We start from the raw sequence: 72,089 nt of genomic DNA on the forward strand, positions 1-72,089 counted from the left end.
GTGTATTTAATTTCTGTTGTTTGCTCACAATATTGAAGGATGGACTTAGTGAGAAATGGACTCTCCACGGGAGGCTAATTTTGTCATCCCACTAGACCTTACTACAGCTATTAAGACTAAGAAATTGAGTTCAGGGTAATAGGGCACAATGCTGTAGAAATATGACTTCTCTTAAAATCCGAAAACATTTCACCTTCACACACTCCCTATCTCATTTCACATTTATCACTGCCATCATAAATATGATCTCTACAATATCCATTTCTCTCCCCTGTGTCTAGTAGAAATGTTTTGTGAAAATGGCTGTCTCAGAATCACCAAAGAACTCCTCGTGGTCAGATCCAATGGTCTCGCCTCTGTCTTTACTCTTTCGACCATTTCTTAACAACTTCCATTAAATTGGTTTCACTTGTCCTCTCTCCTAAAATTTTGTTACTTCAAAATATTCAGTTTAAATTATTCATCTCAGCCTTTTCTTCTAAAAGTTTCTGTCTTCACTAGGCCTCTCTAGAGATATTTTCCTCTGAGTTTTGGCCTCAACTATTTTGTATTTTCTCTCCCCTCTCCTTTCTTCCCCTTTCTTCACACCTCTCTCCTTTTCTTTCTCTCTGTTCCTCTCTGCCTCCCCCCTCTGTCTCTACTCTCTTACTCTTTCTCATGGGCTCAAATGCTATATCTGTCTTTCTAAATATTCCAAGATCTCCCAAAATGATGGATGCCTTGTCCTCTGGGCTAAACTATACTTTGATTTCTCTGGTTGCAGTGAGACAGATACTTTGGAACATCAATACACAAATTCCAGTGAAGGGATTTCACTTTCCTTTAATTCCCTATTAAGTAAATGCCAAGCAATACTGCATTTGGATCTTTGTCAAAGATGGGATTTTTCAATGTTCTAAGAAATAAGGGCTCACGTAGGGAAAAGAGTGGACATGGAAGGATCTTTGGTAGCAGCCTAAGGACAAGCTTCTACGGGCAACACTTTCATCAAGGGAGAAGAGATCATTCTGATTCTTATCATTATCCTCCTTATGCAGAAATTAAGAAATATCCAAGCATAATTTTGTTTTGCTTTATTCAATATTCAAAGGAACATATTTTCCTACAAGTTATTTATTTAGGCATATGCATTAAAAGATTAAACAAAAGTTAAAAGCCTTTGAGTAGGAGATTTGCAGGTGTTGTATATTCTCTTAATGTAGAGAAGCAGCCTACCTTTTTGGAAAGGTTAATCCCATATTGACAATCCCTTGCTTAAGAACAATAGAAAATACCATTTGTTAATCCCATTTGCTTTCCACGGAAAGGAAAAATTGCTACGAGGTTGTGTGAGGAAGAGGATTTTCCTGAGGACTGCCCTTTACCAATATGATATTTGAGCTCTAAATACAATATTCCCACTCTGTTAGGTAATACCAAAGAGATGGTAGGTAGATTTTGTGAGGGGAAAAAAAAATTTCTTTTCCTCACCCATTGCAAGGTTCATGGTTGTGGCCCCTGTAACAAAAGATTAACAAAAGAAGAGCATACAAATATTTTAATGTAAATGTTACATGACCATGACGCGGGTCCTTTAGAAATGAAGACGCCAAAAAGCAGGGAAACATGTATTCTTATTCTTAGGTTTATTCTTAGGTTTGATGAAGAGTAGACAGTGGTACCGAGGTATGACTGAGCAAATGGGGACTGATCTGTTGGTAAAAAACTGAGGGAAATTTAGCACGTTCTGTTTGTTCTTCTTGATGTGTCTGTGTCTTGGAGGATAAGAATGCTCCTTAGTGCCAACTATAGGGAGGGTACCTCTGGAGTGAAGACTTTATGATCTACTTCAGGGAAGAAAGGTGAGGGGGAAGAGACAACAGCTTTCTGCTGCCATTTTCTCAATTGCCAAGGTGCCATCTTTTGGGGCAGTGTGCCCTGAACCTCATCAACTTCTTAAATGTATATAAAATATATAAAATTAAATTTACTAATTTACTAACTTAGCCTCAAAATCTCCTCAATGTCTGTGATGGTTAATTTTATGAGGCAAGTTGACTGGCCTACAGGATGGCCAGATACTTGGTAAAACACTGTGTGTGTGAGGGTGTTTTCTAAACAGACGAGCATTTGAATCAGTAGACTGAGGAGAGAAGATCATCCTCACCAATGTGGGTGGGCCTCATCCAATCCATTGAGGGCTTGAATGAACAAAAAGGTAGAAGGGTGAATTCACTCTCAACTTAATCTGGGCCATCCATCTTCTCCTGCCCTTGGACATGAGTCCTGCTGGTTCTTGGACCTTTGGAACTGAACTGAACTGGATTTTATATCTTTGGTTACCCTGGTTCTCAGGCCTTTGGGGTTAGACTGAAGCTATGCCATCAGCTTTTCTGGGTCTCTGGCTTGGAGACAGCAGATCTTTGAACTTCTCAGCCTCCATAATCATGTAAGCCAAATTTTCGATAATAAAATAAAATAATAATAATAAATCTCCCTCTCTACATATCTCTACATATGTCCTGTTGGCCCTGTTTCTCTAGAGAACACTGATTGATATGACTATATTTCCAATGTAAAATACATAGTAAAAGTCAATTTAATGCCACAAACTTTAAACCTCAGGGTCAATGTTGTCTGGCTTTTCTACGTTATTCTACATAAGCAATCAGTCCCCAGATTTTGTTGCCATGTAGTATTTATTGAACATTGAGTACGTGACAGTTAAAAAGATGTCCCTCTCTTCCATTCCCATTGCCACTGCCTTAGTCACTTCTCCCATGAACTACTGCATTAGTTACCTCACTGACCTCCTGGCATTTAGCTTCTCAGTTTTATAAGTTTATCTTTTGTCTCCTCTTTTCTATATCTCCATGATAGCTCTTCCTATGGCTTTCTTTGAATGGTTTACTTAACGTTTCTATCTCCTAAATCTTTGCACACTTTGTTCTTTCTTCTTCATAACTCTTGCTCATATTTTATGCCTTAACATACAGGTCATTTTCTTATGTTATTTGTCCTTCACTAACCACTTTTCCCTGAAAAAATGAGAATAAAATAAACCTGAAAATTCACATAAACCAAGTTAGAAAATCTTTCTGAACTGCTCCAAAGAACGTTCTTTTTCACCTCTCTAGTGCTCATCTCATACACCATCATCATTGCTCACTGACATGTGTGTATGCCACAGTAGCCAGGGAGGTGTATGAGGACAAAGATAATTTCTTTCTTGCTTTTGTAGCACAGTGCTTAGCACAGAGCAGTGCTCAACAAATATTTGTTGAATAAACTGATGAGTGTCACTCTGTTACTCATTTGTTATTTCACATTTTTATTTATTCACTCGGCAAACACTTACTGTTTACTATTGTTTAACACACTATGATAGATGCCAGGTGCTAAAAGTCACAGGCTTGCCTTTTCCTGGTGGATTAACCTCAAACTTCAATTAAAAAGCCGAGGCTTTCCACAATTTGATTCCTACTTGCTTTTTATGAGTATCATTTCCTCTTTCTTCCATAAGTACCTGTCCATAAACCTTGCCATATACCTCATCATTCAAACTCTTCAGACTACTCACTACCCAAATGCCACATGAATATTCATAACCTTGTGACTTTGATCTTTCTTCTTGTTCAATGTTAAACACACACCAATAAATTAATTTTTATATTAATTTAATAATCACTTGTTATTAGATATTTGCTAGTTACTTGGTTAACTGCTGTGATTGTGTAGGTTTATACATCATAATATGTCTTCTTTTGGAGTTTGTCTTCATAATTTTGAGCTTTTATCCATATATCAGGGTTCTCAGCTCACCTTCTCCATAAAGCCTTTCCTGATAACCCAGTTATGATCAACTCTCCCATTTCTTCTCCTCTTTCGTATTACAATATTTCCAATATTAAATTTAGAATATTTCTTATATACAATGTAAGAAATATGCCTACCACTTGTTTTATTCTGCTTGGTATTTATGGTCAGTTGCATATATATATATATATTCTTCCTATACCTCTCAAAAGACAAGAAACATGCCTTCTTTACTTCCTGATATCACAGTACCAGGCAAAATAAAGGCTAAATAAATATGATCCATGCAGATAAATTACTCAAAATAAGAACTGCTTGCCAAAGAGAAAAGTTGGCTGAGAGTTTTCTTTGGAATACATTAAAGCAAACAGTTTACTATAACCTCCTAGTCTGTTACAGTGTACTGTGGACTTAAGATTCGGGTCCCTTCAACATTTATTTGTTAATAACCTAAACCCCATGGAGATGGTATTAGGAGGTGTGGCCTTGGAACCGTGATTAGATCATGTGGGTGGAGCTTTAATGAGTGGTATTAATGCCTGTATAAAAAAGTCTCAGAGAGCTAGCTAGTCATTTCATGTGAGGCTTCAATGAGAAGATGACCATCTATGAGGAAACAGGCATTTGCCAGGCACCAAAATTACCTTGATCTTATACTTCTTAGCCTCCAGAACTATGAGAAACAAATATCTGTTGTTTATAAGTCACCCAGTTTATAGTATTTTATTATTAATAGCAGCCCTAATTGATTAGGATAGAAAAATGGTACAGAGAAATGGAGGTACTGCTGTAACACATATCTAAAAATGTGAAAGAAGCTTTGGAAATACAGACAGAAAAGCCGTCCTGATGAGTTCTCAGATGGAAATGAGGAACATATTATTGGGCCATGAAGGAAAGGTCGTGCTTCTTATAAAGTGATAGTAAATAACTTGACTGAATTGTGCTTGGTTCCAGGGTTTTGTGAAAGATAGAATTTGTGAGCAATAAAATTGGATATTTGGCTGGAGAATCTCTAAGCAAAGTGTTGAAGGTGTGGCTTGGCTTCTCTTGAGTGCTTACAGTTGTGACGGTTAGCAGAATCAAAATGGAGTCACTCGTGTTAAAAACCCTGACAGATGGAGACAAAAAAAGCTATAAAGGGAGGGTTCTCAGACATGAATACCTGATAACAAGAACTATCATAAAAGACTCAAACACTCCAACCTTTCAAAACAGCCATCTCAACTTTACACAAAACAAAATTTCTGAGAGGGCATCTCTCCAGCAAATGCTTGTCCGACCTCAAACCAGCATCATCTTTGTTACTGATTCTTGTAGCCAAAGGTAAGTATCTCAAAACAATTAGGCAGTCCTTCTAATTTTTCCTTTAAAAAACCACTGTCTTCTCTTATCTTCCTGAATATGCACAGTTCACTATGGCATGTACATTCCCATTGTGATGTCCATTCCCAAAATAAATATCATTTTTTTTAGAGGTCCCCTTTCTGTTTCTGTGTCTGTTATCAGGTTGAATTTTGCTGAATTGTGTTCATGTTCCAGTTTTTTTTTTAATATCAAAGTTGTGAGAGATAAAATTGGATATTTGTCTGGGGAAATTTCTCAGCAAAGTGTTGAAGGCATGGCTTGGCTTCTTCTAAGTTCTTATAGTAAAGTTAGAGAAGAGAGAAATGACTTAAAGATGGATTGTTAATCAAAAGGAAAGCAGAACTTAAAAACTTGGAAAATGCTCAGCCTAATTCTATTGAAAACAAATCAAAAAACCTGTTTAGGATAGAACAATGGTATGGCCAAGATACCATTTGATAAGAAAATTAGTGTGGATCAGCAATTTCAAAGAAGCCAGGTGCTATTCATCAAGACAATGAAAGAACAACCCTGAAGGTATTTCTAAGATCACTGAGGCTGTTTCTCCAATCACAGGCCCAGAATACTAGGACTTGAGGGGCAAAATGATTTCAAGGTACCACAGTACCCACCCCTCCAGAAGGCACAGGGAGTAACCCTTAGCAGCAACCCAGCAGAGCGTTATCTGTGTTAGAGTACAGAGTGAACCAGCCATGGTGGCCTAGCTACATAGTCCTAGATTTTGAGGGATGAAACCATGAAGAGTCTTAAGACACAGGCCCTGAGAGTGATGTCATTTCAGAGAATCCCTACCAGGGAAATGCCTGGTGAAGCCACCAGTGTGAAACTTTAGCTGGGAGAGCTATGGTATGGGCTATTCCCAGCAAAGCCTAGGGACTGGGGCACCTGGAGCCTTGGGTACCCAACTCTCACCCCAGTGTGTATGGAAGGCAGAACATACAGTTAAAGAAAATCATTCTCCAGCTTTAATGTTTTTTGCCCTGTTGAGTTTTGGACTTAGGGATCTGTTACCCCTTTCTCCTTTCCTAATTTTTTTCTTTTGTAATGGAAATGTCTAACCCATGCCTGTCCCACCACTGTATTTTGGAAGCACATAACACATTTGATTTCACAGTTGGAGAGCAATTTGCCTCATGACAAATTCTACCTAAGTCTCACCCATATCTGATTTAGTTAATAGTTAGAGTAGACTCTGGAGTTTAGACTTTTGATTTGATGCTAGAAAAAGTTAAGACTTTGGAGCTACTGGGATGGAATGATGTGTTTTACATATGAGAAGGACATGAATTTGAGGGGTCGGGGTGGAATGCAATGAACTGAATGTTTCTGTCCTTCCAAAATTTATGTGTTAAACTCCTAACCCCAGGATGAAGGTATTTCCTAATACCTTCATAATACCAAAGGTGGTTCCTTTGGGAGGTGATTAGGTCATAAGGGTAGATATCTTATGAATGAAATGAGTATCCTCATAAAAGAGACCCAGAGAGCTAGCTAGTTGCTTCTGCCATTTGAAGACACAGCAGAAAGTCAGCAGTCTGCAACCTGGAAGAGAGCCCTCACCAGAACCCAACCATGCTAGCACCTTGATATTGGACTTTCAGCCTCCAGAACTGAGAAATAAATGTCTATTGTTTATAAGCAACACAGTCTAAGGTGTTTTGTTATAACAGCCTGTATGGACTAAGACACAGTATAAACTCTATTCTGTCTCGGTCAAATTTGTATTCTGAACACACAGCACAGCCTGAACATATTAAGCACTCAATATATTATTTGTTGAGCTCATGAATGAATAAATAAACCAATTAATTGATTTTCTGTTAACTAGCTATGTGACTAAAAATTCAACTCTTTGAGTTTCGGTTTCTTCTTCTATAAAATAGTACACACAGTCTTAACTCACAAGCTCTTTGTGAAGCTTAAGCAGAAACAGCGGACCTCACTTGCTGAATAAATGCATTAATCATTGTTATCATTTGCTAATTTTAAAGTCATGTCTTTAAGGATGATAACCACAACTAAAGTCAGCATGATTTGTGGGCTCATTAATGAGAAAATTTAAGCAAGCAGTCTATCAGTCTCCTACAATTTCTTTTCACTTTCTTTGCTCAAAAATTATATAAAGATAGCTGAAAGTAGATTATTTTTTATGTTCTCTGCTTCACTTCCTAGAACTCTGAGATGCAGATAATTTTGACAAGGGAGTTTCAATGTATTTATTTTATGAATATAAAATCTTAGCATTCATTTGGACCACCATGATCCAAATGATTTTATTTTTCCTCTTAATGAATGCAAAAACTTATTCTCTATGACTTTATCGTCACCAAGCCTCAGCATTAATACATTGAATACTGGGGATTCCTATATGATGTCCTGTTTTTTATTGTTGTGAAATTCTGCCTTTCTTCAATTTTTCTATAACTTCCAAGAATTTTTCTTGTTTCCCCTTCTGGCACTGCCCCAGAAAATTCTACTTCTCCTTTGAACCATCTGAACTTTCATTATCTTAAGGTAGTTATTTACTTGGTCTTTAGATTTGTTTTTATTCAGCTAACCATTTCCAGGTCTTTTAACCAGTCTTATACCATATAGTTCCTGAATCTCCTGGCATTATAATTGTCTTCTAACCAAATCAGATTAAATTGTGTTGTCTATGAAGTGTTTTTTATATAATTTCTCGGGCCCAGTAGAAAATAAAAATGTGGATCTCCCTTTTAAAAAAATACACATATTTAAAGATAGCAACAGATAAATATTAAACTAACTGCAAGGCCCTTTTAAGTGAGGGGCCCTATGCAACCACACAGATTGCATGCTTATGGAGCTGGCCCTGACTCTATGAAGAAACTTAATGTATACAGCTTTCTATAGGACCTCAAAAAGGGTTAGAAACCCTATTGTATGATCACATTGCATACTATTTTCGTCTGAATATAGTGCCATAAATCTAATTAGTCTAGAACAATCCCATCACACTGCAATTATTAATAAACTGTTTTTGCAGTCCCAAAGTTTACTCATTTGAATGATAAATTATATGAGTACCCTACCTCTGAAAGCAGGAACCCCTCTATCCTGTGAGTGTGAACAGTGCCCATATACTAATTGACAGCTTAATACATATGAAGGGATACTGATCACTATGTGAGATCTTAGAAAAATTTGACACATTGCCAACTAACACAAAATCTCAATTTTCTTAAATTTCTGTGTCATAATGTTCCATATTGACACCCACATCTATGCACAAATATTTGTTTCCCTTCCTGTACTTTTAGTTTAGGCCATATGGTCTCACTAACGAGGGTTTACTGGATTCCACCAGGTAGAATGATCCGTTCTCACTTTTTTGTGCTTCTCTATAACTTTGTTGTTCTTATCTATTTAATGATCATATGATTGAATTATAAATGTATTTTTATGAGCCTAATTTCACAATTAGTCTATAAGATCCTATTAGGCAAGAAGGTTACTTATGATGTTAATCTATGTCATTGTGGATTGTTAACATATGTGTGGAATAAGTAAATAAAATGTAAAAAAGTAGGTATAAGTTTCAGTTTGAATTTCTAAGGAGAAATTCCTCTTTTATAGTTCATATATATATATAAAATACATGTACATGTATTATACATATATAATATAAGGGACTTCATAGATGTCACAAGTGTCATTAGAAATCAGTGGGAAATGGTGAGATGTTAGTTAATTTGCACTGGAATAATTGGCTTATATGCATATGCAAAAAATCAGTATCCTATCTAAGACCATATACAAAAATAAATTCCAGATTGATGTATACAATATACGTATGTGCGTATTCATCAATATTACACACACACATACACATAAACACACACACAAATGGATAATTTGGATGTTTTGTAAAACTCTTCTGCATGGTGGAGAAGATTGTACCACAGCAATATTGGACTCAGCATTGAATAGAACCAAAGAGTATACTCACAATTATCATTCATAGAACAGAGGCAGCGGAAAGAGCACATAAACTAGAATTCACTTGGGAGGCTGAGGCAGGTGGATCACGGGGTCAAGAGATGGAGACCATCCTGGCCAACATGGTGAAATCCCATCTCTATAAAAATACAAAAATTAGCTGAGCATGGTGGCATGTGCCTGTAGTCCCAGTTACTCGGGAGGCTGAGGCAGGAGAATCACTTGGACATGGGAGGTGGAGGTTACTGTGAGCCGAGATCAAGCCACTGCACCCCAGCCTGGGAGACAGAGCTAGATTCTGTCCAAAAAAAAAAAAAAAAAACAGAAACAAAAAAACAAAAATAAAAAACAAACAAACCCAAAAAAACCCTAGGATTCACAAGACAAAGTCCAAAGACAAGTCACTCTCAGGGGTTAGAAAGCAATTAACACAGTACTGCACATGGTAGGAACTCAGCAAATAATATTGCCCCTATTTGATTCCATTTTAGGCTGTCATTTAATTCAAACAGGAAATCATTCTAGCATGTGCTGTGCACCAGCTCTGTGGAGAGGGCACTGCAGGAGGACACGAGTCAACACGCTTCTAAAACTGGCACTACCAATGCCTGGTTGTATGACCCTGGACACTCATTTAGCTTCTCTGGGATTGAGTTTTCCTATCTATGAAGTTAGATAATCAGATTATTTAAACCATTTATTACCTTCAAGCTTTAAGATTCTCTGATTCTGTGAATTTAGTGCTATTACTATAATATAGAAAACACTTCTGAAGTCTACAGGATTTGAATACAGAGGGCTTTGAAAGTCAGGAGAAAGAGTTAATGATACTACAGAAGGCAAAATAGACTCATCTACATATGGGACTTGGTAAATGTCATAGATGTCATTAGAAATCAGTAGGAAATGGTAAGATGTTCATTAATTTGCACTGGGATAATTGGCTTATCTGTATATGAAAAAAAAAGTCAGTATCCTATCCCATACCATACACACAAGTAAACTCCAGATTGACTGAAGGCAAAAACATGAAATCAAAACCTGAAAACTCTTAAAAGAAGGGGAACAACACACACTGGGGCCTACCTGAGGGCAGAGGATGGGAGGAGGGAGAGGATCAGGAAAAAACTAATGTATACTAGGCTTAATACTTGGGCAATGAAATAATCTGTACAACAAACCCCCATGACACAGGTTTACCTATGTAATAAACGTGCACATCCTGCACATGTACTCCTGAACTTAAGAGTAAAAAAAAAATACTCTTAAAAGAGAAAGACTGTAATTATATCCTGATAAGGAAGAATTTCTTAAATGAAGTGGAGACAAAAGCAACACACCAAATAAATGAAAAGTATTGCTAAATTGACCCCATAAACAAAGTTAAAAGATAAACCATACATTGGGAAAAGATATTTTCAATGAATGTAGCAAGTTAAACATTAGTATTCAGCACCTGTAAATATAGCCTACAAATCAGTAAGTAAGAGACAACCCATTAGGAAGCTGGATAGAGGATATGAGCAGAAGGTAAAAACTGAAAGACATAAACACACGAAAGGATTTTCAGCCTCACGTTTTCATACCCATCATATTTGAAAAATTAAAAATTGGCTAACACCAAGTGTTATACACATATCCACCTATGGGTAATTTACGGGTTTTGCAAAACTCTCTCTTCTGCATTTTGGAGAAAATTGCACGACAGCAATATTGGGCTCAACCTTTATTAGAACCTAAGTGTTGGAAGCAGAAAAGTGGTAACTTTCATATACTGCTGGTGAGAATGTAAATTGAAGATGGTATTGTACTCAGAGGTGGAATGTCCAGGTGGCCTTACTAGTCAATTGGGACAAAACTGTTTAGGATACTGAGTCGTTTTGGAAAAAAGTTAAAATATGAAAGGAATTGCACAGATCAATTTTTTTTAAACAAAAGAGCATCTAAGTTGAGTCATAAAGGTAGTGAGAGGTACCTGAAGATAAACTCTACCAGAGGAAACCCGTGGCAGTAAAAAGATGTAGAAGGGCAAACGGTTAAAAAAAACTGTTATCTTTATGAACCCTTTGCCACTGTCCAGCCATCAATCTTTTTATTTCAAGCTTGTCCTGAATTTGCCTTCTAAAACATTCTACCACTAGCTATTTTGCATATTCCCTTGGCTTAATATTTCTAGTAATAGCTTTTCCCCAGGGGCTCTGCTTTTATTACTAGGTAGTTTCTTCCCTTGGCTGACTGCTATAATTCAGCAAGCATGGCTCTGCTCCAAACTCCCCCTCGCCTGTGACTTAGCTCTCCTGCCACAGCTTTGGACCTGGTCCACCAGTTCTTTGTCTAGGACCCAAACTGTATGGTGCGTTTAGGGAAATAATAAGATTCCCAGGCTGGCTGGAGTGGATTAGATCCATGAAAGGACATCGTGTTGAAAGGTATCATTGAGGTTATATGATGAGCGATTGATGGTTTTGTAAATACTTGTTTCACCACATGGAACAACCACTTTGGCTGAATTTTCTTTCCCCCAACTGATTGCGTCACTTTTGTGTTTCAAATTTAGCAATTACGTCCGGTTGATTCCCCCACTCCCCATCATCTCTTTGCTTCTGTAAGAAAACAAGATTTCTTTCCGTCCTTCGGAATTTATCTTATTCTCTGTGACCCCGCTGCTTTTTAGAATAAATCACATAGCTACATTACTTGCTTTTGTTTCTGCCACTGAGAAGCTTTCTGTGTCACTGCTGACACCAAGAATTTTGAGGTCTGATGAATTGTAGCTGTGTGAAAATGTTTTGCTTTTATGACATGAATATGTATTCCTGGGTGTGCAAATGGAATGAGGCTTGCTAGGTTGAATCAGGGCTTGTTTTAAAATAGTGGAAGAAATAATCAGAATTTACAGGAGGAAACAGTCAGAAATTTGAAGTCTAGATACATGAGTTTGAATTCTTGGCACAGTCATTTGTGGGAAATCGGACAAGTTAATTAACCTTTTTGAACTTTAGTTTTATCACTTACAAAGTGAGAATATTGCTGCATTTTTTAAATTTTAAGATGACATCGAGCAGACATGTCAACAATTTAATAGCATTTCACAAAACATGATACATTATATCAACTGCAATGCAGATGTCAATGATAAACAGTCAGCCATAAATAGATGTTTTATTAATAGTATCATCAAAACTTAGTAACGCCTATTCTGCAAGGTATTGTAATCAGAAAAGTTATTTCATAGTAGACACGTATGTAGGTATGCATGGCACATAGTAAGCATTCCAAAATGCTAGCTGTTACCATTATTTAACTGAAACATCAGCCGATATGTTGCTATTGTTTAAAATGTACATTTTAAAGATAAAGCATGCATGAAAAAAGAAAAAGAAAAAAAAACATAATAAAAAATCGAACTGAACCCACAAACTCAACATGACGTCTAGTGTCCTTCTCGAACTTTTGTACAACCCTGTGTGTTGATGGCCTCCTGGATATTTCCTGTTCTAAGTTTCTGCTGCTCTTTATCCCTGACTCATGTCTCATTTAACATGGCTGTTCTCTTCTCTCATCTCTGATTTTCCTTTAATTTTTCCGCCCATGCATTCAGGTTTTTGTGTGTATGGCAGACTTTATTAAATGTTTAGAGTCACTGGGTTGTATTACCCTAAAATGTTTAAAATAATGGAAACTAGTCATTTTTGTTTATCCGATCTACTTGCTGCCTGGCCACCAGAAGTTTTCCCTTCGCCGTGCTCCTCCTCAGACTCTGGGTCCCATCGTGTTGCTGATCTGTTCTTTCACCAGCACCCTCTTCACTTTCTACTTTCCCCATTACTAAACACTTGTAATTTCTTATGCAGAGTACATTTTTTTCTCTGTGCATATTTATTTTATCCTTTTAACTCATGTACTTAGAGTTCCACCTTCTACATGTAAAGAGGTAACCAACCAATATATTTTCTTCTTACACACAAGTCTGACACTAGTTATTCACGTATTTCCCAGATAGCTAGAGTTCATGCAGGATGTATTTAAGGATGTCTGAAATGTTAAACTCAATCTTTCATCTATACTTTACCTGCACTCATGCAACAGAATGTGGCTAGAGGGAAACAAAAACCATACTAACTAGTCTCCCTTTAGATTCATGAGGATGAATTTGAAGTGTGCCTTTCATGCTGTCTGGAAATCTTACTGTTTTCTTACTCTGTTTACTGTCTCCATTCTCCTAAATAACCATTTGACACTTTTCTCTCTCTTTTAACATAACACCAACCATTCTCTTTCATTTCTGGCCTGGGCTTTGCCTCTTGGTAAACTTATCCAGACTCATGGCTTTAAATGTTACCTATATGCTGATGCCATGCACACACATGCATACACAAACATACACCTCTAAGATCATCTCTTCTCCTACTGCTTTCCCTCAAGCTTTCTTATAATTAAGAACCAACATGATATCTCCACTTGAATGCCAAATAGGTATCTCAGTCTTATATCAAAAACTGCTGCCTCCTCATCATCTTCCACAACCTGCTTTATTGATTGCATTCTAAATCTCAGTTGATGACAACTTCTTTCTTTCAGTCATGCAGACCTAAAGTCTTAAAATCATCCTTGTAAAATCACTTAAAATCATTTTTCTATCACATCATTTCCAAATAGCAAATTCTATGTCGAGAATTCAACCACATCTTAGAGCCTTTGCTGTTACCTCACATCGTCATTATAAACAAAGGACTTTGGGAAAATATAGGAGACTGATCTTGAAAATATGGGTGACAATGTTTTGATGCCTAGTAGAACATGATGTGGGAATGAAGGAGGGTAAGGCAGTCTGAATAAAGGAGATGACATATGTAGGTAGCATAGTGCATGCAAAGTTTGTTTCATTTCCCTCCAATTCAGTGCAACTTTGAACAAGTTAATTTAAAAGGAATATGCTCCATAGATTAGGGACCTCTGTTTATTGTAGTCATTGCTGTATCCCTCATTCTAAGAACAATGTGAGGCACACAGCAGATTCACAGTGCTTCTTTGTAGAGTGAATTGATGAACTAATTATAACAAAACAGTTTTCGCCAAGTGAATTTTCAAGTCTTTTCCAGTTTCACTATCCTAACTTATAAAGGAATCTTTCAAATTGATATAAGAATTTTATAGTGATCGGCACGGCTCCAAAAGAAAACGGCTGTTTGCGGAGTCGGTTATTTCCCTCTCCAGCAGGGGTTTCAGTGTTTAAGGGTCTATATGACCGCTTCTCAAGACACTGTACAAAGCATTTCTTAATTTGATCAGAGGTTATACTAATGCCTGTCTTAACTCTGATGTTCTGAAAATGACTCTTTCGGAAAAAAAATGCAGTCCTCTCAGAAGCCATATATTTAATTTTTTAAAAATCGAAGCTTTAGCTAGCATTGTGCCTCCTTAGGATAGATCTCTGGTTGGTCTATAGTTTTATAGGCTGTTATTGTCAAATGCATAGACTGGATTCAGTCTACTTTTTATGACAATATACAGTAATTAAACTGCAACTTAGGCTTAAAAGAGAAATTCAGAAGAAATTTAAAAACACAAGCATGGTTCTGTGTGCTTTAAACTTTCTCAAGAGCTAAGAGCATATATCCATATATATATCTCCATCCAAAAGAAGGACACGTTTTCTTTTGTGGAGTTTAGATGTGCTACTAGTATGTAGTATGTACATACTCTATTAACAAATAGTACTTATGATGGAATCTCAGAAACATTGTGTTTTAAACTTAAAAACCTCTCAAATGAGCTGCCCCTGCTCAACCTTCCCTGCTATCAACATGCCTTGATTGTTGCACAGATTATTTTATCACCCAGGTATTAAGCCTAGTACCCATTCATTATTTTTCCCGATCCTCTCCCTCCTTCACCCTCCACCCTCTGAAAGGCCCCAGTGTGTGTTGTTCCCCTCTGGGTGTCCATGTGTTCTCATCAGTTAGCTTCTACTTATAAGTGAGCACATGTGGTATTTGATTTTCTGTTCCTGTGTTCGTTTGCTAAGGATAATGGCCTTCAGCTCCATCCATGTCCCTACAAACGACATGATCTTGTTCTTCTTTATGGTTGCTTAGTATTCCATGGTGTATATGTGCCACATTTTCTTTAGCCTGTCACTGATGGGCATGTAGATTGATTTATCTATGTAACAAATCTGAACTTGTACCCCTGAACTTAAAAGTTTTTAAAAAGTGCTTTGATTACCAAGGATGGCCCACAGGACCAGACTGCATTCTGAAGCAGGAGCCCCCAGTTCTGGCCATCTGCTGCATGAGATAGGTGGATAGCTTTTTTAGGACTATTTCTACTTAGAGCTCTGGGCTCTCATTTCATCCAGTCCGGTCCTCACAAGTCCTTCAATATTATGCTCTGCTCCATATCTTTGTACAGCCTTCTACTCCCTCCATGCCTGTTTGCTGAGGATCTTATGTCCCAGGAAACTTTAACAATTGCACACTTTTTATTTCTACTGGAACTCACCCCTAGCAGGCAAGCAGGAGAGAATCCTTTAAAAACTTTTGGTGCCTCATCTTTTGGCTTTCTCCTTTCAACACTAAATTACAGCCAGTTCAAATATGCTATACTTATTTTTCTCTTTGAAGTATCTTGGGTGCATTGTAGTTTATTAGTAATGAGTATGGGCTTCAGAGACAGACCTGTGTTATTAATCCTGCTGCATATTACTGGTTTTGTAAACTTGAGTTCTTTAGGTGACCTCTTTAAACCTCTGTTTTCTCATCTTTACAATGAGAATCATAGTATCTGATTCACAGTTTATATAGGATGATTGAGATCTTGTATAGTAAGCATAATGTACCATGTCTGGCATATACAGTGAGTACTTTATAATTGACAGTAATTATTATCCAAGGAAGCCCACCCTTCACTGAATTCTGATTATATAATAGCAGCTGATGGGTAAGATTGAGTGAATGGCCTCCATCCAATTTTATGTAGGATCTATTTAATTTTTTTCCATTGAGGATTTCACTTCCAGTCCTTTGAAAGGATATAAAGAGTTATCTTCCATGGCACTCTCATTATTCAATTTTTTCCCCATATGTCCTCCTTGCCATCATTTCCACACAGAATTATAGCAAAGAAGGAAGCTTTGTGATCAATACCATTTCTTTTAAAAATGCTTATACATATTGAAAAACTAGTTTCTGAACTATTTGGTCACTAATATGAAAGCTTTTGAGTTACAGCTTTACATTAAAAATAGAGTTTAAGAAAAATAAAATAAAAAACATTGTATACAATGTTCTTTAATTGAAGATATTCAGTTAACTTGTCATTCTGTGAGGAGGTTTCTTGGAACTACTCAGTCGTCTCAGGAGACAGATAACTAGAATATTATCCTGCTGCCACTGCATAGGAAGAGAATGACTGATGGGTCCCTGGGGCTATACATTGATACTCTGCAATGCCAGAAATAGGATGCAGAGGGGACAATGACACAGTGAATATCCCTATATCAGAGTCATGCTATTTTCTCCTGTGCTATGGAAAGAGAGCAGAAAGAATGTCTTATATCTGGGTCTCCAGGTAATACCATTGCCAGTTGCTGCAACCTAAGTTTCTCCCAGAATTCCACACTAGTGAACCCATGCAATCTTTTATTCATTCTGCAAATATCTACTGAGTGCCAGCTGGTTGTCAAGGATATAGTGACAAACAAAGCAAACAGAATCCCTACCTTCAAGGACGTTATATCTTTGAAGACAGATAAAATAAGAAATAGAGTTGCCAGAACCTTCATAACAGGGAACATTGACTTTATCAGGGGAGGTGGGGCCAGGCCTTTAATTCTCTACTCCTTTGATTTTTATTTTCTCTGTACCCCCTCACTCACATCTTCCCCAACAAAGGAATGGCTGACTGGATGGTGCAGTGCAGTGGAGACAGGCAGTGCATGCTCAACCTCCCTGGTTCTCTCTTTTGAATAAAATACCTCCAGGGAGGGTTTACCATGATCGCCACTTCTCTTCAGCACAGACTCTCTGGTGCTGCTGGGAGAAAGCCAGAAATGATGAAGGGTTGGTTCAATGCAGGCATCAGCATCAGAGCTAAACCATATTTTCTAATCATTTTTATGGAACTACAATTGAGCTGACATTTCTATATTCCTCCATCCAGCCTTATTTTGCAATAGCTTCTCAACTCAGAAGAGACAATAAATATGTTATTTATCAATATCCCTTAAAGCCCTTCATCTTGATGCCTTTGTCAGATATCAAAGAAGTAGTTGCAATAAACTTGCATTTAAGAATCAAATTAACCCACTGGCAAATAGAGAAATTGAGAACTTGGGCTTAAACTGAGGAGGCACTGAAATATAGCAGGGCATTAGTCAATTTAACCATGTGGGGCCTTGCCCTTGGTGACTGAGGATGGTGACGCTTGGGAGATTGTAAGCTGAGACTGTGCAGATCTTTGTGAGTGACTTGGATTTTATTTAAGAAGGCACAACTAAAGGATCACATTATAGAGGAAAGAGAGTATCATTCTACCTGAACAGCACCCTAAGACAGGCAGAGCTTCAATACACAGGCTTTTTGACATCTTGGTGGGCAGAACAATTTTTTCCCTGCATTTACTGAATTTCTCAGTAAAGATTATAGACTGAACTTTTAAATTCTAAAGTCAGCAAAGTGCATTGAGGATCACTCAATACTGATGTGTTTGTGTCAGGTGTAGGGAAGGAATGCAGGTTCAGGAGCTCCAAATTCTGTTCTTTATGTAGCTTTGATCATGGTACAAGGCTAACTGGGAAACATATCCTATCTAAATTCTAGGATTTAGTCATGCATGGCTCTGTAACACTAGAATGGCTGTGGTGCCGTTAGGTGACAGGAATTTTTCAACTCCATTTTAATCTTATGGCACCACCATCATATATAGGGTCTTCCATTGATTGAAACATCATTGTGAGCCACATGACTGTATATTTAATGAACTAAGCTGAATATGGTTGGAGCACAAAAGGTAGAGTGTGAGTGGCTTTTAATGAAATTGGAACTGTGTGCAGGAGAAACACTGTATTCTATGTAGCTACGGATTGAAGACTTTTGTCCAAAGGCAGGTTTGCCTGATTAAGCAAATAAAAATATAAGATTACCAGTTTAATTTGAATTTGAGATAAAAAACAAAAATTTTTTAGTACAAGTATGTGTCATATAACACTTGCAATATATGGGGCATACTTATACTGAAAAAGTATTCATTATTTATTTGAAATTCAAATTTAACTGGGTGCCCTGTATTTTATCTTGCAACTTTTCCTGTATTTTATCTTCACAACATTTCCTAAGGGAAATGGCAAAACACTGAAGGCTTGAAAACGTTGAAGTAATATGATGAGAAATTAGAGAGAAAGAAAACTAGTCACGCAGCAAAAGGCAAATATCTCTTTCCAAGTGTTCAAGTTTCTTAAGGGCCCCTTTTCAATATGGTCTCATCATAAAACCAATAATAATAAAAACCTGCTATATTTTGCAACACATGGTACTACTGTAAACACAGCCTGATGAAGATAAATTGCAGTCTCAATAATACAGCAAACAAGGCTGACATATAACAAAAAATAGGAATTTGGATTATCTCTCTTGGCATTCATGTTCTGCAGAGAAAAAGGCAATGCCCAAAAGTGACTGACAACAATTTCACTTGCAAAACTGAGCACACTTATTTGGCCTCCTTTGAAATCTAACTTCCACACCTCCCCAGTCTTCTACAAAACCTGTGTGTATTGTGCCTGACTTTTCAGAGCGCCATGACTTCTGTTGAGTTCAGCGTCATCTCTGACTCACAGCAAGGTGTTTCAAGTGGACTGACACTGCAGTTACTAAAACATGATCCATCAAAGGAAAAGCAGCATCCCATGCTACCCGCGAACGAAATGGGCACATTGCCAGTGAGCAGAAACTGTTCTCCTTATTTAATATGCATTTTCTCAACACAAATTCTTATTTTTCATTGTGACTACATGTGTTTCCTAAGTATCCCTGTGCTCCTTTGCTGTAAACTTTTCCCTGGGAGTTCTCTCATATAGCAATTGTTAGAGTTCTAATTGCAACTCTGTAGGACTCAGTAATGGTCAAATTGGAATGAGTTGTTCTCACCTACCGATCGGTCAATTTATGGGCTTGCCACTGTGTGAGTACACGTATCACTAGGAAACCAGGCTCTCCACAGGAGTTCAATACTCATGAGTGGTTGGGGCAATGTTAAAATAAAAGAGAAAAGGCCAAGGATAAAGTTTGAAAAAGCATTTGACTTTTATTTTCCCTCCACAGAACAAGAAATGTGGCTCCAGTACAAATAGGTATTTTAAAACACCTTTCTACCCCAAATTTTTAACATGTGCTATCGCCAATGTTCTATCTGTCCATTCAGTCCTAGCCTCAATATTACAAAAATGAAACTGAGGTATAGAAAATCTGACCTGAGTAAGTGGCTAAAATCACTACCTTTTTGGCCAAGGCAAGACCTTACTAAGTGAAATAGCATTCGGTAAACCAGTATCTACTTTGGCTAATGTTTGATGAATGCTTACCATGTGCCAAAACTGTTATCAACACTTTAATTATAACTATTTAATACTCATAATAATCCTATAAGGTAGGTACTATTATTCTTACTGTTTTACAAATGAGATAATTGAAATATAGAGGCTATTGTCACATGCTTGAGAGTAGCAGACTGAATATTCAACCCAGGCAATTTTACACCAGACTGCACTTTGAACTATGATACTACTCTTATTCTGGGGGTGAAGCGCCATTTAATAGTGGGGAAAATCGTGTGGCCTACAAAATATGAACGTAGAATAGTGTGGGTTGCTTTGCCTTGGTAAGATGTTCAAGTCTAGCAGCTTTCTCAGTTTCATGTTGCTGTTTCATGATTCTAGGTAACTTTACAAGGATTCATGCTACATAAAGAATAGTACGTGTGATGGTAAACAATACTTGCTCAAAGCAACGATCACCTCTGTGCTTTGATTTAATCTATTTCCATTCATTTTTTTCATTGAACACTCATGTATGGAGTGCCTACTGGATGAAGTGCACAACTTTGGTTATCAAGACATTGTTTCTGAACAGGAGAAGTGCACAGCATATAAGAATATATAGATATGCAAGAAAACAATTATGATAGTAATCACATTGGCAATGAAAGCTACCCAGTTGTGTGCTAACTTTTAATGCTCCGTAGAATATGTAACTCCGTGTCCCTCAAATTTCCAGCCCTGCTCTTTCACCCACCTGGCCACTCAACTGTTCTGCCTCCTTTGAAACATCTCCAGAGATTCCTAGAAATAGCCAGTGCGTGGTTCTTCTAGTACATAAACTGATCTATCAGCTGCAGGGACTTTATCGTAGACACATTGATAAAGCAAGCCACAGGAGGAGAGGAATAACATTGTCCTGTTCTTCTAAAATTGCTGGTGGGAACCTCACTGTGGTTGCTGTTGATGTTGTTCCTAAGCCACTCTGCTTTTCCGTGCCAGAGTGGGGTAGGAAAATTGCCCCTGCTTTGGTCTTAGTTGAGTTTAATCAATATGGTGTCTGAAACAGAGTCATCAATGCCCAGGGTCTCACAGACTTTCAGAAAAACCGTCTCCAGCCATGACTTTCACTCTTCTCTCTAAAAAGCCAACAACCTATTCAAGGAATTAGGCAGGGAAATATGCTCTATTATTTTGCATTTGTTTGTCTCTCAAGAGCTTGAAACAACCAGTAAAACAAAAACACAACATTTCCTTCTCCTTTAGCCAAAAAACTAAAAGTCTATTGTGTCCATCAACCCACTAATAATGCACAGAGCCTGACTTAGGTACAACATCCTGCTACACGTAGAACATGGTAAGTGCTGTAATGGAGAAATGAACAGTGATTGACTCTGGGCGTCATAGAAAGCTTTCTTGAGGTGGTAACTCATAGGCTCAATCTTCAAAAATGAGTAAGAGTTCACTGTTCAACAACGAGACATTATGGCATGTTGGACAAAGGGAATCAGAAATGCAAAAGGTTGCATGTATGAAGGAGCTTGGAGTTCTCAGGTGATTGTGGGAAGCATAATATGCTTGGGGCACAAGTTGTGTGACAATGTGTGTATGTGGGAGGCAGCTTGGGAAAGTGAGACTAGAGGAAAAGAATGAGACCAAATTCAGAGTGACAACTACTCTGAGATATTTTCAGTCAAAATTTTTCCAACTGGCTCTCAGTAAAGCTAAATTTCCATCTATCCTTATTCCTAACACACTCTTTAATTCTGTTTAGGGACGAGAAGAAGAACGATTAAAAGGAATGTACACTGCAGATGCACAATAAATGCCAACATATTTAATCGATCAGGAACTAGAAGGGCAAACTGAATAATGCAATACAGTCTGGGAAGTTTTGTCTTAAGCAGAGTCTTTTCACAGTTTTAAACATGATGATCTTATCACTTGCCTTAGTCAAGTTTCGGTGTTCATTACTTGTTTTTATTTGGACTGAAATAGTGGCCTACGATCCCACAACAAACACACAGTTGAGACTGAGATTACTATTTGGGAGATTTTTGTCATCCACTAATCTGGTTTACATTAGGAGAACTTATTCCTAAACCCTCCATGCTTTTAGCCCCATCCCTCATTTTTCCCAGCAAGTTAGTAGGAAAAGCAAGTAGAGCCTTCAGTCCGTGATTTTGTATCAAGTGGAGCTCACCTAGTCCAATAGTCCGAAATGTGAGGGATCCCCTTTCTTTCTGCCCTCTTTTCCTCAGGCGAGTATGTCGCTGATAAAGAGTAAGGGAGTTCTGGCCGGGCGCGGTGGCTCACGCCTGTAATCCCAGCACTTTGGGAGGCTGAGGCAGGTGGATCACGAGGTCAGGAGATCGAAACTATCCTGGCTGACATGGTGAAACCCCTTTTCTACTAAAAATACAAAGAAATTAGCCAGGCCTGGTGGCAGGCACCTGTAGTCCCAGCTACTTGGGGGGGCTGAAGCAGGAGAATGGTGTGAACCCGGGAGGCGGAGCTTGCAGTGAGCCGAGATGGCCACTGCACTCCAGCCTGGGAGACAGAATAAGGGAGTTCTCTGAAAATTTAAATTTCCCTCTGTTTGTTTATTCAGAGATCTAAACTGGAGTGCAGGAACAATGAGGAATTCCACTGTTACCACACATCTAAGCCGTGTCCTCCATGCTGTTACCTTCTCATACTCGTAGTGTGATCTCTTTCTGCCTAGCTCTCTTATCTGTCTCTGCATTGTTTCAAATCATAAGAGAAAAGGAATATCATTTATTGCCTCTTGCAAAGTAAATACTCCTCTATTTAACTGACGGGATGAACCAATGATGTCATTTAACAGTTTGTTTGCTGGTGATCTCTACTGCTCAGATCTCATTTACATACACATTTACTCCTTTGACCTTCACGTTAGTCCCATGGAATTGGCAAGGCGAAGGCATGATTGACATTTTACAGGTAAGATTGTTTCTCAAATGATGGAGTAGCTCTCTCAGCCTATTTAGCTCCCCGGAACTCGGTGACGTCCTGGATTCACGGTGCCACAATAATACTATAGCAGTAGGATTCTAATACTGAAATTACGGGGGCATTGGCATGAAAAAGGGTGGCTTTATATCTTTGCTCTGGCCCTTCCTCATTAGATTCTTAGGTCAATTACTTCAGCTCTTTGGGCACAAGTCTCCTACTCTGTAACATCGAGATAGCAATCACTATCTCTCAGAGTTGTGTAGATTAAATAAGAAAACATATAAACAGCACCACCCCTCTAACATCATTATTGTTTAGTAACAGTGGTCAGTGGGAAGTCCAGTGTGCAAATGAAGGGAAATGGAGATTCAGATATTTATTCCGACGCCTTGCCATGGCCCTCAAATTCAGATTCCTAGAAACAAATTTTTACTTACACCCATATGTGCTTGCATTTCAAGGATTTATTAGATCTGATCAGCTGCTATTAATGCCAAAATGCTGCTTGAGCTTGGTTGCTTTATAGTCTCTATAGCTTTGTAAGGTTAGGAAAAAAATCCCTGAAATACCGTTGTGGGGCCATATTTATAAATTGTCACAGGTGTTTCTGGACCACTGTGAGCACTCAGATTTATTTTTATGGTCATGCTCACTTTCATGTAACTTTGCGTCTTTCATTTGGTTAGTTAATGACTGTAGTAAAATAATGTGGAAAATCACGTGACACCAATATTCCAATAAAATAATGTTATTGTTTAATGCAATGGTAACATTGCTTTAGAAAATATCTAGCAAATGTATTGAACATACATATCCACACCTTCTTCCCAAGAAGGGATTTTGTTGTTTATTGTCATGTTAATGAAACAGTTAAGTTAAAACAGGGGGTCAGATTTATTTTTTCTTTCCTATATATAAAAATAGTCATGTAATTTGCCCCTCTGTCATCAAAAGTAAATGTATCAAGGGAATCAATGGTAAATATTTTCCAGTGTTATCTTCAGCTTCGTTCTTGCTTGCTGTCTGAAAGCAGCTGTTGCTGGGGGAGGTGCATATCTTCAAGAATGTTCCTACTTTTGACACTTTGGGTAACTTCAAGAACAGGAGCTTTGAAAATCTAAATTACTCATCTCTATTCTGTGTGATTATTGCTGTCATTCAGTTGGATGAAATTAAACTTGCCACTTGCATCATCACACAGAACCAAATTAAAGAACATGTTTTTTAATAATGTTATTTCATTTAATTAAAGAATAAATAGAATTCTGCTTTGCTTCAATTGTTTGATATAAAATATACAATATTGAATAAAAGGGAAAGCATTAAGTTTCTGTGAGAAATTCAGTAAATAAAATTAAAATTGGAAAGAGGCACTACCCTTAGATGCTATTTATGCAACTATTCTTTTCATTTTATTTACCAAAAAGGCTCACCAAAACCTAAACTTTTCCCACTCCTACTGCCTTGCTAAATTTTGGCCTTGTGTCATGTTTTCATGGTGGTGGGGAATCTTCTTTTGAAATATTTTTGTTTTTGGAGAGAAGGATGAATAATTTCTAACACAGAGAGAACAAGCAGGCAGCCTGGGGCAGATCTTCCTCTTGGTTCTCACCCTTTTTTCATGGTACCCATTTTTTAAATGTGTAAATTTCACTTGAAAATTGGGATTAGTGGGTTGTCTTGAAAAGAAATAAAATCTGGTCACACTGAACCCACGTTTCTGCATGATCAACCTCAGCAGAAGCTGGGACGTGTGAACTCCAACTGCCTAAGTCCCCACCAGGCTCTACTGTCTCTCCATGCCTGCCAGACTGCTTTACGCAGTTAAGATGCTGGAATGACTCCCAAAGGCGTGTATGTATACATTTGTAAATAAAAAAATACTAATTTTTAAACAGCAGAAGAATGCTTAAAAGGGAGGGAGAGGCAGCCTCCAAGTCTACGTCTGATGACTTTAAAAATGTTCCTAGAATAGGTGTGATGTCGGGCAATTTTCTGATTTGTAAAACCAGATATAATCTTTGTAATTCCTCTCTTTTGTAGTTTTATGACAATCACTAAGATGCTGCATATAAAACATTTATCATAATGACTGGTACTCATAGGTGTGCAATAAATGTTAGCTACAAGTGTTCTATGACAGCAAAATAGATGTAGTTTTAAAAACTGACTTTGAGTTTCTATGAGTAGCAGATGCCCTGCTTCGGGATCTTTGATTTTCAGTCGCACTGTTCCTATTGAATACACTGGGATAATTGCCAGTGGACATGCTGCCTCTGTCATTCTGGGTGAGATCACTTGGTCTTGGGCTTTGCGCAGGGTAATGAGTGTATTAGGAAAAACTGAAGCAAACATGTGGGTGGATATTTCTTGTCAGAGCTTTGATTTGGATTCCTTGCGAAACAACAGAAATATTCATTATATTTTCCTTTCTCAAATGCAAAGAATAGCAGAGTTTCAAAAACAGGAGAGTGAGGCACTACCCTAAAGGAAGTTGTTTTAACACATTTAAAGCAGTCTCTAGGAATCAAGGCATCATAGATATTTTCCTCATTATTTCTCCTGCTCATTATTTGGCACCTTTATTTGTTTTGATCCCTTACCTACAGACTTGCCAATATCAATTTGCTGCAAATGTGATTTTTGGACCAGCAAAGGGTCTGCAGCTCATGCAGAGCATAGTAGATCATTAAATAGATTTCTGATTTACTGCCCTTAATATCTTCTTCAGGAACAGCAATAGAAGCTTGTGGTTGGGGGCGGAGGATCTCTGATTACAATCATGGGTAGAGAAATGGTTTCTTCTGATATTTTTCTTTCAGACAGACTAAGCAAAACTGCCATCCAGTTTAACAGTACCCTTCTTAACTCACTGCAGGTTGCCATGGAAACAGGAATCTCACCTCAACATGAAAGGCATTCAGGAAATCTGTTAGGTTTTAACATTAGCATGATCTAAGCATCCTTGCTCACCACTAACAAGTCTAGCGTCTCTTTTAGAATATCATTAATACTCATTAAACTTCTCTGCACATGGTTTTGGAGGTCTTCATATCATATTTGATGCTTTTTTTTATTTTTTTGTGAGTGACCATCTTATCAGAGAATATGCATTTTGAGAACTATACTTAGCTCATCTAGCACATGAAATAAGACTCACTTTTACTTACACTGTTATTTTCACATGATCTAGATTTAGATTTTAATAGAGAATAGCATGATTCCAATGGCAATTAAGAAAATGTGCTAATACTTGGGAAATTTATTTATAAGAAAGAAGAACCAAGTGGGAATTTTTGTTCTGTAAACAAAGTTTAATATTAAATACCCCTATAGTTACTTGTTTGTGCAGGGTAACTTTTAGGTTAGCTCTCATATATGAGTTTAGTTTTGCCAAGTAACTTAATTTTAGCATTTGTTTTCTAAGACAGTCTACTTAGGAATCTTAAAACACTTAAAAATCTTTTAAGATTATGTTTCTGGCAAAATCAGTTTGATTTTTTGTTTTGTTGAACTATAAAATGTGATTCAAGAGCCACTAATTTGCTTAAAGCAACTATAGTAATGGCGAAATCACCATTTTCTTCTATTTTACAAAAGAAGGAAAATGTAGGTGTACTTTTAGGGAAAACAATGGGAGAAGATCTATAAATTATGACTCAAAATCTTCCTTTTTCAAAAATGTGAAATGAAAGAAGTCACTTGTTCTGTAGTTCATCTTCTCCAGTTGACCGTGACTTCTCAAATTGGTATATTTCTTCCCCTTATTGAGGGACTTTTAGTGCCTCTCAATGCTTATCCCTGACATAGAGCAAGTGGCAAGTTGTGATGAACACAGACTTTGGAATGAGAAAGCCCATGTTTAATTCTCAACTCCATTGCTTGCCAATTGGGTGAAATTTCACCAGATACCTTAAGCCCCCTGCACCTCTTTTCATCATACAGTTGTCATAAGCATTAAGTTAGACAATGCATGTGACGCACTTAGACTTCTGCTATAAGACACATGTACTGGCACATACTACATCCTCAGTGAACTCAATTACAAGTAGTATTATTATATTAATTGTATAGCTTGATAATTTGACAGCACTGGTAAGTCAATATTCCTCTTTTCACTAAAATCAAGTCTTGTAGCACAACAGCCAACCAGGTATAAATTAGGCTGCTTGTAGCTCTCCTTCTTCTTGAGCTTGTTGTTTATCTTTGGAAAAAGTGGATTAGTAATAAAATGTCCAAAACCCAGAGAACAGATGAGAGAATAAAATATTAAGAACAAGCACAAACTGGAAACTTGATTTTTAGGTGGGACATTGAAAAAAACCAACCAACCAGTCACTTCTAGTTGAGAAGAGTCAGAGTATGTCTATAAGCAGCTCGTTCATTGGCTTGTGTAGCTTTGGGACCATAATCAATTAGTGCATAATAAATTATTTATCATGAGCAGATCCAGAGTCCTATAGGATTATTCTAATTTGATGTTTAATTTCTTTTATGTTGAGGTTTAAAGATAAAATGAAGTACATCCCTTTCCAACCCACCTCGAATCGAAAGGGAATAAAGAAAGTAGTAATCAGATGGAGACAAAAAGTCAGTTTAATTAATGACTTAAATAATTAGCTCTTAAGAACGTTGTTTGGGGTAACAGTGAGATTTTAAAAACTGTACCCCATTATTAGGCAAATATAAACACCCAGTCCTGGGCAGCACTGGAAGAGAGCAGCCTTCTCTCCTCAGGGGAAGAGATTACCAGTATAAAACTCACAGCAGGAATGAGAAGAACAGAAAGCATGCTCACAGCAGGCAGGCGGCTTCCAACGACAAAGAAAGGAGAGAGCAACTGAGATGTCTAAGGCCAGTACCTGCTCTGGCCAACAGCAGACAGGAGCATGTATTCTTTGGAGACAAGCAAATACAAAACTAAAGAAGCTATAAGAGAAGGGTCAAGCCCTGCATTCTCAGCTTATTTCCCGAAGTACCAATCAGATAAAGAGGTAGGAAGAGAGGCCAGGAAGTCTCACTCCAATGGATGGTGGGTCTACCTTGGTGTGAAATAAGTGTGCTGGTTTGCTAGGGTTATCAGGACAAAATACCCGACTGGGTGGCGTCAACAAAAGTAATATATTTTGTCACAGTTCTGGAAGCTAGAAGTACAAGATCAAGGTATTGGCAGGTTTTGTTTCTTCTGTGGCTTCTCTCTTTGGCTTGCGGATGGCCACCTTGTCCTTTGTCCTAATGTAGTCCTGGTGTTTCTTCTGTGTGTTTGCATACCCCCTAGTCACTCTCTCTCTCTCTCTCTTTCTGTGCATGTTCAACTTTTCTCTAACAAGGACACCATTCACATTGCATTAGGGCCCACTCTAATGGCCTCACTTAAATTAATCACCTCTTAAAGGCCCTATCTTTAAATACAGTCTCATTTTAAGATACCAGAGTTAGGGCTTCACTATATAATTTTTGAGGGCATACAGTTTAGCTCATAACAATATGTTCACCTTAATGGCACAGTAATACCTATAGATTTTTCATTGCAATTAATACTTTGCTAACTTATTTATTTTCATTTATTCATTTTTTCATTTTGAAAAACTTGCCTCTTAGCTTTTTCAGGAGTTAAGCTGCTTTCACAATGAGGATCAGACCTGCAGCTTACAGCTTATAGACTCAATGATGTATGCAAGCAAAATGGGGAATTGCCCAGTCTACCTTAAAATGGCCATTTGCCGTACAGTTACTTGATAGACCCATTAAATTCCAGTAAATTCAAAATGTTCCAATGTGGCTAATCATTCCAGAAATGCCAGTAAAAATGAAATGTGATGTTCCCCACCCTGTGTCCGAGTGTTCTCATTGTGCAATTCCCACCTATGAGTGACAACATGCAGTGTTTGGTTTTCTGTCCTTGTGATAGTTTGCTCAGAATGATGGATTCCAGCTTCATCCATGTTAAAAAAAATATTTTTTTAAATTATAAGAATTATATGTTATCAAAGATTTGTTTTGTTTTGGTTCTATGTGATGTGGGGTTCTAAAGTCCCATAAAATTTTTCTTCTGGAGAACAGCTTGTTTTAATAAAGCTGAACACTGTTAGAGAGTAAGAATAAAGATAAAGTCTGTTACGTTTGGCACAAATAACTATGAATGAAAATAAATTAAGTGAATCTATGAAGAAAAATCATTTGTTCTTTCACAGGATCTTTGTATGGAGACATCAAGAACTTTATAAGTGCTCATTTAGTTATGTGATGCACTGCACCTTCAAAATTCCCTCTTGTCTTAGTGCATTTTGTGCTACTATATCAGAATAGACAGACTGGATAATTTATAAAGAAGAGAGATTTCTTACAGTTCTGGAGCTGGAAGTCCAAGGTGGAGGGACCCACAACTGGCAAAAGTTTTTTATGCTGTGTCATCCCATAGCAGAAGGCAGAAGTACAAGAGAGCTCAAGAGAGCAAGGGGTGGGGCGTTTATCTTGCTTTTACAACAAACCCACTCCAGTGATAACCACATAAATCCATTCATGAGGGCAGATTCCTCATGAATCTAATCAACTTTGAAAGGCCCCGCCCTCAAAACTGTTGCGTTGGGGATTAAGCTTCCAATTGATGAACTTTGGAGGACATATTCAAACCATAGTGCCCAATATTCAAATCTAAAATCTTCGGATCTTGCAACCAGACTGTGGAACAGAGAGAATGAAACAGAAGCTTTTTCATGGATATTTAGATCCATGTGCAGGCATCTATGTTCTGCTCACCCTTTGAATATGCTACATAAATTGGGAAGAATTAGGACCAGGTCTTCCCCAGACTTCTGGATCATACTTCAATGCATAGTTAGATAACAGGGAAAACTGAATTAAGAAAAAAAATTCAGCCCCTGTGGTTTCGTGTTAAAATTACTGATAGGCCTGGGGCGGTGGCTCACGCCTGTAATCTCAGCACTTTGGGAGGCCGAGGCGGGTGGAACACCTGAGGTCAGGAGTTGGAGACCAGTCTGGCTAACACGATGATACCCTATCTCTACTAATAACACAAAAAATTAGCCAGGTGTGGTAGTGGGCGTGTGTAATCCCAGCTACTCGGTAGGCTGAGGCAGGAGAATTGCTTGAACCAAGGAGGTGGAGGTTGCAGTGAGCCGAGGTTGTGCCATTGCAATCCAGCCTGGACAACAAGAGTGCAACTCTGTCCCCCCCCCCAAAAAAAAACTACTGATATTAATATCAAGAACTGAGATTAATTGAATCCTAATTCTATAACAGCACTGCTAAAACATTTGAAATTTCATTATTTTAAGCTGCTCTTGCACATAACTACCATGGCACTCTGCAAAGGGCTGACAAAAAACTAAAACATGGAATGAAACATGGTGTCTGGCCCCGTGGTGCTTATAGTCACTGGAAAAGTAGACATTAACAACTATATACCAGCTATAGTACTTGCTCATGAAGTCAAAGTTAGTTATTGAAGAGAAGCACAGCAAGCAAAGGCTCACTATGTCTGGATAATCAAGGAAAGCTTCACAGAGGAGAAGATAGTTAGCCTGGATGGTGAAGGATGAGAATTTTATAGCAAAATATTTTCTAAAAGATTGAGGCAGAACATAAGAGAAGGACTGCTGGGTAGAAATATATATGATGAAATATAATGAGTGGAATGTTGGAGGTGAAAAAACAGGGTTTTTTTGTTTTGTTTTGAGATGGAATCTCGCTCTGTCGCCCAGGCTGGAGTGCAGTGGCGCCATCTCAGCTCACTGCAAGCTCCACCTCCTGGGTGCACACCATTCTCCTGCCTCAGCCTCCCAAGTAGCTGGGACTACAGGCGCCCGCCACCACGCCCGGCTAATTTTTTGTATTTTTAGTAGAGACGGGGTTTCACCATGTTAGCCAGGATGGTCTCGATCTCCTGACCTCGTGATCCGCCTGCCTCGGCCTCCCAAAGTGCTGGGATTACAGGCGTGAGCCACTGCGCCCGGCTGGAAAAAACAGTTTGATGTTAGATGACGGAGGGCTTTGATAAAGTTTTTGAAAAATGGGAGAAATAACATGAATTTTGCAACTGGAAGACGTCCGCCAGCATGGGGAGAGTGGCATGTGGATAGGAAAGCAAGTGGTGACCTTTTCCTGTGAAAGCATCTACTCACCAATCGGAGATCTTTCAAGGGCAGCCCGAACATTATGATCTTTCCTAAGCTAATTTATTTTTATGTACCCAAGAGCTTTGAACATGTGGTCACTTGAATGAAACATCCTCACACATTCCCTCTCCCTTTGAACAGCATAATGTAATCATAACAGGAAAAATTCTAATTTGTTTCACCAACAAAAAAAATCTAAATTCTTCCTAGCATATCCTGTTAACGTTTATACGCACTTAACTTAAGTTTGTGCTATCTGTTAACCTTAGCATCTTGTCTTCTGTCGTCTTGCCAGACTGTGAACAAGATGCCTTCTTGCCTCTACTTTATAAAATCTTCTCTCTTCTACCTTTGTTTGAATACTGTTATTGACATCTCTTGTTTCATCATGCTGGTCGTTACATCTTTGACCCATATGCCATTAAAAGTGCAGCTAAGAGTTGGCTCAAAGCCGTTCTCAGATGTTTGAGAGAACTCAACAACGATCTCAGTCAGGTCAAGCTGTATCACGGAGGCTTTTCCTCCACTTACTGGCTAATGAACCTGAGTAGGGATTTTAGCTTCATCCTAGGAATTCTTTCTTTTGAACAAATTCATGACGTTTGTTGATTACTGTTGCTGAGGTAAATTAAAGTACCTGACTTTTTAATTTTTAATTTCAACTTTAATTTTAGATACAAGTGGTATATGTGCAGGTTTGCCACATGGGTGTATCGCACCAAGGTAGTGAGCACAGTACCCAACAGGTAGTCTTTCAACCCATGTCATCCCTGCCTCCCACCTCTAGTAGTCTGTAGTGTCTGTTGTTCCCGTTAATGTCCATGTGCGCTCAATGTTTAGCTCTCACTTATGAGTGAGAACAGGCAGTATTTGCTTTTCTGTTCCTTTTTTAACTCACTTAGGATATGGCCTGCAGCTCCATCTATGTTGCTGCAAAGGACATGATTTCATTCTCTTCTTATGGTTGTGTAGTACTCTATAACTAATACGTGCCACATTTGCTTTATCCAATTCCCCATTGATGGGTACCTAGTCTTTGCTATTGTGAATAGTGTGACAAGAAACTTAGGGGCAGGCATCTTTTTGGTGTAAAGATCTATTTTCCTTTGGGTATATACCCAGTAATGAGATTGCTGCGTTCAGTTATTTGAGAAATCTCCAAATTGCTTTCCACAGTGGCTGAACTAATTTACATTCCCACTAACAATGTATAAGTATTCTCTTTTCCTCACCAGCATCTGTTGTTTTCTACTTTTTAATAATAACCATTCTGACTGGTATGAGATGGTATCTCATTGTGGTTGATTTGCATTTCTCTGTTGATTAGTGATAATAAGCATTAGATCCTTATCTTTCACCATTTACAAAAATTAACTCAAGATGAATTAAAGATTTAAACGTAAGACCTCTAACTATAAAAATCCTAAAAGAAAACCTAGAAAACACCCTCCTCTACACTGGCCTTGGCAAAGAATCTTTGGCTGAGTCCTCAAAAGCAACTGCAACAAAAACAAAAATTGACAAGTGGGGCCAACTAAAGATATTCTGTACAGCAAAAGAAATTATCAACACAATAAACAGACAGCCTACAGAAAAGCCGAAAATATTTACAAGCTATGCATCTGACAAATGTCTAATATCCAGAATCTATAAGGAACTGAAATCAACAAGCAAAAAATAAATAATCTTGGCTGGGCGCGTTGGCTCACACCTGTAATCTCAGCACTTTGGGAGGCCGAGGCAGGCGGATCAAGATGTCAGGAGATTGAGACCATCCTGGCTAACATAGTGAAACCCCGTCTCTACTAAAAATATAAAAATTAGCTGGGCCTGGTGGCACATGCCTGTAATCCCAGCTACTCGGGAGGGTGAGGCAGGAGAATAGATTGAACTAGGGAGTCAGAGGTTGCAGTGAGCCGAGATTGCACCACTGCACTCCAGCCTGGTGACAGAGCGAGACTCCATCTCAAAATAATAATAATAATAATACACCTGTAATCCCAGCACTTTGGGAGGCTAAGGCAGGCAGATCACGAGGTCAGGAGATCAAGACCATCCTGGCTAATACGGTGAAACCCCGTTTCTACTAAAAATACAAAAAATTAGCCGGGCGTGATGGCGGGGGCCTGTAGTCCCAGCTACTCGGGAGGCTGAGGTAGGAGAATGGCGTGATCCTGGGAGGCAGAGCTTGCAGTGAGCCGAGATCACACCACTGCACTCCAGCCTGGGCGACAGAGTGAGACGCTGTCTCAAAAAATAATAATAATAATAATAAAAAATTTAAAAATGGGCAAAGGACACGAACCAACACTTTTCAAAAGAAGACATTCAAACAGCTTACACACATGAGAAAACATTGTGTTTTTTACATGTATTGACAAATCATAATTTTTTATTGGTCTTTACCCAATGATGACATTAAAATGTATGGAATTCTTAGTGTATTGCCTCTGGTATACCAAAATACGTAACTGACATCCCCACTTAAATGTCTCACTGGTATCTGAAACTTAACATGTCCCAACACAACTTCTCCTGTTGCTTCCAACCGCTGTCTTCTCCATTTCATTAAATGGAACCACTGTTCACCTACTTTACCAAAACGTACACTTAGGAATCATTCTATGCTCCTTTTTCCCCCATACTTTAAATGCAACCTGTCACCAAGTCAAGTCAGTTTTATTCTTAAAATATATTTTAAATTTAACCTCTCGCTACCACCTTCATTGCTACTTGCCAAGTAAAAACAGCCTGGATTGCTTCGGAATCCTTCCAGTTAATGTCTCTGCTTTTAATCTTGTTCCCTCCATTTATTCTCAATACAGAAGCAAAGGAATTCAGCTTTTAAACATGTAAATCAGATCATATTCTGATTGCTCAAAATCTCCCGATGCTCCAATACCTTCCTGTTGCAGTCAGAAAAATATATCAGCTTCATTCCATGGTGCACATCTAGGGCCCATCACCCTCTCCCACGAATCTGGGCAAACTAATTAGGAAGCTCAGCTGCTCTCTCCTTTGATGCAGGTAAAAGATTCAAATCAAGATCTTTGCCCCAGCCCCAAGCCTAACCACAATTTAAAGCTCCAAGCCAGTCTCCTTTTCTTGTTCTGTGAAGCCATCTGTGGGCCAGCTTGGGAAGTCTACCTTGCTCTCTCAAAAAAACCTTATTATATAAGTAATTCATATTCTCTTGGGGTGTGTGTGTGTGTGTGTGTGTGTTCACCATCAGTCTTGACATCCAAAGCAAATTTGGGTGTAGATTCATCCTGCTTTTGTACAATGACTATCTAACAATGAAGAAATAAATAAATGATTCTTTCTGTGTGCTTTGTCTTCTAAAACTATTCCAAAATAAACTGTTCTCTAATCCATTATTTTTTAACATGTTCTTTGTATGTTTGTTCTCTTGTGTGCCCTATGAAGGTTCTGTTAGTATCTGTACATCTATCTATGTATGTATGTATCTATCATCTATCTATCTATCTATCTATCTATCTATCTATCTATCTATCATCTATCTTGTCTCTTTCCTCATCAACTTGCAGTTATCATACTTGCCTTATTTACTTTTGGTGCTGTGTATAACTTTCACTCCAATTTCTTCATAATTAAAATTAATGGGAGGACCCCCATAATTTCTGCTTAAATGTTTAGAGTTTGGGGCTTATTACTTCTTCTGCGAGTTTTTTGTTACATCATTTATCACCAAGTATTACCACTCCTGGATATTTTGAGTAGAGAGAGAACCTTCTTTCCTATTTATCAACCTGCTTGCTATTAAGAACAGTTTATCTGTTCTAATGGGAATTTGATCTCCTTGTATTTATCTCTGTCAAATTTTCCAGCTTTTGAAATAAATTTCAACTACTATCATACCATGGTCAGAAAACACAATGTTTCTTGCTTTATTGCAGTGTCTGTTTATATAAACTGTATCAATTTCCTTGGGGACTACTTCACGTTTTTGACAATACCGACCAACATACGAGCATAGACATTCAAATCCGGATTCTGTAATCCCATTCACGTACAAATCAGACCTAAATGCGTAGTTCCTCTGATCACTTGTTTATTTCTAAACCTAAAGCCCGGAAGTAGGTAGATTCACTCCATGTTTCATGCTCTAAGTTGTACACGGAGCAAGTACTATGCTTGCTAGGCAGTCTTCTGTCTCTTGCATTTCTGGTCCAAGCCTAGCGTTCATTCTCTTCTTATAATAGCTGTGGCTTTTCTCCTGATATTTTATGTCTTTCTAAAAGGAACATATGAAAAAACTACTTCTCTCTTTGGTTTGGTGATTAGTGCTTTTCCGTCATTTCAGGACCCACTTGCTATCACAGGCCTTCCCTTTTCCTGTGGTTAATAATCTATAAGAGTATTTCTAACAATCTAGAATATTATGACTAGATGAAATAGTCTGTTTGTCGGGAGCATCGTTCTCATTAGGTCATGTGCACTCAACGCATGTAACTCCCTTACATTCCGTGGTTAACTCACTTACGTTCTCTGAGTAATACTTCAGAGCTCTTCACAAGAAAGAATGCCTGGTGGCCATTCTAGTACACTGAAATGATCTCAAGAGATGACATATATCATTAACAAGAACCCTAAACATAATCTCTTATCAAAACTTTTTTTCTTCTATGTTGTTGTAGTTAGAGACTGATCAGAGGGGGGCCTGCTGGGCTGATCAGGCAAAGCTTTATCCTGAGGCTGGATCGTGAACGAAGTCCTCTGCTTCATCAGTCTAGAAACTCACTCTGATTGATGCTCTCTGAAGTGAGGAAGCAAAGACTTCTACTCACAAGAGACTAAGAGAAAAATGTTTTTCTATTAATAAATAAAATGAGATAAAACTCACCAAAGGAGCAGAATATTTGATTTACACATTCTGTTCTTCTGAGAACAGCCATATGAGAAACTACAGGGTCATTATGTGAACTTGATATGACCGCAAGGGGTATTGTTAAGGCCAGTATAATAGACCTTTAATACTGTGATAAACACCTCCACTGTTGGAGTTTCAGGCCTTCCCTTGGATGGTTTTCTTGTGTTCTGGTGGAAAGCAGACCACTTTCTCTCTGTTAACATATTCTTTCATGAGACAATAGCTTAAAAATAATAGCTACCTTCTGTTAAGTTTCTACAATGTTATTAATGTCTTAATATAATAACAGTTAACACTTTTAAATGCCTACTATGTTACAGGCATAAGGAACTCACTTATCTTCACAAACGACCTTATGAAGTAGGTACTTATTACAATCTCCATTTTTAAAGATACACTGAGAAATGAGTACCCGTCACAGAAGAATGTATACAATGTGAATAATGATAAAATGAACACGTAAGTATTCACTATCCCTCTTAAGAAATAAAACACACATCACCTTCCTCTCCTGTCCCATCTTACTGAATCATTATTTTGAATGTGTTAATAACTTCTTTCTTCCCTAAGGTTTTCTTTTTTTTTTTTTTACTTTATCCTGAATATCAATACAGGATTTCACATTTTCTATGAATTGCTGATATCTTCTCCCATTTGATGGCTTTTTTCTGTTCACTGTATCCTTTGTAATTAATTTTAATGCAGTAAAATTTATCAATTTTTCTCTTTGTGATTTATAGCCTATGTTTCTTGTTGAAAAAATCCTACTCATTTTTGAGTTTATAATGATGATATTCCATATTGCTTTCAAAAGGCTTTATAGTTTTGATTTGCACCCCCTGGAAATGATTTTTATGAATGATGTGACATATAGGAAATCATTTACATTTTACAGATGGAAAAAAAATGACACAAGGTGATTAATTGCCTCGCTCAAGGTTCACAGATGGTAAATCACAGAGCTAGAAATTGAACCCAGGCAGTCTGGCTCTGGATGCTGCCTCCTCAGGTGTAACTACAGCAACTAAACAGATGCAGTAATGGATGTTCAGGGAAGTGAAGTGATTTGTCTAAGGTAACACAATCAGTAAGAGCTGCCTACAGAGAATATGCAAAATTCAACATGCTTTATACCAGAGTTCATACGTTTTCCTTACTATGGCCTGCCCTCCTAGGACCACACCCTGGCCTTAGGATTCTCTTTCTACAAATTCTCCTTTCTCCTTGCTTTGGGGAACCATTTTATTCTTTAGTTACTTTTGCAGAGAGCTGGCTTTAGCCATATTCTTTCTATGTAACTGGTTTGACCCACAAAGTAAAAATTTCTCTCTTAATTCTGAATTCATCTGATGTCGTGTTTCTCTGAATTTATCACAGTCTTATTTCTTAGTCTGAATTTATATGTAATTTTTACCTCTTAGAGTCCCATCTGCTGACCTTCCAATATTGTGCATTCAAATGCTATTTAGAGCAGATCATCTTACTCTCAGCGTCTTCCTACCTCTTTTTCAATGATTGCAATTAACACTTCAAGGATTCCTTTGATCTCGCTCCTTTCCTTCTCCTTGGGCTCATCTTTTACTGCTTCTTCCATTTAATTCACACTCAGCTAGTTCTATACAAGTCAAAGATAATAGCTGACTCTTCCCTGCCATGCCTTGCTAGGACAGACATAAAGGTAAACTTTTTGATAAAAGTTGGCCACTGTTTCTTACTCTTAAAGATGAATTATAAATGCTCAGTTTTGTGGTTAGTTTGGCTTTCAATAAAGCAAACAAGTCATTTCTGGAGTTTTTGAAGGTCTCTGATTCAGCCTAAATTAGCTCTAAGTACAATTGCCATGCATACAAATCACTCTTTTGGTTCTGCTAATACATCTCTCCCTGCTCAAAATGCCATTTGTCCTATGGTCACCCACTGAAATTCTGCTTATCATTTAAAGTCCAAGTCAGATATCATCTCCCTGTGGGTACTTTTCTGATCAGCCAAGGCAGAATCCAGTGCATAACCAAAGCATTTTACATCACTCTTAGCTTAATATATTCCGTTTTGGAATACTTTAGTATTATACATATGGAGTCTCCCAATACATTGCAAGTTCCTTGAGGAAAACAACCTAGAACTTATTTTAGGTGACTATAACTACAATAATCTTTCCTGTTGGGATTATCGTTTTCTAATGAGGATTTTATAGGCCTGTTGTAATATCTTTGAAGGTATGCATTAAGCTTAAATGAATGACATGATGAGGTGAGCTGAATAATACTTTCTTCCTTCGTGAAATTATTTAGAATTTATACTTGGAATTGTATCTTGCAGTAAAGATAATAGCATGAATATAATGCAGGTTCTGTCTCATAGACTGCTGAGGTAGACAGATGAGAAAACAAAAGAGAGGCCACGTGGTGTCATGGAAATGCCCATGCTTGAGCCAGCACAGCTGCTTGCTGACCAGCTTTGGCATGTGCTAGCGGTAGAGGCTTGGATATGCCTTCTAATCTAATGGTGCCAAGGGAATAAATTGTCACCTTTTGGGAACACTTTTAGATGTAGAGATAATGCACAATTATCAATAGATGAAAACCATTATTATTATTATTATTATTATTTTATAGCATAATATAACGTATTAGCTAATGTGAAAGCAGCCAAGATTGTTTTAAACCAATTCAGATTGGAGGATTAATTTAGATGACTAAGTTAATACAGCGGTATGTCCACCAAAACCAGACTTGTCCTTGGGACACTGTCTGCTTGTAGAGAGAACTACTGTCAAGAGCCCTTCAAATTTCATATGCAAGAGAATAGGGAAGTAGGTAAAAGTTATTTAATGATTGCTATCTGTCACATTCTTATTAGTAGCCCTGTAAAGGCCATCATAAGGTTTTAATATGTTCTTCACTAGCACAATAGCTATGTGAATAAATGGGCATTATTATCCCCTTATTACAGACGTAGAAACTGAGATTCAGAGAAGTTCAGTGTCTTACAGCCACACAGCATCTCTGATATTGTAGCCTAAAAAGGCTAATTATACTTCAAGAAAAGCATGTGTGTGTGTGTGTGTGTGTGTGTGTGTGTTCAGCCATTTTACCAGGCAGCATGTTATTAAATAATGACTTTGAACATCTTCCCTTATTAACTCCATTTCAGGTGTGTTTTGGGAACAGTGTCATCTTTTTGTTGCACGAAATGACACATAATGTACTACCCAGGATAACAACTGAAACCTAAAGGGTTCTTTAAAAAATTCCAATCTGATTTTTTACAATGTAGTGGGCCTACGACTACTGGCAAATGGAGGTAATCTCTGCCTTTCTAGATAAGCAGGTAGCTGATGTACCTCTTACATAGTGGAACAGAAGACTATTATTTCTAGATGAAATAGTCTGTCTGTTGGGAGCATCATTCTCATTATGTAATCTAGGCTGAGTTGATGCAAAGGGTATAATTAAGCATCTCTACAAATTTTGTCTGTGCCTCCTGTGGTAAAGCAAAGGCTAGTCCTATTGCTTTCTTTTCGTTGAATTACTGGAATATTTTTGGCTGTACTTTGTATTTCGTATATACTGTGATGTAGTCAAGCTTTCAGTATTATAGTCTTTTAATTGAAGAAATAGCCAAAATTTTTATGAAATAGTATTACTGTATATTTAACACTGAATTATGTTCTTCTCCTTTACTAAAAATTTGTGAAAATGAAGGTTCTTACCTGTATTAGTAATATTATAGTATAAATATATTATATTTATGTTATGTATATTTGTGTACTATATGTCTTAAATATGTATATGTACTTAATTACATATGTATAAATATATACATATGTAGCCTCTTAAAGTAGTCTTTTCAACAAAATGATCAACAAGATAATAAATAATGAGTAGAATTCAAAGTATTTTTGAACACAGTTATAAATATGTTCAAGTCTTCAAATTTGAGGAACACTCTGCTAGTATTTTTAGTACTAAACATGAAAATGACATATAAAAGGGAATATATTTGTCCATGGAAAAAAATAGATGACTATTCTGAGGTGATACCTATCATAACTGGAGTGGCCTCACTATATGGCATACTTAAGCCTTGGCAACAAGGAAAATGAGTTGAGGAAAGAAATTAGAATTAAAGGAGACAGGGCCTGGCTCTGTGACACTGAGTCTAGTCAACATGCAAGCCCCAGCATGGTTTGGGCAGATGTCAGCACCTTTGCTTGGGGAACATGGAGACAAGAAGAATGTCAAATCTGGCCTGTGTGGCAGTGTGAAGGGCTGTTAACTAATATAATCTAGTTGGTGGTGGTGGTCTAAGGACAATGTCATGTATCTTACAGCCTTGGGTAGAAAATCAAGGAGACATCAAAGAGGAAAATAATCGCGTGGTAAGAGCTGCACAGGTTTCATGGCCATGTTGGTTTCAGGAAAGATCATTGTCTCATCAGGCAAATGGAACAGGCCTGCCTTGTCCTCTGGAAGTAAGTGTCAACATGCTATAGGAGTCAGGGAGCAGAGAAAACTTGTGAGTTGGAATCTACTTGATCTTACCCAAATGCTTATCTATTGGCACACAAGACAGTGGGCCTATTTATTACACAATCCAAAGCCTGTCCCATGATAAACACAGAGCTTCTTACACAGCCTCTGACTTTGCCATAATTGGCTCAGAGAAAGGGGCAGGTGAAGAGGGGTTCGGAAAGTCAGAGTCAGTTAGAAATTAAGTTCACCTAAAACTGCAGCCTATTACTGATCTACCAGATAATATCAGAGAATAGAAATGAGAAATGGGATAATGAATAGCCATTGCTCCACTTGCAGCTGATACAATAATTTGTTAGAGATTTCCCAATCTAAAAAACAAAATCTCCCTGTCTAAATGTCCAACTCGGGCTTCTTGAGGATCAATAAATACTTGAAAAAAAGATTACCAAATGAAGGTGGAAACAAGCTACCTTAGATTAAAGAATAAAGACAAAAGCAACCTTCATTTTTGTAATTTTTTTCCCGTAACTAAATATTCCCAAATGCTTTACAAAGCTTTTAATTGCATGCTAGCAGCAGAGGAAATGCTGGTACTGCTATGTGCCAGCTTTAGCCTACACAGTGCAGGGAACATCAAATGAACTCACTAGCTATAAGAGATTTGCAGAAAGCTCATTTGATCTCTTCTCTTGGAAAGCACACCTTCTCATTTCCAAGCACCCACACGTTTAATGGGGGAACAAAGTGGCCTATCTACACTGCTTCGATCAAGTAGTCATGAAGACAGGAAAGTAGTCAAGATGGGGTGATAAAAGTGGGTGACACTTGCAACCTCAGATTCCAGTTAGAACCTTGTGATGCAAATATAGGCAGGGCTAGAAAACAGCTAGAGTCATTTGCATCCACAGAAAAAGACCTGAGCACCAAGTAGGGTATGAGAGTAGAGGGCAGGGAAGCTTTGGAGAACGTCAGCTGGAAAGAGACAGAATTGGCAAGACCTAGGGGATATAAAATGGTCCAGAAACATTTTAGGTTTCTCTTGTTAAAGGTTGGCCTACATTTCAGCACACCCACTCTCTTTAGATCTATAGGTAACAAAGAGCTCCCACAAACCCTTTCTCATCTGGCCCTTAGTGCAGGGACAGCATGACTAACCAGACCCTGAAATAATTCAGCTGTGAACTTAGATGAGTCAAGGCCTGGAAGCCTGAAACCCTAAGGCTCATTGGGAGAATTGCTTATATTTTAGTATAATAGGATTTTGAATAACTGTATAGACACAGCAAGAGATGAGACTCTATATTATGCAAGAACCTTGGGAGGAAGGGCCTGGTATAGCTTTGAAATGAGTTCGGACTTTATTTCATATAAAACGGACATCCACTGAAAGATTTTAGGCAGTAACAAGATAATTATTAATTCACTTTTTCAGTAAACATGGACTGAGTGCCTGCTTCTTGCCAAGCATTAGGGATGAATAATAAACTGCGCTATATCCCAAGGAGAGTACAGTTTGGAGGGTGAGCCTCTTGTGTAAACTAAGTCCTATTTATTGGTAGTGCTATAGTAACATCATATTTTATGCTTATTTAAGGATAATAAAGAAGGATGAGCGGTTGGTCAATTTAACCTAAGTATTGGAGGTAAGGGATTTGGAAATAAAAGCTAAAAGTGGCTGATGAGATAACTTTTGAAAGATCAGTAAGATCTCATTAGGTGAAGAACCAGAGAAAGGGCATTCTGAGTACAGGCAGACACATGATCAGGGCATAGAGATTTCAATCAATCTGACTTGTTTGGGAAAGTGTCTGAGTGTATCTGGAATGCAGGGGTGAGTAGGTGGCGTTTACAGCAGCCAGAGATACAAATCATCACCTCTGAGCCCACACTAAGGGGTCCTGACTCTGGCAGCAGTGTGGAAAACAGGTGAAGTTTGGGGTCAATAAACAAGTTAAGAGATCATCACAATTGCCCGTTCAAAAAGGTCATGACACAAAACAAAACAACAGCAATGGGGATGAGAGCAGTTGTCAGGTGCCAAGCAGTTAAGGCTGCAGACATGATGTGGAGATGAGGAAGGAGAAATTTTCCAAGTTGACACTGTGGTTTCTGGCCTGGGTCATTCTGGCTGAGGAAGAAGTCTATTTCTTTAATCTTTGCCTCCAGGAGCAGGTAATAGCATTTCTGCACTCAACCACAGACTATTCCATCATTACTAGTGAAAAATGGAAATAAACACTTTGAAGTATTTGTTGTTTTATAAAGTACTTTTCCAGATGCATCTCATTTATCTTCATCATATCCAATAATTTAACATAGGTTTTGGCAATCAGCAACCACTTGTTGAATGAATGAATAAATGAATGAATGAAAAAAGTGTACAATGATATTGGATAGAGATTGAATATTGTGCCTGAATTTAAATCTTAAGCATTCTGAATCTTTCTGAATCTTGAGTTTTGATAATCCTAAGTATAGTGCCTGTATTTTGGATTGAATTCTGATTCAAAGCCTAGTATTGATTGCAATGAACCATAATGGTAGCTTTCTAGACAGAAGGAAAAATGAAGATATGAAACCATAGCAATAGGTGTAAGATTGAGCCCCTTACTACTTTCCACTCTTGGCCTCTAGTTATAAAATGGTAATAATCTCTCTCTTAAGAGACTATTTTATGTTTAAATTAAATGAGATGATGAAATCTCCCAACACATGGGAGGTCTTGGACACAAGTTAAAGGAATCTGCTTTGATCATATGTTGCCCTACTTTACAGCAATTCTTTTCCTTTTTCATTCTTGCCAGTTTGTGAGATGCTGGCTACAGAATATGGTCTTCAAATTATTTCTAAAGATGATACAGAAAGGCTCTCAAGAAGATTCTACGTCTTTGTACTTCCCTTAGCAATTTCCACACATTAACAAGTCACATAAACAAGTTTCAGACTCAATTTTGTAACACAGACAATCATTCACTAGCAGGCAGCTACACTTATGGCCATGTGGGATGAAGGTATGGCCATGTAAGCTGGAGGAAATTCCTGGTCTCTGTCATTTAGGTGCTCTGACAGCGCTTGAATGAAAGATTCACTCCAGAGAGTTACGAAAAATCTTAGTGCTAGGATTTGAACTTTGTTGCTGTTGATTTGCGGGAAAAAGGAAGTCATTCCAAATATGATCCAACAATGGGCTAGCTATCAATTCTAACTGTTAGTCACTATTTGGCATGGTACACCGACTGATCGCTACAGACATTTTACAAGTCTATGTAATTATGCTTAACACACTATTATAATCAACATGGCATATCTTCAATGAAATCACAGACAGTACAAAAGTGAAAGACCAGTGAGATGGGTAGAAAAGGCCCTTTAGGACCAGGACATGTGGGTTCCAAGAAAAGCCCTGCCAAAAATGAGCACAAGAACAGGATAAGTCTCTTGACTCTTCTGAGCTTCAGTAAATTTTATAGTACATCACAGGGAATTGTAAGGTTTAATATAATGATCTAGGTAAGATTGCTTTGTAAACTCTAGAATGCCATGTAAGTAATAAATTCAAGGTACCATCTTTGTTGTTACAGTGATCTTCATCATCGTCATTGTCCTTACTTCAAATAGTCTCAAATTGAGTTTCAAGTTCAGGGTACTGATTGAAAGAAGAGCGCAAGGTAACCATCAGTGGAGATTCTCTTAAGAAGCAAAGTTCAATAAGAATATAAGAAACATATGCAATTTTTAGTTTTCTAGCAGCCACATTTAGAAATGTAAACAAAATGCAAAAAAGAGTTGATGAAATTAATTTTAATATTTTAACCTAATATATTCAAATTAATATCATTTTAACATGCAAAAAAGAGTTGGTGAAATTAATTTTAATAATATATTTTTAACCTAATATATTCAAACTAATATCATTTTAACATGTAATCATTATAAAATTGATTTTACATTATAAAATGTTTAATTACTGTAATTTTTACATTCTTTTTTCATGTTTTCTTTAGAATTGTAGCATAACTAGGATGCTAAATTTTCATCAGAAATAATTGATCTGCATTTAGTTTTTATAATACGTAGAGAAAAAGTTGATGCATGTATCTATGATGTTTCAAATACACTTAAAATTTCTCCATAACTGAATGTAGGGCCAGTTTTTAAATTTAAATTAATTAAAGTTAAAAATTTGGTTTCTCAGTTGCACTAGCAGCATTTCAAGGGCTCTGTAGGTACATGTGGTAGTGGCTAACAGATGGGGTAGCACAAGCTCTAGAGTACAATGTTTGCCGGGATTAGGGGTGGTAGAGACAGAATAGTTCAGCAGGTGCTAGGACCCAGCAGGGACATGAGGATATAGGAGCACAAAAAAAAAATGTGTAGGAAGAAGAGTAATCATACTAATGTTTTTTCACATTTCACTTTAAGAAGTATTTATATACTATTTAAAATATGCCAGGTACTGGGGATTCAGTGATAATTATCCTTACCCTTGAGCAACTTAGTGGTCAACAGTGGAGTTAGATTAATAAAAGTTTATAGCAAGTTACAGTTTAACTATAGTGATGTGGGTGCTATTTCATCTTTTCATCACACTGTAAACTCAGTAGGAATTATCAGAGTGTTTTAGATGAGGGTAGCTGAGCTCAGAAATGCTATTTTACAATGTTGAGATGAAACGCTGGGTTCAAGGATACTATGCCACACTCAATAGGATCATGACAGAGAGAGGAGAATGTTTGCAGACTGTGCACTTGGTAGGTGGTCATGTCTTTTTCAAAGTGATTGACATTCCTGTCCTTTGGTATATATATCTACATTAATGGATTCTGGCCACAGGGTAGAGTGAAAACACTCTAGAGTTTAGGCCACACCTTACCCTTCAGTAATTAGTCTTAAGATCCATCAGTAAAACACAGCTACTCCTTTTTAATTCAGAAACAGGCCCCAGGGTTGAAGATATTTGTCTTTTTCTCTTTCTCTCTGTCATAACTACTAGAAACATCTTTTTTCGAGGCAAAAGGGAAAGCCTCACCTATTTTAGAAGAGAAATCAATTTCAAAACTTAGAATCCTCTTGAGCAAGGTAAAAATCCTTCAGACTCTGGCAGAGAATTCTCTCATGAAGATCCACATCCTCTAAGGAGTGTCCCACATAATGAGCCTCCTCAATTCCATTAATCGCAGCAACTTATTTTCCTCAAGAACTTGAAGCCAACCTGCTCTATGCTCCCCCTATCAAGTACATCCATTTGATATCTCTAGGCACATCTGTTCCACTGCTCCAATTGTCTTAAGTGTCTGACAGAGAGGCAGGTGTGAGTGTCAGGATCCTCTTTCTTTGGCAGGGAAAGTTTCTTCCTGTAGGAGCCACAAGCATCTCCTTCTGATAGCCTGGCTTCGTTCTGTTTCACTGGCTTTGATTCTGAACCCCTACACATAAAGCCAAATTATTATTTCCCTTGACCTGCTGAAGTACCAATGGGTAAACAAATTGCAGACCATTTTTCTAGTTTGCTATCTGTCTTGGATTGATTGTGCTCATCCATGTTGCTGTGCTGAAAGTTGCAGTTAAAATATCATATAGTGGAATGTTTTCTACCCATTGAGAAAGTATCAAGAATGTCACTTCTGGAAAATAACTGTCTTTGAGAAAAAAAATTAGATATATAACTTAAAAGTGAAGTTAAATGAAAAGGGGTGGTTTAATTTAAACTCAATAATGTGCTTTAAAAAAGAAATGTGTTTTTTATTCCGAATTTCATCACCATGGATTGTATCACATTTTTTGTGTGTGTGTGTGCTGTGTGAGAAAAAAGAATAGACTCAGCAAGGGAAGGAGAATAGAAAAAGAAGGAATAAAGGGAAAGGAAATGCCAGACACAGCGGCTCATGCCTGTAATCCCAGCACTTTGGGAGGCCGAGGCAGGCAGATCACTTGAGGTCAGGCGCTTGAGACCAGCCTGGCCAACATGGCAAAACCGTCTCTACTAAAAATACAAAATCTCGCCGGGCGTGGTGGCATGTGCCTGTAATCACAGCTACTCAGGAGGCTGAGACAGTAAAATTGCTTGAACCGGGGGGGTGGAGGTTGCAGTGAGCCAAGATCATGCCACTGCACAGAGCCAGACTCTGTCTCAAAAAAAAAAGGAAAAGGAAAGACAGCATTTGTTCCTCTATGACTTAATCATATCTTTATCATAGAAAGGTCTTCATTACTTAGTCATGCTTTATTCTGGTACTGCATACTACCTTTTGCTATCAGTCCTGCATCTTTTTCTTAAACTTTCATAACATAAAGGTGGGCTAACAGCCCCCACATAAAGACTTCACCCTAAATTCTTTTGCTGAGTCAGGCTGGATGGACAGTCCACCTAAGTTTCTCCAAAGCCTCTTTTTGAATCTGATGCTCAGCACAATGTTTATGGTTTCAACCTAAGGTTCACTCTGCCTTTATGACTAAAATAGTCTTCTGACTACAATGCCTCAGATTTTCTTCATATATTTTCTCTTCTTTGAATAGCTCTGCACCTGCTTACCTCCAGGGCCTGTTCTGTGTAGCCTGCTTTGGGAGACTTCTATGAGTCAGGAGAGACTCCCTCTCTATGTCTCCAACAAAAGGACAGAGAATGCTCTGAGATACTAGTATTTCCAATGCGTGATGAATAAGTGAAGGATAGATGGATGGATGAATGGGTGGATATATGGATGAATGGATGGATGGATGGATGAATGAATAGATGGGTGAGTCAATGATAGGATCCACGTGACACAGGAAAGGATGAAGCAAAAGACAAGGTGAGACTATATACACAATAAGCTGTTACTCAGAATTCTATTAACTGACACTTAACCAGCTCTGCAGCACAATGATAACTGGTAAGACTAAAAGGGTCCCTGAGCCTCCAAAAAAAGTTAAAGTACCTTCTGAATTCTCAAAGGAAAAATAAAGTGCATTCCTTGTCATTCAGTATTCAGAATATTAGGTTGAACTCAAATGCTCTGAATTGGCAACACATGCAAATATTGGCGTACATAACATCAATGTGATATTTTAAATAATAAAAATTAAAAAGGAAAGGAAATTCAAAAATTAATTAGCCCAACAGCCTTATTATATGAATTGGCTACATTCCTTTGTCTGTTTACTCTCTGGTCACTCATAAACTTGCTTCTAGCAGGTTTGTTCCCACTACTCCCTCAAGCCGCACTTGTCAGGGTCATCAATAAGCTGCACACTACCAGATTCTGGGGTAATCACAGTCCTAATCTTATCCAGCCTACAGCAGCGTTTGAAACAACTGATAATGTTTTCGTTGAACCTACTTTTTCACTTGGTTTCCGAGACGATATTTTCTCTTGGTTTTGCTGGTAATTGGTGTTTCTCTTTCTCAGCGTCTTCTGACGGCTTCTCCCGGCCTCTAAACCTGTGCTCCTGCCCTGCATCTTCTGTGCCTCTACTCATTCCCTTGGAGATGCCTTCCACTCCTATGGTTGCAAATCCATTCATATTTAGATGACTCCTGGATTTTAATCTCCAACTTATTTATCTTGCTACTGACTCAAGATCTCCACTTATAGATGTAGTATCTCTGTCTATAATCTATGTGTAACTGTATCCGTATCAATATCTATATTTTATCTATACATTTTAACATCTAACTCTGATCCTTTGCTTCTTGTCTACCCATGCTAAGTCCACTCTTCTTACAGTTTTCCTCATCTCAGTAAATGGAATTGATTTCATGAATGGAACAAATGATTGTTCTATTTCTCACACACCTCATATCCAATTCTTAAGCAAAAATTTCATGCTATGAAATAGACCTTCAGAATAAATCTAGAACTATTTTTCCCTGCTTTCCCTGCTACCACTCTAGCCCATGTCACTAGCTGTGCCTAACTGGCCTCTTTGCATTTACAGTTGCCCACCACCCCCCACAAGAGTATCCACTCCATGGAAGAGTCAGAGTTTTAAAAAGTGGTCAGATCATGCCACAAATCTACTCAAAATTTCCCAATTAAATTCCCCTCCCAGTAAAAAGCAAATACCTCACCAAGAGCTTCGTGCCTCGCATGCCGTGGTTTCTGCCAGCTCACTGACCTTGTCTTTTACCACCTGACCCTTGTTCACCATGCTACGATCCCAGGCAGCCTTGCTGTTTTGGTGGCTCTATTAAGCGTGGGTTTGCCTCAGGCTCTTTGACCTCACTGTTCCCTCTGCCTAGAATGCTCCATCCCTAAAAAAGTGCATGTGCTCATTCCTTTATTTCCTTTAGGTCTCTGCTCAAATATCACCTCAGCAGAAATGCCTCTACTGACCATCTTATTTAAAATTTTACCCACATGCTTCTTTAACCTCTTTATCCTGTTTCATTTTTTGTAACTCTTAGAACTTGGACATATTTATTTACATGTATCTATTGATTTGTGTGTCTGTCTTTTGTCTCTCCAAATACAATTTGAATTCCAGGAGAAAGAGACTTTGCCTGTTTTGTTCATCACTGCCCTTAGCACCTAGAACAGTACCAGCACCTAGTAGGAACTCAATAAATAAATAGTCTAAAATATGTGAATAAAATGGAGACTCAGACAGTGGCCTGGAGTAGCCTGAAGAGTCAGTCAAAGAGATGGAATTCTGCCTCTCACTTTGGTGGTATCCCGCTTGACCACTAATAGGCCGATTTCTAAGCAGGTGGGATTATAGGAGGAGTATTGTGCATGTTCATATACAGAGCATAGAATATCAACAGTTCATTCAATTATTATTTGCTGATTATTCACTTTGTGGGAGGCACTGAGGCACAGAATGAATAATGCAGAACACTTGTTCCAGACTATGAAACATTATCAGGAAATTGTGCTGTTGGAGCTTAGGCAAAGAATTCTTTCCTAGGTCCACGGTGTTTGTGTAATTAAAGATAACAGTGCTTGAGTTAGTCCTGCAGGATTGGCTGGCCAGGCAGAAGGAAGGGCATCCTAAACATTAAGACAACATGTGCCAAACTCTAGAGTCACAGGAGAGGCCCGCATGCTTAGGAAATTGCAAGAAATACGGATGACGAAAAGCATGAAAAGAGAGGAGGGTGGCCGAAGAGATAACCAGGAGCCACAGGGTGGAGCGCTTGGAGCTGCTTCTACAGCATGTGGATTCTAGTCCTGAAGACTGTTGGGAGACTCTGAGCGAGAGGTTTCAAACAAGAGAAGAGAAAGAGGATTTCCATCTGAGAAAGATGATTCTATTTGCCATTACTGAGAAACACTGCTTGGAAAGACACAAGGAAGCCAGTTAGGAGGCAGTTGTCATAATACAGGCAACAAGGTAATGGGGGTCTGATATGAGGTGATGATAGTGAAATGTATTCTGTTATGCAAATCCTGTTGGAATTATAGCATCATAGTAAACATAAACATGTTGCCTCTGTGTCCCTTGGAGGAAACAAGAAGAGCAAATATGTACCATCCTTCAAAGTCAGCATCTAGGCTTTCTCTCATTCAGAAAACAGAGGCATACACATGAATCTATATATATATGAAAAAAGATTAAAATCTCAATAATCAGCCCTGACGACAGGGGTTGGTATCAGTGACAAAAGTTAGAAAAGATAAGGAGGAGCTTGTAATGGTATCGCTAAGATCAGCATCTAGGTTTTTTGAAAAGGCAGAGATGAAGAGAGACAATTCAGACATGAGCTGGCAAGATTAGGGAGGGCTGGGGTGTGGGAAAGAGGTGAGACCTTTCCAGGAAAACTGGAAGCATGACACTGAAAATGATACCTTTCTTGGGGCTGGAAGCAGGCCAAGACCCAGTGAGAATGTTCTCACTCTTTACTCCCTCTGGCTTCTGAAGCCTGCTATCATTTTATAAAGAAGGATGATTGTGAACAAAGACTTACAAGGGAGAGGGAGAGAGAAGAATTGGCAAAATAATTTTCTGACTACAGAGGCTGAGTTTCCACAATGTGAGACCCATTGGCAAGGGGCTATTTTTTTCATAATAAAGACCAGATTTTTGAGGCATTAGTTCTAAAGCCTAAGGATACATGGGAGAGCACAGACAGAAATTTGGAGAACGTCATTGAAATTAGAAGATAAAGAATTTGAAGTTTCAATGTTCTAAATCACTCATCCTCCCTATTTCTTTTTTCCCATTTGTAAAGTACAATAGGTGGTGGTGACAAGCCCTGCCTCGTCAGTCATCAGTGTGGGAAAATTGAAAAAGAGCTCGGCCCCACAGGGTGGCTCACAACTATAATAGCAGTGCTTTGGGAAGCCACGGCTGGAGGACGGCTTGAGGCCAGAAGTTTGAGACCAGCCTGGGCAACACAGACACTATCTCTACAACATTTTTGTTTTTTAATTAGCCAGGTGTGGTGGCCCGCACTTGTAGTCCCAGCTATTCAGGACTACAAGTGCGGGCCACCACACCTTGCTAATTAAAAAACAAAAATTATTAAATATTATTAAATTACTAAATAATCTCTTCTTGAGATTTTCCTAAATGATAAAGTATTCAGTGTGTTGAAATGTAAAGGCCAACCTTGAAAGATATGTTTGCATTTTTCTTTTGTTGCTCATGAAATGCTAAAGCCACTCTTAATTGTAAATGTTTAAACACACATACATGCAATGAGGATCTGGCTTCCAGGATACGTTATTGTTCTATCTTTTCTTGTCCTTATTTTCTCAGCTACTTTTAGGCCATTTGTTCAAAGTGTTACTGCTCAGTACGTGCCATCTACATGGTATTTTGTAGCTTCCATGATGACAGACACACAAGATGAACAATGAATAATTGTAAAGAAAATGTGCATGAGCCTTAAATGTTATCATTCTCACAGTCTCCAACCATAGGATCTTCAATATCGGCTGTGACAAATGCACACCAGTGATTGTTTAGCCAGGACTTAGATGCTCAAAAACAGACTGATGTCACACCTCAGCGTCTAGGATCCTGACCCTAGTTTAGTGCTTTTAAATTCAAGAGTTTTTCTACCTTTGCATGCACCAAACACCTTCTGCTCCTGCTTCCTTGACAAATGTGCTATTTCAAAAAGATGTAAAATCCTGGGAAATGTAATTGGCTGGATGTGGGTCCCTAAAGGCAGAGGCAAACACCAAAGCTAGATTGTCAGAGAGAATCCCTCATCCTCTAGTCAGGCCATTGGCGATCCGGGTCCAGCTTACACTGGCCAGAACCCTGGAATACCGATAAGAGAAAAGGAGAAGGCTGTGTTCTGGCCAGTGGGAAGGACAGTGCAGAGTCCTGACAGGAGTAAACGTAGGCTTGTGTGGCCGGGCGCGGTGGCTCACGCCTGTAATCCCAGCACTTTGGGAGGCTGAGGCGGGCAGATCACTTGAGGTCAGGAGATCGAGACCATCCTGGCTAACACTGTGAAACCCCGTCTCTACTAAAAATACAAAAAATTAGCCGGGCGTGGTGCTGGGCCCCTGTAGTTCCAGCTACTCGGGAGGCTGAGGCAGGAGAATGGTGTGAACCCGGGAGGCGGAGCTTGCAGTGAGCTGAGATTGCACCACTGCACTCCAGCCTGGGCGACAGAGTGAGACTCCGTCTCAAAAAAAAAAAAAAAAAAGTAGGCTTGTTTTGGGAAATTAGATTAAAGTAATGTAATATGTTTGGAGCTTAGACTTGGAGAAAGGGCGTGAGGAGCTAGCGGAGAGAGGTAGGACAAAAATGTAAAGTAGGCGTGAGACTGTGGGGCTTCCAGTCAATTTTAAAGGTAGTAGAGGATTGTCTTAATTATTCGTCGAGGGTGAGCAATGCTTTGACCTTAATGCGTAGAGCGGCTTTGGCCTTACAACACATTTGTTCACGTCTTAAACAGCAACTTTCTCTAGGATTTGTTGTTGGCGTTCTCCTATAAGTTAATGGTTAGGGACACTTGCAAAGAAGAAGTACTGTAGATTAAAGGTTAGCAATCTACTTTCTGGAGTTATATTGCCTGAATCCGTATGTCTGTTAGATGTGCAACTGGGAGCAGATATTTAATTTCTTAAGACTCAGCATCTTCATCTGTAAAACTGAAGAAAATAATAGTGCTTATTTTGTATAGTCATTGTGGGGATTAAAAGAGTGTTTGGCCCAGGGCCTGGAATGTATCTGGAAAAGCAAACACATTTCCTTTTGTCATTATGGTTGTCATATTTATAAGGGACTTTCATAGTTTCTCCCATATGTAATGCAAACTTATTAAACATCTACAATGGGCAAGCACTACAAAAAGAAGAGAGTCCCCAGCTATAGAGATTGAAGAACATCTATGTAGTACAAGTCTTTGGTTTGGCCAGAGCTCAGTGCCCTGTGGACACAGCACTCCAGCCACAGATCTCAGCAGGCATCTGAAATTCTCATTTTCCTTCCACAATCAGTTGACAGGACCTGCCTGAGAAGAAAAATTAAGCTGTGGTTCATGGTGACATGACAGTCTAAGGTGGAGGCTGTGTTTAAGTGGGGTCAGATGGTCTTTAGCTCAGTTCCCATCGAGATCATCTTTAGATTATGGCACTGTGCTTCTCCTACACAGTGATCTGAGATTCATCACAAACCTTCGTTGTGCCTGTTGAAAGTGTGCGTTCATAGTCAAAAATTTTCCCGGTAGCCAAAATATTAATAATTTTTTGATGGACTCAAATATGCCATGTAGCAATATTTTTTAAAGTCAGGTTTAACATATCAGAGGCACATTTGAGAGATTTTCTATTTTTCTACTTAGCTGTCAAGTTGATATAGTTAACATTTACTTTATGCCAGCTTCTATATTAAATGCTTCCCATGCATTACCTCATTTTATCTTCACAGCAACTTTTTTGTTCTTCCCATTTTATTGATGTTACAATTGAGGTTTCATGGCCTGTAAGAGGTAGACTTTAGATTATAACAAAGATCTGGTCTATATGAAACTTAAAATTAGTAACTGCTACGCTAGAACACTTCCTGTGAAAATAATGAATTGTTTCCTTTTAGGATTATAATTCAGATTCTTAAGATCCCCTTTGGCATTCCTCTCTTTGGGGTGAAACACATGTGAAAAAATATATTATACTTTATGTGCACATATAAATCTGCATTCGCTGTCTTTTATGAATGGAAACAGCACCACTGAAGACAATCCAGAATACAGGTAGGGTTTTAAAGACCCGTATGTGATAAGCAACCTATGCACATAGAAGCGCTCATTTATACTAATTACTAGTAGTGTCTAGTGTTTATAGGTAACCAATTCACATACCAATTCATTCCATGTGCTCCTTAAAAATCTTATTCATTTTATGGGTCTCAATGATTCCTTACAAATTCACATATAGTTCTGAAGATGTACAACAGTATCGACAACAGCAACAATAATAATAGAGTACTACTAACATTGCCACTAATACCATTTATTGAAGTAAGATATGCTCAGGCAGTACCTAAGCACTTCATATGTGTTGGAATGTAGTAAAAATTATCCCCATTTTACAGGTAAGAAAACTAAGATTCAAAGAGGTTAAGTAATATAGACTAGGCCATATAGAGTAAAAGATGAAGTCAGAGTTCAAATACAAAGAAAACTCAGTCCAAAACCTCTGCATATTATTTGTACTATACTCACTCAGAAATATTTTGTTGTTGTTGTTCAACATCACTTCTCATTTCTACTTAATCACATCTACTTCACTCTTCAACATTCTGGAAATAATTGGATGTATTACTCTCTCCAGCCTCCCCTCCTCTGTTAGCCTCCCCTCCTCTACTGAGGGTTGGCATCACCTAGGGGGTTTTTGTGGCTAGAGATACAGAAGACTTTGGGTGAGGGGTATCAATGGGGGTATGCTTTCTGAAATCACCTTTTAAACCACAGCAGGTCCCAAACTGAACACCAACGTTCATTAACCAAACAGCCAGGCTCAAAACGTCGTGAGTGTTAAAAAAGCTGAGAGGGCCAGTAAAAGGTTTGATAACTATTATATTGTATATATGTATTGTATATAGCTCTGTTATTTAATCTATGAACTTGCAGACAATATGGATGTGTGTGTGTGTGTGTGCTTCAATTCATAATCTAGGAGTAGTTGTTAACTTAGGAATTCATAGGTGTCTTCAGAGGCAGTTATGAGTCAGCCATATTTATCACCAATTAATACAAAAGGCTTTGCTAATTAACTTAAATATTAAAATAGGTTCCCAATGATGATGAATGAGTAGTATTCAAGATCCATGCATTGCTCAAGATATTTGAAGGCATCCCTCTCCATAGCATGAAGGAAATGTCCAGTGAGAGAATCTGCCCATCACTCCCCAGAACAGTACTGAGGGCTGGATTCTGAAATGGATTTGCATCCAGCTATGACATCTGAGTATTCTCTTTGCCTAATGATGCCTGTAAGCCTAGCTGTATCCTGTTTCTATATTGTTGCATGTTCTGTAGTAAACCTCTTTGGTATGTTATGTTCATAGCACCTAAAGGACAGAGAATTGGTACATCTCTGAATGTATGAAATAGGCTACCGAGCTGTTATTGTGGAACTGCATTTAAAATAAATATTATTTCATTTTTTTCTCTCTTGGGTTTTTTAATACTTTAAGTTCTGGAATACATGTGCAGAACATGCGTGTTTGTTACATAGGTATACATGTGCCATGGTGGTTTGCTGCACCCATCAACCTGTCATCTACATTAGGTATTTATCCTAATGCTATCCCTCCCCTACCCCACCTCCCAACAGGCCCCAGTGTGTGATGTTCCCCTCTCTGTGTCCATGTGTTCTCATTGTTCAACTCCAAGGATCTAGAACCAGGAATATCATTTGACCCAGCAATCCCATTACTAGGTATATACCCAAAGGATTATAAATCATTCCACTATAAAGACACATGCACACATATGTTTGTTGCAGCACTATTCACAATAGCAAAGACTTGGAACCAACCCAAATGCCCATCAATGATAAACTGGAGAAAGAAAATGTGGCACATATACACCATGGAATACTATGCAGCCATAAAAACGGATGAGTTCATGTCCTTGTAGGGACATGGATAAAGCTGGAAACCATCATTCTCAGCAAACTAACACAGGAAGAGAAAACAAAATACCGCATGTTCCCACTCTAAAATACATATCATTTCTAAGAAATATCTCTAAGTGTGGCTGAATTTGCTGACACTTGCTTTTATGATAATCTGATATCCTATCCAAGTACTGATATTGAAAGAAAGTAGCTAACTCTCATTTCCATCTAATTTTAGGTGCTACCAAAATCTACTACAAATAACCTAATAATTGTACACAGACATCTTGACATAGGCCAGTTCTCAACAACACTAAAACTTTGAGCCTGGAGTATGAGAGCTGTGGAAAGGACAGCAGAAAAGAAGCATTGAAAATAAATAAAAACTGGTCAGGGGAAATTTGACAGAACAGGTATTGAAGTCTGTTTCTTGCATTTATAAATTGAGTTCACTTTGGCATAAGATACCAGCAGACATCTAAGATGCAAGAGCTGGAGTGGAAGTTGACACCTTCCTTATACCCAAGATCTCTTTATTAATGATTTTGTCTTCCCAAAATAATTATAAGAAAAATGAACAATCAGGGGCCATTCTACCTGTTGTAAGCCAAATACTTGGATGTGTCAAAGAATCCAACTGTTTATCTCCATCTTGTCCTACCGTGCAAGTGACCAATACTTTGCTTTACTATCTCCCCAGCTCAGCCTCACTTCATCTCAATAAGAAAGTATTGAGTGCCTAGTTGTGTTACATACGTAACAGGTTTTCCTGACGAAAGTCCTCAATAAAATTGATGTGACTGTACAAATTGTTCAAGCCAAATGATCATCTAAAACAAGTTCCATGTGGAAGTTGGTGCTATATTCAATCTTGCTGTTGCTTTTCCAGTTTCCTAAATAATAGGCAACGTTTTGGGTTCACGCATCTATTTCTCTTTCCATTATTGCTGCCAAAGTTTACAAAATTTCTAGGGAAAATCAAAGTCTATGTGTCAACTCTCACTAATTAATGTAGGGTAATACATGATCGCAGCTTTCTTTAAGAGTGATAGAAATGCATCATCGCAGAGCAGCATAGTCTATCTTTTTCAGGACTTTTTCTTCCTTCCTTCCTTTCTTGCTTTTCTTTCTTTCTTTTTCTTTCATAAAGCAAAACTAAAGCTAGTGAACAACCAAACAGAAAACAAAAATGAACACACACACACAAACACACACAGCAAACCAAAGAATCTCCTTCTTAATGGACTCTCTAGGATGCTAGAGTCTTTTTATCAGTTGAGAGAGAGTCAGAAACTGGTCAGCTTCCTAGCCCTTTAATTCACTCTTCAGTAGGCATGAGTCAGACTGAATAAAACACTCCTCTTCTCCAGTATGTCTAGAAAAGAAGCAGTAGAGCACATAAAAGCATTGACATGTTCTGAAGAGAGGTGGCTTTTGGCTATGATTCTACCCTGTTTGGACCTACGCTTACCTTGCATTCAGCCCAGAAAGGTCAATATTTGGAAGAGAACAAGATTATTTATGAAACTGCAGGAACACACATTTCATTTGGATGTGCTAACTGTGCCTTCTGCACTTTTTTTGCAGTATCTCCATAGGAAGCCAATATAAATGCTACCTATTATTTTTGTGAATTGAGCTCTTAATTTGCATCTGTTTTCTATTGGATAACTCCAGGAAATTGAGATCACAAAGTTTAAAAAGGAGAATACCTGTTTAATGTTCCATGGCCGTCAGATTTTGTGCGTGATGCTTGCTCACAGCAAAAGCCTCCCAGGCAAGAGGCAGAATGAGCAATTTAACCAGTCACTGACTGCTTGAGTCCATTGTGGGAATGGAAAATAAGGCCATTGCATTAATGGGGGGAAATAAAGTCTCATCTTGAGCACTGCATTGTTAAAAGAGAGACTTATTGAAATGTCTGTCATATAAAATGGATATTTTAAAGCAATATATAAAAATTCAGAAAAAAAGTCTATTTCAAAGTTATAAACATACAGAAATCCAGCATTAAGGGATCTAAAATAGCATATCCATATTTTTCTTTGTTGGGTCTAATAAAGACTAATCACAAATTTTAAAATGCAGTGCTTTGTGAAAATTTTATAGATATTTATTGGAAGTTGACTCTTTTAGTCTCAGAAACTAGACCTTACTAAATGTCTCCTAAGTGTCAGGGACTTTGTGTACTTTTTCTGTTTTAATATTTACAACAAATTACCTTGTAAGGTAGCTGCTACTTTTTCTTTTCTTTCTGATGAAGGTTTGATACTGCATTTGTCTGTTGATATATCAGTTAGCTGTCCCCTTTGAGTAACAACCAACCACAAATCTCAGTGATATGCAACAAAAAGTTGACAGCTTATGCACATGGAATTAGCTCTCCTGTTCTTAGTTGGGCTTTCTCACAGGTCTGGAGGTTTCCTGGTTGTCAGCTGGGATGACTGGAGCAATTTGACTCTGTTCTACTCATCTCTCAAACTGTCACAGGTTGCTCCAGACACATTATTCTCATGTAATAGCAAAGTTGTAAGAGAGTAGAAATGCGCAGTTGCTTTCACAAGTCTCTGTTAGCTCATTTCTATCAACACCTCATTGGACACAGCAATGCACATAGAAAATATACTCTGCCTCTGACAAAAAGGAGCTTCAAGGTTCCACAACAAAGGGTGAAGAATTGGGCCCAATAAAGCAACCCATGTACCACAGATGACAATCTTGTCTATTTATTTCACCAAATTATTGTCCAATTTCTGTTAATTAAACTTTCAACCTACCAGCAATACTTGTTGCTACCTTTCTATACAATGTAGAAAACTGGAAACCAAACCAGGCACTCAACAGCCTTTATAGAGATCAGGTAAGTATTCCAAAACCCTCTAAACTCATTTATTATTTTTATTCATAATGAAGATAGTGGTCATAATAGTCATCATTACTGACATTTATTATATGTCAGACACTGACTAAACACTTAGAAATCTTACAGTGATTCTACTGAGTGGGTATTATCCCAGTTTTATAAATGAGGAAACAAACCAAGGCACAGAGTGATAAGGAAAATGAGATGCAGAGAGATTAAGAGATCAGTCCGAATTTGTCTTGCTGGTAAGTATTGAACCTTGAATTTAATTCAAGCTACTGTTGATCAGAAGCTTTATTGACAACAGAAAGTCAATTCAATCAAGTATTGACACCTTGATCCATCAGATGATAACACCTGGGCTCTCAACTGTCAGTCATTCCATAAGTCTAAACCATCCGAACTGTAATAGAGAGAATTTCCATTGCTTCATCTTGTCTCTTGACTATCAGAAAAATACTACATTACCCTAGTGACATTCAAATTCCAACGTACTCTCGGTACAGTACTATTCTCCACTCTTTCCCAACATATTTGTTCTAATGGTGCCAAGTTCTCTGCCATGTCTTCAAGAGGCTTGCTCCTTCCTACTTCCCTATCTCAATTTAGGTCCTCTCCAACAGTGCCCCTCTTCACGCATCTGCCTTCTAGATGTTTGAACCAAAATGTCCACTCCAATTAATTATACTTTCAGTTTGTAAAAGCATTTAAGAGCTTACAAAGTGCCTTTGCATTTCTACGTACATTAGTCAATTCTGACAACAACTGTAACGACAAATAAAAGTTTAAAATCACAGGATTAATATTCTCTATTGCAAACAAAGGAAGAGACCTCCCCCCTTCTGTTGCTTGGAGCATTTACTTTAGAATACTTAAAATTATAAGTACCTTTCTCCTCTCTTTAAAATGTATATAAATTGTTTTGAAAACTAGGCTTTTGTCAACTTAATGACACAGGAATATCTTTCTCAAACACCTGAAAACTATCTCTTTGAAACGTAACCATCAAGAGAAATAGAACTCCTATCTCCCAGTTTCCATGACAGAGTAACAGCCTAAATTCCCTGAGCACCTTGCTCCAAGTTGCAGAACTAGATCCTCCCAGAAAGTTACGGGAAGTTTGTTTTTGCTGCGGCCAAAGCCAATTACCTAACTCAGATGGTCACCTCAATTATTAGGTAAAGTTAGGATGAACTATGTGTGACAAATGGTACTGTCAAATCCTCTTATTTGAGAACCAGTTCTTTATCATGTGAACATATATATAATAGGTTGCATCTGCTTGGTTATATAAAATGGTGAGTGCTCTTCCTGTCTTTGCAGCCTCTCAGTGGATTTCATATGATGAATAATCACATTCTGGATTAATGTTTAATTAATAATAAAACTATTTTCTTTCTGTACTACCTTCGTACAGAGGATCTTTGGGTTGAGGGAAGATTTTGTTTTTTATTATTTCCCCAATATACTTTGCAAGGTAAATATTATACTCATTTTTACAGCCTAGGAAACCAAGGCTTAAAGAGATGAACTGATTTGCACATTTAGACAGCTAGTAAGTTGTAAAACTAGTGGGTCTACATGTGCATGAAATCTGGGATCAACTGTCTTGCTGATAATTGTATTCCCAATGCCCCACACAAAATATGGCACATAGTAAAGGAACAGTTAGTATTTTGGGATGAATAAATAAAACCCTGAACAAAACTCCTTCCAATATTATATTTGCTACTAACTTTGTAGCAACTCTACGTTGCTACAAATTAAGCAATGGTGAGATGCCCACAACAGCTTGGAAATTAGGGGAAAAGATTATCATCTGACAGTGAATTTGTGAGAGTAAAATAAATTTGACCTTTAAATAACATGAGAGTCAAGGGGGCTGACACCCTATGCAGTTGAAAAGTCATGTATAACTTTTGACTCTTCAAAAATGTTAGCTGCTAATAGCCTACTGTTGATCAGAAGATTTATTGACAACAGAAAGTCAATCGACACATATTTTGTATGTTATATGTATTATATATTGTATTTTTATAATAAAGTAAGCTACAGTGAAAAAAAATTATTAAGAAAATCATAAGAAAAAGAAAAAAAAATTCAAGAGACAGGTTTTTCACTCTCTTTCCCAGGCTATAGTGCAGTGGTGTAATCACAGTTCACCGCAACCCCAAATTCTTGGGCTCAAGGGATCCTTCTGCCTCAGCCTCATAAGCAGCTGGGACACAGACACACATCACCATTTCCAGTTAATTTTTAAAGGATTTTTTTTTTTGAGATGTGATCTCACCATGTTGTCCAGGCTGCTGTTGAACCCCTAGCCCCAAGAGATCCTCCTGACTCAGCCTCCTTAATAGCTGGGATTACAGGTGTGAGTCACTGTGCCCAGCAAAAATATATTTAAGTGAATCATCCTAAAGGTCTTCATCCTCATCATTTTCATGTTAAGTGGGCTGAGGAAGAGAAAAAAGAGGAGTTGGTTTTGGTGTCTCAGGAGTGGCAGAGGCAGGAGAAAATCTGTGTGTAAGCGAACCTGCACTATTTGCACCTGTGTTGTTCAAGGGCTAACTTGTATAATGTAATGGATCAGAGTGGAGATATTCAGTAACTCTGAGAGAGAATACTTTATCACCTAGGATTAGATTACAAGTTGATTAAAAATATAAAAAGACATAAAGAAATAGTGCAGTGATGTTTGGGGAGTGTGATCAGCCATGGGATCACTGAAAAAGAAAACCAAAGCAATTTCTGGCAGGAGCCATTCCACTGTTAGGTCCATTTGTAAAGGCAACTTTAACCAACAGTGTCATTGGTAAGACCATACCTAAAGTGAAATGGGAGCATCAGGTCTTGTTTTGATGCAGTTAAAGTGTAGAGTTATTAACTCAAAAAAAAAAAAAAAGACTTATCAATGGACTTTCAGCATCTGTTGCTTAACTTTATAGTAAGTCAGTTGGTAGCTTATGGTTCATTTTTGCTTTCTAATAAAAGAATATTTTCTATTCCAGTCATGTAGACATGGCAGTTTTCTGTCTGTCTCAGTGTCATAGAAACTTCAGTTAGGACAAGTTAGTCAAACTCTTAGGACTTCATCTTCTCTGGGCACTGGCATGAGCAAGTCTCTGTGTCTTCAAAAAAGAGGATCAAATTAGATTGGTCTCCTCTTACACCATCGGGTTTCAATGCATTTTATGTGTGATACACATGATAGAACAATTTCATGGACCTGAAATACTGTCCCCAGGAAGTATGCATGTGCTATAACGTTTTCCCTTGTTGCCCACTCAAGAAAGTGTATAAAAAGCAATACGACATAAGGCAGATGCCTTGCAAAACATTTCCACACTTTGCTAACAGGCAGGCTGTGTAACAAAAGATGGGAGGAGTTTAGGTCACCATATACATGTAGAAAATCCTGATAGAATAAAGTGGTGGTTTGCCGTAGTTCGTTCATACCAGCTCAAAAGAGCTAATTCTGTTTGTCTTTTTCCATCTCTGCATTCAGTGATATTACGTAGGTAGTTTGAAATAGGCCAGGGTGAGAGTACTGTCATCACAGATTTTAGTATATCCATACATATCCATGATATCTTTAAAATATTTGGCTATGAAATACTTTTGGCAGTGATGCAATGTTAAGATAAAATTGAAATCCCTGTCAGTTACAAAAAAAGAATGAATTAAAATATTATTTTATCAACTATTTCATGTTCCAGTCACATGTGACACACCACACTACTGGTCATTCCTTTACTTGCAGATTAACTGATTCAATACATGTTCAAAAGCCTACTATGACCAGGCTCTGCTATATTAAGACACTATAGTTTAATATTGTCCCCTGATATCACTCCCAGATGTAAGCATTGTCGGAGTTTTACTCTTTTCAGTCTCCAAATACTCATCCATGTGTCCTCGAAAGCAGTTCCTCTCTGGTTATTAGCAGATGGTGAGATTTTCCAATTCCCTGTGTAGTACCTAATGTTGCTTCATACAGTATCCTATTGCCATGCTAAGTTTCTTATACAATCCTCATTCTTCAAAGGTACTACAGTATTTTATTATCCCAACTATTACAGGTGAGGAAATTTAGGCACACAGAATTTAAATAATCTGTCCTAGATCACATACTAGCAAATGCTAGTTAAAATTCAAACCTAAATAAACCTAAATAAGAAATTCACATGCATATTTAACACTATTCTTTGCTACCTCCCAACAAGACTTTTAAGGCTATGGTGTGACACTTCACGTGCTCAGAAGAGAGTAACACACTGAATAAGTTCATTCATTTGTTCATTAAGCATTTACCCAGTTCTTACCATGAGCTATGGTAATCGTGTTTCTCAAAACGTATCCTATATACATTCAGATATGCTCAGAAACACTCCAGGCAGTTCCCTGCAGAGTCTCAGAAGAAATATGGCTGGTCTTCCAAGAAATTCAAGAGGAAGGGGGTATTATTCTCATGATAAATTAAATATATATTAGAAATAGAATGTAAAATTTATATGAGTTTAAGAATGCTGGAGAGTTCTCAGAGATTTTATGCTTTGGGACAGCTACCTTGGCCTTGCAGTTCATTCCCGAGCTAGGAATACTCTATGGCTGAAAGAGTTCAAAATCTTAGTTATTACATAAGAAGGCAGGCTCCAGAGTGAGAGGACTTGGGTTTATTTGATTGACCTCTTTTTGTTGTTGTCTCTCATGCACTATGCTGCAAGTGTACTGGCCTCCTTTCTGTTCCTGCTCACTCTTCAACCTGGCTGGAAGTCTCTTTCCCTCCATCTTCTATGCCTAATTTGTCTTAGCAGATTCATTTCCACTTAGCTTCAACTCAACTCTCACTTTGTTCAATATTCCTTGACTCTCCTATCTAAAGCCACACTCTATACCCATATTTACTATATTTATCATTATATTTAATTTGTTTTTCATAGATATATCAGTAGAGGAAGTTATCTTCGTTATTGTTGCTGTTTGTTTTCAGATATTGCCTTTATCACAAACATTTAAGTATTCCAAGATCCAGAAACTTACCTGCTTATTTACATCTTGCTTCCCAATCTCTATCATAATACCTAACAAAAAGGGGTATTCAATAATCTTGTTAAATGAGTGAATAAATGATGGACATGTAAATCATTTGCAACTTAATTAAACCTCTCCTTCAGTGTCTATATCTGTTAAAAGAGGAAAGTATAGCATTTTTTTCAGTGTCAGCACGAAAATTTACAAAACATATATAGAGAGTACTTAAAAGCGTGCCCAACATATAGTAAACACTTAATAAATGTCAGTTGTTATGATTATAACAGAACTACACATAAAATCTATGTATAAGAGCAACAGAAAAGCGCTTTTCTGTACTTCTATATTTCACAGAGACTGTATTGAAGAGGCATGCTAAATTAAAAATATATAGATTCTTTAAACCCACCTCTTAAAACCACAACCAATCATCTGGTTGATTTATGTTGGGCTTATCACTGTGGACATAAGCTGTATTATTCTCCAAGAGCAGTGAAAACCATAAAATCCTTCCCTCATAAGAAGGCTATAAAATGGAATCAATGAAATGTAAGGCAATGGCCATAATGATTAACAGCAAGGGCATGAGCAGAAAGTTGCTTCTTCTGGTTAATATGTTATAAATGCTTATAAGTTGTGGATGTGTTTATTTATGTTTTTATGTGTTTGATGCTGACCACTTACATATAAAATATGATGATATGATGCTTGCCCTTCTTAATTTGAAATCATAAAACCTTGAATTGAGGCTGCTTCATTGCTATAGAAACTAGTCTGTGTTCAATATCAAAACTTCCATTTTTAGACTCTCTTTGATGTTAACCAATAGACATTTTACCCTAAAATCCTATTTTTCATAGTAATCCAAAAATTGAGGTTTATTTAACTGTTGTAATTTTAAAACTACAAGATTAAGTTTTGATTCATTTTCACAGGTTGATAATCCCGCTCACTTTCAAGATCATATCATGCATTTAAAAATATTGTTTGATGGTTGTAATGGATTCTGTTATAGATGCTGAGGAAATGGTAATGTATATAGCATACCCAGTCCTGTTAAGGATGTTTACATTCTAGTGTTGGGGAGAGAAATAAAAATGAAGCAGATGTGGTAGATTGCATTGTTTTTCCCTATTCTTCAACCTACCTTTTCTACAGAACCTTTAACAAATGTCTTTGCACTTCTTTCCTTTAGAGACAGAGGACAGATCCTTGCCCCAAGCTTGAATTTGATAACAATTTCCTATACTCTTTTTTTTTTTTTTTTTTTTGAGACAAGGTCTCACTTTGTCACCCAGGCTGGAGTGCAGTGGCACAATCTTGGCTCACTGCAACCTCCCCATTCAAGCAATTCTCCTGCCTCAGCCTGCCAAGTAGCTGGGATTACAGGCACACGCCACCAAGCCTGGCAAATTTTTGTATTTTTAGTAGAGGCTGGGTTTCACCATGTTGGCCAGGTTGGTCACGAACTCCTGACCTCAAGTGATCTGCCCACTTCGGCCTCCCAAAATGCTGGGATTATGGGATTGAGCCACCGCTCCCAGCCCTACGAGCCATTTTTGAAGTTTTGGCATCTGAACTAGGGTCCAGCTGGACTGACCACCATGCTGTCAAGGACTCTAATTTGTAAGGATGAGTTAAAGGGGATCACTTCCTAACATAGCCCACCAGTCATTGTAGCTAGTACTGATTAGGTCTGTGTACTTCCCTTTTATTCAGTAGTAACAATGTATTGCCCATCATTATTCCAGATCATTTCCCAATGACCTGCACCTGATATTCCTGTTGCTTTATTATTTCTTCTCTTCTTCACCTTACTTTTGTTCACTCTTACTTCTACTTCACCATCTTTGTGCTCTGGAAACTACTCATTTTGTTGTGAATAAACTTTCCTTAATTTACAAATATTTTTCCACATCATAAAAGCAATATAGGCATACCTCATTTTATTGTGCTTTGTTTTATTGCAATTTGCAGGTATCATTTATTTACAAATTGATGGTTTGTGACAACCCTGCGTCAAGCAAGTCTATTGGTGCCATTTCTCCCACAGCACATGCTCACTTTGTGTCTCTGTGTTACATTTTAATAATTCTCACAATTTTTCAAACTTTTTCATTATTATTATCTGTTATGATGACCTGTGATCAGCAATCTTTGATGTTACTATTGTAATTGTTATAGGGTACCATAAACTTCACCCATATAAGGAAGTCAACTTAATCCATAAATGTCGTGTGTTCTGACTGCTCTACTGACTAGATGTCCCCACCTTGTCTCTCCCTTTTCTCATAGGGACTTTCTATTCCATGAGACACAACAATATTGAAACTTGACCAATTAAAATTGCCGCTCCATTGAACACATGAATGATAAGAAAGTAAAATAGCCTTTTGGCTGATGAGGATAAATTTTTAGTGGTCTGGATAGAAGATCAAACTAGCTACAACATTCCCTTAAGCCAAAGCATATTTCAGAGCAAGTCTCTACCTCTTCAAATCTATAAAGCCTGAGAGAGACATGAAAGTTGCAGAAGAAAAGTTGGAATCTAGCAGAGATTGATTCATGCGTTTAAAGGAGAAAAGCCATCTCCATAACATAAAAGTGAAGGTGAAGTAGCAAGTGCTAATGGAGAAGCTGTAGCAAGTTGTCCAGATGAGCTAACTGACATCATTGATGAAGGTGGTTACAATAAACAGATTCTCAATGTAGATGAAACAGCCTTCTATTGGAAGAAGATGCCATTTATGACTGTCATAGCTAGAGAGGAGAAGTCAATGACCGGCTTCAAAGCTTCAAAGGACAAGTTAACTTTCTCATTAGGGACTAATGCAGCTGGTCACTTTATGGGGAAGCCAATGCTGATTTGCCACTTCAAAAACCCTAAGACTGTTAATAACTATGCTGCATTTACTCTGCTGGTGCTTTATCAACGGAACAACAAAGCCTGGATGACAGCACATCTGTTGGCAGTATAGTTTACTAAGTATTTTAAGCCCACTGTTGAGACCTACTGCTCAGAATATAAAAGATTCCTTTCAAAATAGTATTACTCATTGACAATGCACTGAGGCACCCAAGTGCCTGATGGATATGTATAAGGAAATTAATGCTATTTTCATGCCTGCTAACACAAAATCCTTTCTGTAGCCCATAAAATCAAGGAGTACTTTTGATTAAGTTTTATTATTTAAAAAAACAATTTTAAAGCTATAGCTGCCATAGATAATGATTCCTCTGATGGATCTGGGCAAAGTAATTTGAAAACCCACTGGAAAGGGTTCACCATTCTAGATACCATTAGGAGTATTTATGGTTCATGGCATGGGAGGAGATTAAAAAATATCAACATCAATAAGAGTTTTGAATAAGTTGATTCCAATCATCATGAATAATTTTGAGGGGTTCGAGACTTTGGTGGAAGAAGTTACTGCAGATGTAGTAGAAATACCAAGGAAATGATCATTAGATGTGGAGCCTGAAGAAGTGACTGAATTGCTGTCATCTCATGATAAAACTTGAATGCATGAGAAATTACTTCTAATGGATGAACAAGTGGGTCTTTTAGATGGAATATACTCCTATTGAAGATGTCATAATCTTTGCTGAAACAACAATAAAAGATTTAGAATATTACATAAATTTAGTTAATAAAGCAGTAGCAGGGTTTATGAGGATTGACTCCAATCTTAAAAGAAGTTCTAATGTTAAAAAACAAAAAGCTATCAAACAGCATTGCATGCTCTTGAGAAATGTTTCATGAAAGGAAGATTTGATCGATGCAGCAAACTTTATTACTATGTTATTTCTAAAAGTTTCCACAACAATCCAAATCTTCAGCAACCACCACCCTGGTCAGTCAGCAGCTATCAGCATCAAGGCAAGCCCCTCAGCAAAAAGATGGTGACTTACTGAAGGCTCAGATAATTGTTACTTTTTTTTTTTAAGCAATAATGTATTTTCAGTTAAGGTATATATTGTTTTTAAAGACCTACTGCTATTGCACACTTAATAGGCTACAGTATAGTGTAAATATAGCTTTTGCATGTACTGGGAAGCCAAAAAATCTGTGTGACTCACTTTATTACAATATTCATTTTATTGCAGTGGTCTGGAAATAAACCCACTATCTCCAAGGTATGCCTGTTCATGTTCAATATAAGACATTTTTAAAAATTCAGAAAACATGCTGAATAGATTTTCCAACTGGGCAAGATCTCAAATTTGGTCTCTTGTTATTCACTTTGATTATACTTGCAAACCAGCTAATTTTTTCCTGAGCTCATATCTTTCTCCTCAGTCCTTCCTGAATGAAATCATAAGTAACCAGAGCACATTCCTAGCATTTTGTTTTCCATGCTAGCCCTCCAGAGATAAAAATTCAACAGATATAGAGCCTGACTTTGAGTTATCACAGGCGATGGCTTCACTAAATATTTTGTCTCTGACTTATATCACTACCTTTCAGATTCCAAAATCAATTTAATTGCCACCTGCCCCATGACTGCAAAGCCACTGACAAATATGTTGGGTCTTTCTATGCCAGCACCAATTTCCAGAAAGCAATTTATATGTTAGTTAAGGCAATTAACATTAGCTTCTGCAACAGATTAGCCTTGAATTTTCAGTGGTTTATCACACTGAAAGTTTAGTTCTCAATCATATCATTACAAAATCATTGCAAAAGAGGCTGAATATTTTCTGTGGTTTTAGAAAGGCCTGGTCTGTATGCAGCTGACATCAGTTGTATCTGCATCTCATCAGGCTGAACCCAATCACAAGTTCCTTGGACATAATTTCAATGAGGGTGAGAAATGTAGAGGAGCATGGATGTATTTGAGATGGCAATGGTCTTCACCACATCCTGGCTTTATCCTTTTCTTCTTTTCCGTCCCTCCCTCCCTCCCTTCCTTCCTCCCTTCCTCCCTTCCTCTTTTCCTTCCTTCCTTCCTTCCTTCCTTCCTTCCTTCCTTCCTTCCTTCCTCCTTCCTTCCTTCCTTCCTTCCTTCCTTCCTTCCTTCCTTCCTTCCTCGTTTTTATTGGTGTGTATCTATAAACATACACATATATACAATATGTGTAATATATATTGTGTACATATATATGTAATAAATAACTCCAGTATGTTATATGTATTATATAAATGTAATTATATGAATGTAATTCCCTAATATATTTAAAACTATATCTGACCCTCAGTCGCCAATTGACCAGAAGTCTAGTAATCCCCATTCCAAATTGCTCAAGTATTCTAGCATTAAATGATACCAACACTTAGAAAGGATAAATGCTCAAAGTGATGGATACCCCAAATACCATGATTGACTTGATAATTTCACATGCCACGTATTAACAAACATTCACATGTACCCCATAAATATGTAAAATAGTATGTATCAATAAAATAAAACATAGTAAATCTTAAAAAAAAAAAAGAATTCTAGCATGAGACTCAAACAAAACAAAAACACCAGAATGAAGATCCAGAATCACCAATCTTTCCTTGAAACAAGATTATTACAAATGTAAACTAATGTCAAGTTATGAAAATCTGAAAGGCTGAACAGATTCATCTCTATACTTCAAGTGGAGTAGACCTTCAGAAAAAAATAACTGATGGAAGAGAACTCTAAATTCAGAATACGTTAAGATGACAGCCTACGTTTTAAGGAGACCATCGATGAAAGAGAAGTCAGTTATCACAAAATTCTAAGTGGCTGAAATCATAAACATAAAATATTTCAGATGACTAAGAGAAGGCACTGATATTAAAGTAGGATGTGTATGGTGCGATATTGGGATTTTTTCCTCCCATCTCTGGTCTACATTCTTGACCTCTGTAAATGAGCAAATTATGTAAGATTCAGGAAGACAGATAAAATTTTTGTTATGTGCAAACGCCAAATGATTGTGGACACGATTGCCCTGAGTACTCTGTGAAAGATTCTGAGGATCCCTAGGAGCTTAGTAGAAAAGAATAAGGACATGGAATTAGAATCTGGGCTGTATTGGAGATGTGGTGGGGAAAGGAGGAGTAGAGTGGAGGCTCCCTGCATTTTTTAAGCTCTTTCAGCCTGTATTATTCTGTAATTCCACACTTGGGCATTTTGTTCTCATGAGATTGCTAGTGTCTGGAGTCCTTTGTTATATTCTGGAAGTTCAGAGATGTATTATAACCCCTATAAGCCCGAGCATTGGCCCTGAAACTCTACACCATGGCCTGATCCAACCCTAAGCTGGAACCCACTTCAGCCTGCCACTTAGATCCCACCTCTCAAATCCTGGGAAGCTGGAGCCCACTTCCACCTGCTACTTAGATCCCACCTCTCAAATCCTGGGGTTCTCTGAGCTTCATTTTTAATTCTTATTTTGATTATCTATTCCCTTTCTTTGCCCTTCTTTCCTTGCTGACTACCTGCCTTTCTTCCTTTACTAATCAACTGTTTTCCAGTTCTTGCTATCTGCCAGGCCCTGTGTAAAATGTTGAACGTAAAATCATAACCAATGTCTCCCTCCTCAGTGGTCTTAAAATTGAGTGGAGACTGTGTTCTGGCTTTGCCCTAGCTGTCTTTGGACCTTAAGCAGGTCAATACTATACTCTTGGCTATACTTTCTTTATTCTTTCATGTATTCATTCAGCAAATATTGTCTTAGCTTGGTCTCCCTAGAAAATAGGATTGAGGCAAAAGCTATGAGTTAATGCATTACTGGGGCATGAAATCACATAAAAACTGAAGTAAGGGAGAAGGGAAGTGAGACAGAGAAGAAGGGAATAAAAAAGTGTGCATTACTGAACTGACCACAGCTTTCCACTGAAGGCAGATGAATGCTCACTCATGGAGAGCATCTTCAGAGTGACTGTGAAGTATCACATCTTTGAACAGTTTGTCCAGGGGAGAAAAGAAACAAATGTATCCACTGGCTGTCTCCTACCTTGTTCAAAGTCCATCCCAAGTGACATTGATGATTTTTTCATACTTCTAGGTCCTTTTAAGGTTGCCAAGGGGCAATCCAAGGGCTCTGTGGATCTGGTGCAACCATGTACAGTTGCAGTAGACAGTCTTCCAGATCGTTGGGTGCTCTTTCAAACCAGCAGGCAGCTTCCCCAGTAGGTCGGCTGATGACCAAGCAAACTGTGCGAGCCACTGGGAGTGCTGCTTTGAGAGGAAAGCAGGCTACAGCCTTGAGAGAAGGAGAATTAAACAAAGCAAGGAGGTTCTAAAGTGGCCCATAATCAGAATCTGATTTAACTACCAAGATAATATTGCTTCAGAGGTAAACTTTCTCTGTGCTTGTGGAGTTCACAGTTCAGTAATAAAAATGAAAAAATAAACTCGTGAATTAAAAAGTGCTAGTCTGGAGGCATAAAGTTCTATGTCTTGATGAGACTTGGGAAGACATAAAGCAGGAGACATTTGGGGTATGTTTGGTAGAGTTAACAGGCATTTTTATTTGTAAAAAGATAAACTATAATTGAATCAACATCATTCAAAACGTTTTTCACTAAATTAGGGTCTCATGGTGTGGCAGACATTGCTGATGGGTTCATTAGTTTGTACTTCAAAATCCCTAACATAGTCCTACAGGACAAAGGATGAAAAGGTAAACTGTATACTTCCCAGGATTCCTCTAGGAAGTGATCTAAGTTTTGCCATACCTATGCACCTGTGAGAAAAGTGGACATGACCAATGTGGGGAAACCATGTCTTCCAGAAATATGATAGTGGAGGTTCTACACTCCACCTCCTAGAAACACAGATTCAGAGTGCCAGGTAGTAGTGGTAGCAGTGTGGCCAACAGTAGCATTTAGTGGTATATTTGGTATCTCCTGGATGCATTATTCTAGGATCTGTACTATACGCTCTTGGCTTCTGGCCTTCCTGGAAATTTTGTAACCCATCTAACAAATATCTTTCCATTTATTCTATATAAGTGAATTCTGTGGTCTGTAACCCAGAATGCTTCTGAAGAATGCCTAAGACATGCTAAAAGTCATTTTGTGATATTATATGATCATATACATCTAGAGAGTTAGAGTTAAAAATATCTTTCTGGAAGTATTTCTTAGAGCTGATAAAGTGGTGGTTTTTAAGCTGAATCATTTTTCCAGATGCCACCCATTTTCGAGACTTTGATTAGAATTAGACATATAGGAATATTTAAGATAGTTTCAAATAGCTGTTGCTTTAAGCAATAAATATTTCCAGCCAGGTTAGTAAGAAGAAGCAACGATATAATTTATTTTTCAACAGCTTCATCATAAAGGGTCAGCAATTAGTATTGACTGTTACTGTAGGTTCAATATCTTGCAAATTTTTAATAACTTTTAAAATTTTATTGGCATTTACTGATTGTTTACATAACCATTATTTCATAAGATGTAAATTCATGGCATATGATTTTTTCTTAATCTTTTCAAAATCCATAAAATGTCAATCTGGAATAATTATAGGTAGCGCAAATAACGAATCACTTTAAGTGACAGAAGGTTTATAGCTTCTGGAATTGAGTCGTGTCATAAGATTACCCTGCTGAAGTGTTTTCTGCTCCCAGAGAATCTGCTTTGAGCCTGAAGCTGATCTTCACTTCCTGTCTGAGAGGGAGGCAACGGAAGAGCTAAACTGTCTAATTATTTGCAAACATAATTGTCCATAATTTGAAGAAAGCAAATATCATACTCTCTGAAGCTTATAGGAAAGAGAGGAAAGGTTCTTATTCACCAGTAGAACTGAAGGAGGTGAGCTTCCTTTGTCACTTCTCTTTCAAGAAAGCTTCAAACACTTCGCACCGAGGGAAAACAAAGGTGTTACACTGGTAGAAAAATAATTGCAGCATGATGCTAGGAACTACTGTGAGTGGTGACCAGCTAAGAGAATTGGTCAAGCTCAGGAAGTTCAACAAGGCATACATGTTTGGATCAGCTTATAAACTAGCTGCATTACAATCCAAGTCACTATTGAGGTCCACCAGGCTGTATGCTCTCAGTGTCTGTGAACTATCTCTGGAATCTCATAATAAATACTCCTGCTTTGCTTAAAGTAGTTCAAGTG

This window comes from Hylobates moloch, unplaced genomic scaffold (assembly GCF_009828535.3).
Source record: "Hylobates moloch isolate HMO894 unplaced genomic scaffold, HMol_V3 SCAFFOLD_5, whole genome shotgun sequence".
Lineage (NCBI taxonomy): Eukaryota > Metazoa > Chordata > Mammalia > Primates > Hylobatidae > Hylobates > Hylobates moloch.